Source organism: Nipponia nippon, unplaced genomic scaffold (assembly GCF_047370975.1).
Source record: "Nipponia nippon isolate SJK-2023a ecotype South Korea unplaced genomic scaffold, ASM4737097v1 scaffold_1, whole genome shotgun sequence".
NCBI classification, from domain to species: Eukaryota; Metazoa; Chordata; class Aves; order Pelecaniformes; family Threskiornithidae; genus Nipponia; species Nipponia nippon.
In genome coordinates, this window is record NW_028262290.1 from 95278629 (window position 1) to 95350717 (window position 72089).

Below are 72089 nucleotides of genomic sequence, written 5' to 3' on the forward strand. Positions count from 1 at the left end.
TTTGTGCACTGGAATTAGATTGTATGAATACTTCCCTCTTTCCCCTCTGTGTCCTGGACAAACTTTTAAATTGTGCTTTGCATCTTCTGGTTGTGACAGTGGTGGGCCTGTTGCTGCTGCTGAAATCCAACTAACAGATCTGTCAGGAGAGTGATTTTTTTTTTTTTAGATTCATTTAGCTTAGACTTTGTATATAAAATGCTCTCCTCTTTCTTTTCTTCCATGAACTACTTTAAATGCACTGTTAATGACTTCTCACAGGGTAAGAGATTTGAAAATTTTGAGGCATAAGCTAAAAGCAGTAGCTACACTATGTACATGAGGAAAAAATGGAGTGGATAAACATTTTTTTCAATGCCAGACATAGTTCCATCCTTCAGATTGACTTACGTCTTTCACACATAATGACAGCACACTGAGTAAAAGGAATAACAGACTGGCCAACACTATACTTAATGAAATGAAGCAGATTATTTAACTCTGATTATTTTCCTGCTTTTCCAGCTCTGTGATATCATGTGTAAGGATAGTATACTTACTTGCTATGCAAAGCTAAATCTCTCATTAAAGTAGACAGCTGTAATTTTTTTTTACTGTCTGCTATGAAATTCTGTTGATCTACAATTGAGATACCTATATTTTTAAAAACATGAGCTAAAAGAAGAAGTTGGTTGTTGCTGATTTTGCTCAAGATTTTTTTCTGAACCTGATAGGAGCAATCTCTTCCCTTCCCCTCCGTTTTTTTCTAATGAAGAGAACTGGTTTTAAATGGTATGGGCTAAAGAGTATCTTCATAATGTGTTTGTAATTTTTTTTTTTTTTACTGTTCTAGCTTTAATTCATAATTACAAGCTTATTCCAATCTCTGCATTATGGAACCACATTTTAGACCAACAGCTGTTATCTACTTTCATTTGTAGCCTTGGGGTATGCATATTTTAATATTCATTTACTATGTGCCGATAAACTAAATACTTCCTACTGGAAGTCTATGAAATTAATCACAGTATCTTAGTTGCTGTTCTGTCTTCCATGTAGCTCATATTTTTTAAACTTACCATGTTATATAAATTCCTCTCCTTCTCCTCCCTGAAAAAAGGGGAAGAGGAAAGGTTATTGCGAAATATACAAACAGAACCAGTTGATTAAATCTGTGATAATTAGAAAATAGAGAGGAATACAGTGTAGTCATTCAAATGACACAACCTTCTCTCCCGTTCCTGTATCTTGCATAAAATTAGTATAAACCTTGCAACATTGCCTCCAGCAATATTTTAATAGCTGGCTTTGTATTTGAAGGTTGTGGTTTTAACTGTTATTTAAATAGTATTAGGTCCTCATATGCATATAATATAGCCTAAGGGTAGATATTTTCCAATCTTCCAGGCACAATCACAACTCCAAGCATCTTTGTGTTAAAAGTATAAAACATGTGACAACTTTGGAGATGAAATTCAGTGAATAGGGAGGAAATAAAAGTCATGCAACCCATTAAAGTTTAAGGCTGTTTGTTGTGCATCAATGGATAAAGAATTGGTGAAAAGCTGTAGAAGGGCATGAAAATAGATTACTTCAAGGATGAGTTTGGTGATAGAAAGTAATAACGTCAAGGCTGGAGATGTTTAGACAGATTTCTCATATGTTTATATTTCTGGAGTGATGTCCTCTTCCCACAAATTACAACTCAAGGGCAGCACTTAGAGACAATAATAAACAATAGGTACCTGCTTCTGCTCATGTTAGAAGCAATGGAGAATTTTACTACCGAATTTGGTGGGAGCAGTGTTATCCAAAATCGCTGTTGGACATAACGTCTGTATTGTGAATGACTGAGGTCTGGGATGTGCTATTGCCCATCCTACTACCTGAATATCCCCCCAGAGTGAGTACAAGCACACTTCAGGCTAGATTCAGTAATTAATTTTAGGACCATGAATAAGACACAGCTATCTGAAATCGCAAACTGTTCAGCTGTTGGCTAGGACTGCAGATGTCTAAACTCATAAGGTAGCTCCTCACACTTGTTCTGGTGTCCCAAGTGCATCTTCTGCACTTGCTGAGAACTAGGGCCATTTTGATGAGGTCAGTGCATATACGTTAAATTAAGTCCTCTTGGGATGCAGAAACTGATTTTTCCTTCACGTAGGTCTCTGGAAGAGCAATTCCATTAGGCATATTACAAGCAGGCTGGATGCACTGGCATTTTGCATTAAACAGTGCTTGAGAGAATACCTAGGATTCAGGTCCTCTCACCCTCACTTAGAGGCTCTAGCCAGTTACTGTCTCTGAGCCTATGAATCTGGATTTCTACCAGTCTAGTTTCATAGCCTCAAAAGGAAAGATGGAGAACATTCCTTATTCCAGAACAGGATGTATTTTGGTGCTGAGAGCGTTCTCTGAAGATGTGGGTTTGAACTCCCTCAAGCTGAGGAGAGTGCTTTTGAAAAAGGCTCTTCCATTTCCCAAGGGAGCCTGCAGATCACAAGGTTGCTAATCAAAAGGCAAATGCCAGCACTACTGCGCTCCGCTTGCTTCACCGAGAGAACCGTGGTAGGATCCTGTCTTCTGCAGGGTACCCATGCTGAGAGAGCCAGATGGACTGAGACACCTGTGCTTTGAAAAGTAGTGGAAGAAGAATTCAGATACACCGTCATTCTCAGTATATCTTAAGTACTATCCAGTTCCTTACTGCATGTGCAGGTTCTCTTCAGTTTTATCCTGAAGTACCTTAACATGAATTTATCGTTATTGTTCTGGCCCTTGAAACCTTCTGAGACATAGGGCTGGCTGCATTTAACTTTCTGTGATCAGCCAAATCAAACTGAATGAAAAATAGGCTTTATTATGTTGGTATTAAAATATTTTGAGGAGGAGCACATCATTATATTTGTAATCAAATTAAGATATAAAATTATGTCTAATCTGAAATTTGTATCTCTCTAATCGACCTCATAAAATAAGTAATAGCCTATGGACTGCAGTTCACCTTCACAAGCTCACTGATGTCCTTCATACTTCCTATGACATGCCTAGCACACCTCTGAAGGCTAAAAAACAGTAGAGAAAATTGAATGTCAATTGTGGCTTTTTTTGCTGATGAAAGAAATTTGTCCTGAGCCATAAAAATGTGAAAACCCATAAAATTATGTCCTAAAAATAAAAAGCTTGCAATGAGAAAAATGTAAACTAAGTCCTAACCTGGATCAAACTTAACTGAAGCTTCAGGAAATTGAACAGGTGACAGGCCATTGAAGCTTTGTCTTAGCAGAATCCTGAGGCTTTATAAAGCACAAATGCAATTTGCAAATGGATTGAAAGTTAGGTTTTTTTCCCTTGCACAAACTGATACAAAGCACTCTTTTTTGCTGAAATATAAAACTGTCTTTTTAGCCCTGTATGGATGTAAAAAGTGGAACACCAGTCCCGTAGGACATTAAGTAGAAGTCTGGTTTTGTTTTGAACTGGTACGAAAGTAGCAAAATACTTGGAAGTGGAAAGGTCCACAGGTTTTGCTTCAGTGCTACACTGCATCTGCTCCAAATGCTATACTGCTGCATGAGAGCTGTTGTATGGCTGCCGTGGTTTGCACTCACTTTTGCCCACCAGTGCTGTTAGGTTTCCCATGGTGGCTCAAAGCATAGGCCACTGTGCAATGGCAAATGTAGTCCCTGCTGAAGAGAATGGGGACAGCAGCTTGGATGTTAGGCTGTGGGCTATGGCAGGTGCAGACCGCCACCTAACAAAACCAGAACGAAATGCTGAGGTTCAGTTCAGCAAACAAAAATATTTTAATTCACAGTAATACTAACTTGAAATACAGTGCTTTGTTTTGCTTTTGTGATTGAAAATACCTGTGATAAAATTAAGATGTTCTATAGCAAACTGCAACTTCTTGAGAAAATCCTTATTGCTAAAAAAATGTCTGATATGTGCAAGGAGCTTTGTTTTTTATAATTGCATATGTTGCTTCTTGCTGTAATTCTGTGAAAGTTAGAGACTACTGAAGTGAATATTTGCATGATTGTTACATGATTTAAGCTTAAGACAGAAATCAGGTCAATAATGAAGACTTAATTTGCATCAGGCTCTGATGTCATTGTCAGCTGTGTAAGATTACATATTCCTCAAAGAGGGGATGTTCAAGTGTTTTAAGGAATATTGATATTGTTGCACAGTTGTTTTCAAAGTTCTTTGATTTTCAGATCTCTTAACATTTCCAAGTGAATGTCCAAACCCTTCTGTAATGAATTTATTATCATTGATGCTAAGCTCTTTTCTTGGTCACCTTAGAACTTGCCTGTGGACCATGGGTAAAAACTATTGAATTGAACTGTTCCATGTCCATTAATGGAAAAAAAAAAATCAGTGGACTTTTTAGGAGAAACCGTAGCGGAACATAAGAAACACATTAACTGTTTTGTGTTTTTACATGTGTTCCTATTAAAAAAGTTGTCACATCATAGACTATTTGGCCAAAGAAAGCAAGCATAAAATACAAAGGTTCGGGTAACTATATAAGCTTAGCAAAGAAATATGAAACATGCTATGAACCAAACTAGGTCACTAAAAATACCTATTGTTGCCAGAAAAATTCTCATCAGCTGTATTAAATGTACATAATTGTGAAATTTTGTTAGGTTTCATATTTACTTCCAGACTGTAGGTTCTAGTGTGCTGCAGTAAGTGAACTATTTTAGGACCGGTATGTGTTTTTAAGATAGGAGTGAAAGAAGTGGTACACATTACAGCTGTTGCAAAAATAACTCAATGGAGGACAGGTAAAGCCTTCATGTGTTAATGTGTGGAGAACGGTTTGTTATGATGGCAGAGCAATGTCCTCATGCTCTAAGTACCTTCACTTCTTTTCATTGCAAACTAAATGAAGGTGTTTATATGATAATAATTTTATATTATAAATCATGAATGTGTTTATGTATACTACACTTGATAACATCTCAGATTGATGCCTTGTTGTCCTATTCTTCCACTCAGTGGTTCATGAATGCTGTTTCAACTCTATCAATTTTCCAATGTTTTCTCTTGTTTTTACAGTATATCACCCTTCTCCACTCTACCAAAGCTCTTTTCACCAAGAATATTAACCATCATTTCTAGTTAAGCCAAAAAGGCTTTTTTTTCCTCCCCAGCTGGCATTCCTGCTTCACTGGCTGTCTTTCAGCATCTTACCCTTCGACTCCGTGCCAGAGAGGCTGATTCTGGAAGTCAATGTTAGCTTATTTTAAGATTGATGGTTAAGTGGACTCTTTAATTTATTTAGACAATTGTTTGTGTCATCAAACCTTAACTATATTGATTGCTTGACAAATGGAATTTGTCATTTGGTTTTCGTGATTTGTCTCAGGAGGTGGGTTATCAAAGTTACAGTCTGTTTTTTTTATTTCTTGGGTAGAGGATAGTCAGTTATACAAAAGACGACTTTTTTTATCTTTGCAAACTTTGAGAAATATAGTTGTTCATCTCCTCCAGTGTATGAATAATAATAATAATAATAATAATAATAATAATAATAATAATAATAATAATAATAATAAATCTCTCTTCAGCTGTGAGACCATATCTGGTGGGAATGCCTTCATTAATATTTATTTGGGCAAGCCTTTGCTATTCTTAAGCTTTCTGAAAACATTTGTGTGAATGAAATCTCGGTCAGCTGAATGAGTCTAACTGAGAAAATGACAATAATACAGACAAAAGCAATGAAACAAACCAGAAAGCTTTATTTATGAGATTGTTTGCTATTTTGCGGTTTGTAATAGGATAATTTTAGTCTTCACAATCTCCATCTTTCTAACTATTTTTTCTGACTTTTTTCCCCTCCTTCCCTTGTTTTGTGATGAAAAAGGTAGGTAAAGGAAGAAGGTAAAGAAAACAAAGAAGGAGGAATAATTTCCCTCAATGAAATCTATTACCAATTATATCTTGAGGTCATATTTCAAGATAAAGTGGGAGGACAAGAGGAATGATGTCTTCCAGTTTCACAAAGATGGAGCATCCTTACTATATATGCTACCCATATCCAGTTCTCATTCCTGATGAAGGGCAGAAGAATTAAGGAGCCTGATCTTTTGTATTTCAAGGATCTGCAGGAAAACTAGGGAAATCCACACCTCCATGTTCCTCCTGCAGAGTGATGGCTTCAGGGAGAAAAATGAACAGGAGTCCTTGTCTGGAAGTTCTGAACTCTAGCACTTCTTGGACTTGGCAGGTTCAGATCCTCTTAGCGGTCTTTATTGTCTAGTGCATGTTCTTTATGAGACTTAGCATGCTTCAACTGAAAAGCATCCCTGCAGGAAAACAGTATGAGTAGCATGCTATTGAAACAAATTTTTATCAATTCTTTTGTCTATCTGAAGTGATATGGTTCTAAATTTTCTGTCTAGATTTCATTAGCACTGTAGTGTAAAGATCCAGAACAGTCTGTGCAGAAAAATAATAAATAATTATACTTTTAAGGAATCTCTGCTAGGCAGAAATGGAAGTTCAGAGAGAAGAAATGTATACAGAATAACACAAGTGAAATCGTCGCATCAAGTGAGATTTAAGAGATCACACAGATGATCTTCATGCTAACAGAGAGGATTTAAAAAAAACAGAGTAGATCAATAAGCATTCAAAATTACTTTTGTTTTCATTGTGGGTATGGCCACAACAGATTCCAGCAGCATTCATATAGAGCACATGCAAAAATAGCAGACAGAAAAAGTAAAATACTTAAAAAGTCCTGTTCTACTTCCAGAAGGCCAGAACAGGACTCTAGGTGCTGTGAGAATTGTCTAGAGTCTCTAGAATGAGCCTTCTGAAGGAACCTCCTTTCTTTCAGGTATATAGGAAACATAAGAAGACAAACTTCTAACATGGGTGCTACGACTGTCTGCCTACTCTCATTGTTGGAACTAATATATAGTTCAAATGAACCTGACTGACTCAGGAATATACTAGTTTCTTTTTCTATTTAAATTCTTAATTCTACTCAGTTAGTATAGATCTATTTTTCTCTTCTGACTAAATACAGTAAGAGGTAGTAAGCTTATAACCAGAAAACTTCTGTGCATCTATGTTCTTCATGCACACAAGGACTTTTCAACAGTTTAAAATTGCAGATGTGCTCAAGCCTCTTTCTGATTCCAAGTTCAACATTAGCTAAGTTTCACAGCAAGCTGCTTTATTTTTTGTCAGTTTCCAGTTTTAGATATTTGTACTTTCCTAGGTTAGAATATTGTTTCTTTCCACAAAGGCATAAATTTCTATTTGTGACATAGCAATAATTTCCATGGCAACAAATCATAGCATTATGAAGGTGACAAAAATCCAGCTACAGAAGGCTGCCAGTGGTGGGGATGAAAGCTTAGAAAAAAGCCTTCAATAATAACAAGGCTAATAGAAAATTATAGGCAAAGTAAAAAGCATTTTATTTAAATGTTCTCTATTTTCATGTTTGCTCAAGGATAAAACTATTTTTAAGAGGGGTGTTCCAGAGTTGACTGAATTGACTTTGTAGGGATTTGGACTAGCTCCTGACAGAACTCTGATAAAACTAGCTCCTGCATATCTCTGGGAGGTTCTGAATACCTTATTCAGGCAAAATTTTTACTGAATTCTCTAGGAGTTTTTCATTAACAGAGATTCCTACATTCTAAGTTGGATATAGTTATGTAAGTTTAACCTATAATGTAAGTGTATAACTTGTATAAACATATCAAATGCTTGCTCAAGATTTTGAGGATGTTTCATCAAGCATACCTTATACCCGGGATAGGTGTTTGTGATCTTGCCTGTGATGTTTTAAAAAAGTTTTGCAATAACTGGTTTAAGTATAATAATGAAGTGTTTTATCTGTACAATGGGACCTTATGCACATTAGCTCCAATAGAAACAACTTTTTTATGGTATTTTAAAGATATGTGCATTAAGTACTGCAGCACTGTTTTTTTTCTTCCATATTGATTTTTAATTATGCTAACGCTGTGCATTATTTAAGAGAGGGGACAGGAAGTTAAATCCTAATTTTATTAGCACTGATATAAAATGCATTGCGTTCAACAGCATTTCAGTTTGTCCTGGGTCTGATGTGACAAATGTGGGCCCACTTGGATTAGTTTTTTGTTCTTATGACATAGTCATTTCGTTCTGGATTAGACTTTTCATTCATATGACATGGGTTTTGCACATATTGAATTGATCAAAGAGTAGACAAGGCCAAGCCTATCTGATTAGATAATTGCTTCATCTTTTGTACCATAGTTGCATATGGCCAAAACCTGAGATCTCCCATCATTTTGAGTCAGTCCTTTTTAAAACAGGCCTCAGCTGTCTTGGTTTGTTAATGCAATGGCATTGAAAACAGTGCAAATTTGCCTAATAAATAAGGGTGGTTTAAATAGAGGGGTGTAAATCTGCTAGTTGAATTCAGCTGGTAGATTTGTACCCAGGCAATTAAATCCAGAGGCTGACCATGATGAGAAGAAACAGGTTTCAGCCATTTAGCTTAATGTTAAGTTTTTCCAAGGATTTCTGTGAAACCTCAGTTAAGGTATGTTGTTATTTTGTGCCAATTTTCCATGTAAATCTCTTCTTCAGATTCCAATCTTTGCTGTAATGTTTATTGGGGAAAAAAAAAAAAAAAAACAACCAACCAAACCCCAAACTTTTTATTCCTATTAGGAAGCGCTAGATAGAACAGGAACATAGTCTTAGGGGATACCATGGGATTTGACCTCAGTTCAACTGCAATAGCCTGATAGTAGTGTATGGCAAATCAGCGTTTTCAGTGTATGTATGTGTGTACTGATACGTTAGGGGGAAAAAGTCATACTGTGGCTTCTATACCTCCATTTCACTAATGGAATTGTAAGTACATTGCTTTGGTAGATAAGGTTTATATGACCTTTAGATAGCATAAAACAGTTTATTAAAGTCAAAATAGTCTCCTTGTACTAAAAGCTGAGTGTTTGACTCAGTTGCCAATTTTCTAAGACTTTCTGAAATTGTTCTTGTGGACTAGCTCCTTTCTTGTTGGTGCATAAAATAACTACAGCGTCACCACAGACGCTATTGTGTGTGTTGCTTGAGAAAATGTCTTTCATTCTTCATTTGTTCTGGAAAAAGCAACAGCACTAGAGAGCCCTCATCCCTGTATGTAATAATCACGTTGTTTCACTCATTTGTAGCTGGTGACTTTTCTAAATATTTTTGATCAATAGAAAGAAATGTAAAAAATCAGTAGATTGCAGCTTGTAGCTGGAATTGATAGATAGTTTAGGTGGCAGGCTTTGAACTCCCTTGGCAATCAGTAGTTGAAAGAAATTACCTTACTTCCATAGCTAGGATCTTCTGCCAAATTTACCCTGTTCACGTCTAAATCTCTTACATATTTTAAGGGATTAAAGTTAAAGATGAGATTAAAAACTTTCCTCTTGGCTTCAAAAAGAGAACAGAATTCTCTATACAAGCATAACTGACAACCTCCTATGAGGAAAAAAAAAAAAAAAAAAGAAAAACACTAAAGATGTTTCCCCATCTCCTTAACCATTTATTTTCTTTTTTTTTTTTTTTTCACCTAGATGTCTCACTGAGATGGCTCTTTACAATATGGTGTTGTTAGAGCTTATACAAAGGTTATACTTTATGATTTGACATACAGTATTTTTCTTCCTTTGAACTCTTCTTTGAATCCTTAATTCTTAACAGTGTAGTTAATTCTACATGTTGTGGCAGAATTAATTGTGTTGCCATAACATCACTTTCCCCTAATAAATTTTCCACTGTGGGGATTTCAGCACTTCAAAGACGATACAACATACCTTTTGCTAACCAGATGATAAGGTTTCATCTATGCAATGGAGCCAATGATTATTTTTGAACCAACGTATAATTATGAAGACACAGTGAGAGAACTTTCAACGTGCTCACAAGTGGCAGAACTAAACGCAAGTAGAAATGTCATGTTGGGGTGGAGGTTCAAAGTTAGCATCCAGTCTTCGACTCTGCAGCTGCTATAATTACACAACTCTGTAAACTGGAATCATTTATCCTCTGCCAACTGCAGTAATTAATTTTCTCTTCAGTCAGTGGAGGGGGGATTGATCTTTCCTTTATGAAAGTCTTTCTCACGCAAATACCACTTTGCTCTTCTATGTTTCCAGTTCTGGAAATTTGTCCTTCTATATACAACAGGTATTAAAAGAGTGGAATTGCAGCTTCCTTGCCTGTGTGTTCTTGTCTGTGTGGCAGTGATGAAAATCTGAAGTGTGGGGTTTTGTCATGGTACTTAATTACTACCTGATTGTGGAATTAGGGTGGCTTGTCTAGTAGTAAATGGTAACTGGTGTTGTTTACATGCAGACCTTTGGCTTCTTATATTAGTCACTAGAAGACAGATATTTCTTCTATCTAAAGGCCTCTTGAAAATCTATGAAAATGATTCATATCTCATTCATAGTGTAGGTGGGTCTCTATTCTCATGCTGCCCCTGTTCTCTAAATAAGTGGTGCTTTAGGAAGAAATCTTGGGAAAAAAATCCATACTCTGAAAGTCAGGGACTTTATCCTTAGAGGTCAATTTTCCTTTGGGCTGTAGCTTCTTTATACTCTCTGGTTGCTGCAAAAGAGCTGTTGCCACATAATTTTTGCCTCATGGATGTTGTGTAGGAGAGGAGTCTAGCCTACTACAGACTTTGTGTAGTATTACTATGCTAACTGCTTTGTGGTTAAACATAGAGGCTGTATGTAGTTCTGAATGAAAACATGCTGCAGCTCCGATGGATAGTCAGTGTTCCTGATGGCCTGAGTGAACTTCTAGTCGGTGACAGTGAATGTGCGGTCATTTCTGTTGCTTGTAACTGAACTGATCCCTTGTAGACCATAGAATTAAGTCAGCAAGAATAGAATCACCTTTGCTTTCCAAAGGGCTGCTGGCTCCAAATGTGTGACTGGGCAAGAGTCAGGACCTCCAGCCAGGGAGGACTGGACCTGACTTTTCCAGATACCTTGCTGTTATCCTTCCAGTTGAAGAAGAGGCATTTCAGTGATGTGGTGTGGGAGAAGCTTTTGTTGTCATTACGCATGCTATGCTTGTCCACAGAGAATATGGAAGACTTCTATCTCGTGGCTGTGCACAGAACCCTTCTCCTAAGCAAGAATTTTCTCAAGTTTTGTTTAGTCTTAAATACTGTATTCATTTGACTTGTCCACACAGTACCTCATACTTTCTGAGCCAGATCCTCTTCCATTGCAGTAAAGCTGTTGGTATTTTTCTGATGGCCTGTTGTGTCCTGGTGAATACTGAGGTGTAAGCTACTGTTAACTACTCTGAAGCTACTTCATCATCCCTGGTAATTTATGCTAGCGGACTATATCAGCCTCCAGCTGCCATTGATTGCCCACCTGAGATGAAATGTGAAAATCCAAGGGGAAGATTTTATCCACTCCTGGTATGTGAAGTGAACTTGGGCTAGTGATCCCCAAGTTCTCTAGGACCTGATTTGCTTTTGTTGTTTAGTGTGATTCTCAGTGAAGAGGTAGTGCAGGAAGCATCAGGGATGAGGCATAATTCTTCATTGTGTATGAGGAGGGGTCATTTAAAAGACTTGTCTTTCTCCCTTTGCCAGTGCCTGGTTGAACCTTTTCTATAATCTTCTGCAAATGATCCAGTGCTTCTGAAAGACTGTTTCCTGGCAAGTAAGAGTAAATAAAACTATAGGAATTAGAACACTCGTAAGAAGTAAAAGAAACATTCCTTTTGCTTTCTCTCTTTCAGCCTATATATATATATGAGATATATGTTAGTAGAACTACTGTATATACAGTAAAAATGATGGCCATTTGAGTAGAAATACAATTTTGTTTACCTTTTGATCATAAAGGAGAAGTGGGGGATTTCTCTCCAAAAAGAAACTCACTATATTCCAGTTTGAGATATTTGATAATCCTTTGTATCAGAGTTTAACACAGTTAAAACACATCAAACATGATCAAGCTACATTTATCAGCAGAAAACAGCTCAAGTAAAATTATTAAAAATCCTTTGAATTTCAAAGGCAGGAATACAGCATGCTCCTTTGGTGTTTAACTTCATATGGTGATTCAGAATGATCTGCTTCCAGGCCTTGATCCTTGCATATTTATACTTGCTTTATTGGTGTTGGAGGTTTTGTTTGCATTTAATAATTATGCAGCTCGGACTGGTTGTTGAATGCATTTCTGGAAGTTTTGTAAAAATCGCTATTGGTTTGGACAGGCAAAGCCCACATATTGACAGTAGACATGCATTTGAAATCAATACATTACTTGTATTTGGGAAGCCTGAGGCAAAATCCTCAGGTGGGGTAAATCACCATAACTCCTTTGACTTCCATGAGATAAAGTTGATTTTCACCAGCTGGGAATCTAGACTTTGTTTTGGTTTCCCGTTTGACTAAAGTGAGCCAAAAGCAAAGGAAATGTTTTATAGATATATATTTTTCCTCAAAAAGAAATTAAAAGTGGAAAAAAAAAATCTGAGTGGGGATCATAGTAAATGAGCATCTCTGAGTGGAACAAAAGAATAGAAGAGAGGGGCTAATTGTTTAATTAGTAAATGTCTGCTTGGTTAATGACATATTAATGAGTTTTTAAGACAGTCATATCATTTACCATAAAAGACCCATGTGCGTATCCCTGGATGTACTGTATAATTAAGTAATGTGACCCATAGGAGTTCATCATTTAAAAACCTGTCAGCTGTCTCATGTTTGGTAGCAGATGAGTAAGCTCAGGAGGGGCTTACCAGGAGGACTCAGTTAGGTGTTTAGGTCCAAAATATCTCCCTGTATAAAATCTGTTAATCTGTCAGCAGTGTAGTATCTGTGCATAAAGGCAGCATGGATTAGGATTTGTCCAGCAGTCCATCGAGTTCTTTGTTAACAGAAAAGTTGTTTCTGTGAGGTGGTGGATCCCACAGGCTTCTCCCACTCAGCTCAATTCCATCATCTATTGGAACTGAGCAAGTGAGGTGCTTATTCAAGGTGCTGGCCCTGGGCTGAGACATGAGATTTACCCAACACTTATGGATTTCATGCTATTCTTTAGATACTTTATCTCTGCCACTTAGAACTTACCCCTGGTTGCAGATGTACTAATGAAGTGTACTGTCCTCCCTCCAAAGAATTCTTTTGGCTATGCCAATAATGTATATCTGTTTAAAAATTTTCCTCCCTCCTTCTCCCCCACCCCACTTTAGGGCAGCAGTAGGCCCAGGGGTTTTTTTATCACAAAATGTATTCTTCACCCTTTTCATATTTGAATAATGCTTTGTGGAGCGTTGCAGCAAGCTCCTTACTGCTTATATTCCTTTAGTTTTTAAAAAGAATGTGTGTATTAGGAAAGGTGTGGGTATTGGAAACTGCTTGCTTTCACCTTCAAAGAGGGGTGCAAATGTCAGGATCGTTCATCCTTTCTGTCTCAATGTGTGTGTGTATATATATACATATATATAATCTCATACATAAATATATTTCATAGCTGGGATCCAGATTTGAAGGCTGTCAAAGTTTGGGGTGAGCTTCAGGTGCAGGGTGTGTGGGTCTAAAGCTTATGCTCTCTCCCAGAGCTGTCTCAAGCCATTGAAAGACCGTGGGCAAAGTACCTGCACGATATGCAGAGAACTCTAATTGCACACCTAGTTGATCCAAATGGACAGATCCAGTGGGAATCAATTATGCAGCATGTGCAGTAAACGTGATACATCTGATATTAGACTTCTAGGCACAGGTTATGAAGACCCTCTTAAATCTTGGATTTCAGGGCTTTGCCTTTGTGGGTGCATGATATTGTTACAGAGTGCTTCCACTATTTCTGCTTCCTTTCCTCAGCAGTTTTTGGAGGGATTACAGGAGCACTGTCTCTAGACTTCCAGACTTTTAATGCAGAGAATCCAAATATGGCATGCAGAGAGCTGGACAGGTCTAACTCTGTTGTGCTGTTGTATTAGTCATTTGGAGTTTGGCCCTAAAGAGAGCATGGGCATGCTGAGAAAGGTCTTTGGGTACCAAAATACATGCTTAGTAATTAACAAAAATATCTGTGTGGGGAAAAACATCAAGGAAGATTGAGACCATTTTTCATTTTCTTGTGTTAAATTTCCATGATTTTTTTCCAGTTCATTTTTTCCAACTCTTTTTAGTTCACAGGACACCTGTGGCAAAATACTGTAGGTATAGTCTAAGAAAATATTCTAGTTCTAGAAGCAGATTGTGCTCAAAATTGCTAAAAGCTTTTTTCTAGTTTCCATAACAATAAATACACTTACGTGGCAGAAAAGTAATTCCAGGAGTTGTAAAATAAGAACTGTGGCTTGTCGTAAGTCTCCAGGTAATTGGGAACTGGATGTGTTTTGAGGTTCCCCTTTCTAGGGGACCCCTTCTAGTCTCTTCAGGTTTGGCAATGAAATAGATAAAAGAGCTAAGCTATGTGGATCAGATGTAAGCAGGCTAACTAAGGGATTATGCCTTCTTCATAATACAAATCAACAAAAGCAGTGCTACCTTAGCAGTAGGGATAACTGACATTGTTAAAGAGAGCAGAAGAAGCTAAATGGATCATTTATCTGAGTCACTACTGACTCAGAGTCATTCTTATATTCTAGTATTGCCTTCTGGATTGTACTTTTAGAAAGGCATTGCTTTGTCTTAATTTTTTTTTAAATCTTTTGCAAGCAGATAGCAGGCTGTTTGAGAGAGAGTAGTATTCAAAGAATGGGCCCTTCCCCAAAGCTGGACACTGAGCACCATGTATAACTCTTGGGTTAAATCTATGCATAAGCAGAAATAGGATACCACTCAGTATAATACTTGTCCCACGTACATGGTATAGAGGCCACAGAAAGAAATCATATAGACCATATTAATTTTTAATTTTTTTTCCAATTTGTTTTTTGGCAATGGTAAGTGAAGTACCATTGCTCCTGACAGATGAAGTTTGAGAGCAAATATTACACACGGACTAAGGGCTTAATTCTGATCTCCCCTCTGCGGGTGTGTGTCATTAATGATTCATTGCATATTTTGAATAATAAGCTGTCTGCATAGTGGAGGGCAGAACATAGTCCTAGGAGAATATTGCATGTGTGATGCATTAAGAATTATATTGAGAATGTGTAACTTATTAAAGTAGCTGTCTTGGGCTAAGTCACTGTTGGGGTGTATGTGTGTATATTTGAAAATTAGGAGAAATTAAGAAGTGATCGTAGAGAAGGGAAAGAGACTGTAGAAATGTAAATTTAAGGGAAAGGTTTTTGGTTTTTTTTTTTTAAAGGACATGAAGCATGACCTTCAACTCCTGAGTTAATAACATTCGAGCAAAACTGACAAAATGTATTTGTTTGCTTATTCTGGTTAGTTTAGATTCTATCTGCTTAAAGTGTAATCTCCACCTTGTAAAATGAATGTGAAAATTAAGTGACTGTGGCAACAATCTGCTTTCCTGAAATGATAATTATAGTGAAAAATGAATAATATTTTATTTGCCCATAAAATATACTTTATAAGAGAGCAAGCAGAACTTCGGAAAGTTGCTACGTGTATGATCTGTACACGAACATGTACACACTCAGTATCTCATATATATGTGTGTGTGCAAATTAGACATACATATCAGATTGTCAAAATGTGTTTGTCCTCTTATTCTCGAATAGGTATGGTTATAGTAAAGTAAAACTAAAACAAAATCCCACAAACTGTCTCTCCTTCCACCTCCCCGCCCCCCCCCCGCCCCAACATATGTATATATAGCTGGCTTCTTAGCTTTGGGTTAAAAGTTACAACAGTCTGTCCCAGCTGAGGATCTGCCTCATTGCATTAGCATGCTCTTTTAATAGGCTACACAGTACATGCAATACACATTCTATTTTACTTTTAATGTATTTCATCATACTGTGATTATGCATGTTATGATATTGTGATTATGATATCTATTATGATTATGCAATAGAAAGTTTCAGAATGAAATCCTAGCATGACTGAGGCCAATTCACACTCTGAAGTCAGGGAATTAAAAAATTACAGCTCTAACAACAGTATTAATTTCCTATATTCTACGCATACAGAAAAATCTATGCCTACAAGAAAACGCTATTTCTAAGAAATATCTTCCATTTTTCAACTCTTTTCATAAGACAACCTTGTCAGCCTGCTTTAGGAATGTAGCAGGATTGCTGTGTCCAGATTGGAAGGTGAAGGTTTTTCTGCTTTCTCCATGCTGATGGCTGACACGGAGAATGAAGGAAAACAGAAGGGAGAATGAGATAGAAGTGCAAAATGCAATGATTGTTGGCCTTGTACCCCAAAATCCATGCCTTCCATTCTCTTACCTCTTTTCAAGCACTGGCAGGAATGTTATTTATAAACAAAACTTAGGCATATGGGAAATTGGGTTTGGTCCAACAATGCATATGTACCTTGAAGACTGTGGCTAGCTGGGGTAGTGGTATTGTAGTTACATTGTACAATTCTAGTAATTGCTTGAAGAATACACATGAGGAAGTGCTTTGCTTGAAGAAAGACATGGAGCCAGGCTTTGGCATTCTTACTGACAGGATGAAACCGTGAAAGAACTACTTTGTCTGTAGTAGAGCAGGGATATTTTGTTGCTGTATTGATGTTCTCCTTTTCTCGTTCGGTTTCTGTATTGGGAATACTGGGGGTAAATAGTAGCTACGCACTGGTATGTGTGGATGTATTATATTTACCTCTAGTGTATCTTATTGTCTGTTATGTGTACAATATACATGGATAATAATAGAAGAGTAAAAAGAAACACAATTGTGTATATACTGTAGTAGATACAGTGTTGACTGCGCTGGGAGGAAGGAAGGAGGGTTATTTGATCTGTGTTTTAAGAGAAAGTGATACTGTGAAGTTGTCTAACTTTGTAAGCTTTTCCTTTGAGGGAGATATGTGTGCAATCTGCATGACTGGCTAGCTCTTTGATGATAAATTTGGACTCATATTTTAGTCAACTACAAGAAGGTGCCAAAAGCATTGGCATCTGTTTTAGAAAATTGGCAGAGTTTCCTTGGCTGCAAATTTCTTTATCCTGTCTCATTAATTTACTCCTATCAGCTTTTACCTGCATGAAGAAAGACCAAAAGAAAAAGGCAAGAAAACCTTTTAAAACTTAAGTAGCTATTACAACAACAGAGCCTAAACCACTCAGGGTGAAGATTCTATAATTTCCACTCTTTACACATACTAGGTGCAATCAAACAACTTGAAGCAATAACACAGGGGGAAATATGTTTTACATAACTTGACTTCCAAATAGCGGTTATCCCTTCAAGGCTATTTGTTTTCCCAAGAATCCTGCTGATTATAGGCTCTATGTTAAACCTGTTTCAGATGATAACCTAGCTAAACCCTGGCTTCTGTTACATTAACCAAATTATGGATGCTATGAATGAGCAGGAATTATGAGTTTCTTCTGCATGCAGAAATGTTGTCTTAAACAAACCAGTGCTGTGATACCAGGCACTAGTTCCACGAGATCACAAAAGATGAGGTGAAACCCCAGTAGTTCAAGATCAGTAGCAGAAATCTTGCTGACTACAGTGCAGCCAAGCTGCCACCTCTGGTATTTGCAAGCGATTCTGCTAGTTGGCTGTATGTGACCTAAGATCCTAAGAACTACACTGGTTTTGGTTTATGGTGAACAGGTTCATGGTTGTGGTTTTGTTTTTTTAGTTTTTTTTCACGAATATTTCATTTGATTGTTTTGAAAATATGAGGTAGAGTCATGTTCTATTCTGAATTAGGTGACAAAATAAATGGGAGATACTGTTCTTAATCTTAGACAATAATTCATTGTCTAAGGAGATCTGAAACCATCTAAGCAGATCTGAAGTCGTGAGATCCTAGAAAGCTGTCAAGAATCTAGCCTCTGTCTTTTGTAATAACGTGTAGTCCCAAGGGAAATCACATTCACATTTCATGCTCATTGCTGCTGTCTTTGGGCTGGCAGAAACTAGGTGTTTCTAGGAGAAGAAATATTTCAGTTTTACTTGTAAGCTCTTCATTTTGCTTGTAGGGCTGTCACTGCAAAGCAGCTTGGGTTCTTAATGCAAGTATCAACAACCTTTACTGAGCCTAAATGAAGGATGCTCCTTGACTGGCTCTCTTTTTGTTGAGAGGCCAAATCCCTCTTTAACTGGGTTTCCTAAGCCTGTTGTGCATCGCATTTGTGGTGTTTGAAGGAAATTGTTTTTGGAAGGGAGCAGTGCTTGCTAGTTCCTGGAAGCTGCAGATCTCTCCATCAGCTCTATCTTAGGTACGAGTTTTATTTCCTAGTCACTCTTCCCTCTGCCCACTCCCTCTTGCTGTTCCTACAATGGAAACTGATTCCACCCTATCTCCAGCTCACAATGCCTCTGTAAAACAGATGAATCCACAGATGGATAACATTAAATTTGCAGTAGGGATAGACCACGCTTGGTTTACCAGATTGCCATATACAGAAAACTTTTTTGCTGTATATGGTTTTGATATTATTTTAATATGAAGAAATAGCCATGCTTTTTACACTTACACTCTCACTATGCATCTGTTATAAGTCTTGCTTCTGTGAGGCATCTAGTTATGATGATTTTTTTTTTTTTCTTATCCCTGGTGTGATAATATTTTATCAAGTGGCCATTCTCTTGTGTGACAAGTTATAGAAACAACATGGAGAGAGGAACCAAAGAATTACTGCTCTGTTACTATTTGAGACAGCGGAACAGTAAAGAAATGGTTTACAAATGTTGTCAGGAAAAAAGGTCCAAATGAGAATCTGTTAGTTGCTAGATTTCGATATTTAGGCATTGTGTGAGGATCTAAAAAATGCATGAATTATGTTACAAATATTGTGGGGTTTTATATGTTTATGTGATCAGAGAAGATAAATGACATGTGAATCAACACAACACAAATAACAAATACTACAACCTTTTACTGTAGATGTTTCAAGGAATATGTTGTTTGAAAATTGTTTGTATAAATTATTTGAATATTTACAATGGTGACAAGTATATATAAAGAAAATCATGAATGTTTCATAAGTATATTGTTAATATAAACAAGGCCTTCATTTATATTAGCATGCTGTGTCAGTACTAAGATGCCTCTGTAGTTTTCACTTCCGATATTGACAATTCATGCCCTTTTATTAAAATAATTTTGTGTTTCATAATACAAAATGCTGGAAAAATAAAAAGTTTCTAGAGAGACATGTTATGTCTCATGTTTCTTCCTCATGTTTTGTGTTTTCTTCCTCACACTTCAAAACCGTTTCTTGCAGTCGTTTAAGAACCACTACTAGATTCACTTCCCACTACAAATGCTGTAGAACATCCATCTTGTGGTAGTGTCCTAGATATAACGCATTAGTGCAGTTCTGTAATAAGGAAGAAACCTTAAGGAGTCAAAGAATCATAATTCACACCTTCTGTAGTACAAATGGCCTGCCAGGTGATTTAAGGACTTGGAACTGTATAGTTCAATTTTGTCAGGGTAGTAAGGTAAAACCCATGCTTCTGCACATTTGCTGTCACTGACTTCCTAAGTGGTATTGGATATGCTTAAGATTTTGTGACAAGTTGTGTGTACACCTTTATTGCATCAAAATATCATTGGCTTCCTTAACAGTTTGGCTTGATAAAGGATTGAATAAATTGTTCTCCTATGCCACTTTGCCTGTTAGTAAAACTGATAACAGTATTTGTGTCCTTCATGGGTGAATTTATGAATTCGTAAGTTAAGCACTTAAACATTTTGAAATATACCTGTGGGAGATACTAATGTCTAACTGTAATTCCTAGTCACTTTAGTGACTTCACCTCTTATCCAGCTTCTATGAGAGGTAGAGGCAAGGGACTAGAATAACAAGGAAAACTGTTTGTGGGCAGATATATGTATAGTGGTTAAAAGGTTCATTCTACTTATTGAATTTTATTTCTTGGTTGAAATTTGTTTATGCTTGGATTGTATAATAACTACCTAGTATCCAGATATTACTAATTATTGACACTGTACTCATGAAAGGGATAAAATCAATAAGAGGCTGTTTCCTGTTGGGCATACAGACACCCACTTGTGAGTGGAGCATTAAGATGGCCCTCTTAGATGGGCATAAGAATCCTTGACGTGGAACAGTGGGGAGGAAAATTTTCTGATGCCCCAGTTTGTGGGGCATTGCCAGTATGTCAGTCTATTAGTTTTATTAGGTTTTTTTTGTTTGTTACTCTGTTTTCTGCAAATATAATATGTATTTCCGTATCCCTTTTAAGTATTACTGGAAGTTTCTCAATGGGTTGAATGATCTGCAGAGGTGTTCAGCGAGATTTTATATCATCTTTATAAAGCCACAAATACATGCACAGGTCTGGATTGTAGAATGAAGTCATAATACTTTTTTTTTTTTTAAGGGAAGTACACATAAGTAGATTGAGTACTGCCTTTCCAGACAGTATTGGCACTAAACACCTGAGTGCCTAAGAAAGTGGTGGGTCTTCAATTTTGTTCATTCCAGCTACAATGCAGACTTGAGGAAAGAGGTGGAAACTTTACACCCTTTCCCCAGATTCTATAAAGTGACATTTGATGCTTAGTGCACAATTCCCTCCCCCCTGTTTTGTTTTGTGGTTTGTTTTTTTTTTTCTTTTTTTCCCCTCTGGTCTCTTTCATCTGTCTGTTTCTTAAGACAGAATTACTAAGAAGAGAGTTTTGTGTCAGGAAGGTCAAGGTATTGAACTTTAAGGGGTATCAATTGCAATTGGATGGCAGCCCGGTAGGAGGATCTCTTAATGGGGTGGAATAAGAAACTTACTTTTTAGTCTGCTTAAAGGTAATACTTTAAAAAGTGTGCTCCAAGGAGTCAGTCTTTGATTTAGAATATTTTGTCTCCTTGCTTTTCTGAACATGCAGGCCTTAGATCTTTCTATGATTAAGCTATTTTTAGCAGATGAGAATCCCTCTGAATTTGATTACAGTTTCTTTTGTATTTAACCCTACCTCAGCTGAAGAGGGTGCAACTGGGGATTTTTCTTCTGTTAGCTTTTTGGTGTGTTTGCTGGATCTGTGTCACTTTCTCCTTTGTTCATCTTTATTTCATACTTACCGATAGCTAGAAATCATCTCTGAAAGTCGGAAACATGGAAATGGTCCTCATTCACTTGATTAGCCAGGCTGGGTAGCTGTTGAAGCAGGAGCTCTTCAGTCACAGCAGAACTGACTGAGAACAAAAAGTGGAACAGTTGGTCTCTTGAAAGGCAAAAAGCAAGTTTTCTTAAGAAAACTTTATCCGTTGTTTTCTTCTCTCATAGATGTTCATGGTCCATATTTTAGTTGCATTTTTCTGCGATCGTATGGACACTCACCGAAAGGGATTGAATTTGTAGAAGATTCAGGTATAGATAAAAAATACTATTCAGAAAGAACTAAAAATTATAAAAAAATTATCTGAAGGCTAATATTCTCTTATAGAAGTTCATCTGTTGTTGCCCCTAAAAAACCCCAAAGCTCCCAAATAAAAAGAAGCTTAGATGAAGTGAAGCTAGTAAAATTTAAGGGAATGTAGTCAATATAAAATGTAACATCTTCAGACAAGGGCTGATTTGTATTTTGTATATAACAAAGTTGGTTAATTGAAGCTGGCATCCCACCATTCCAAGGAAAGATGGACATCTTGATAGTAGACATGTCTTCTGCTGCTCAACTCTAGACTTTACTGCACAATCACCCTTTTATGCCTAAAGCTCTTGGGGGAGATATCATTGCTGTCTTTCTATGTCAGGAAATAAAAACCAGGAAGAAAAAAAGGGCAACATTGGCATAAGAATAAATGGGTATAACCCAGCCATAAATTCATTAAGATGGAAATTAGAAGGAAGGTTCTGTTCTGTTTGAGAAATGAGGTTTTGGAACATCTCTGATGGGAAGAGTGGGAGTAGAAAAAAAACAACCAACAACAACAACAACAAAAAACCAACAACCAAAAACCACAACCCAAACCCTTTAACTTTAATGATTGAAAAATTATGATAGCATTAATGTGATGCCCAGGCGTGGACATCAGTTGTCTGGCTGAACAGCTGGGGTTGGCCTTGGTGGCCTGGAAGATGATATGCAGTCCAGTGCTCCTACAACTCATTCCAGTGAAACCACTGAAAATATTGGCATTCACTGGATCTCCATGTTGTCAGTGAGAGATGAGTAATGTACAGCATCTAGAAGCTGCTCTATTGAAAATAGTTATGTAGATTGAATGATAAAAATAAATGAAAGAAATTTTCCAATTTCAAGCCTTACAAATCGCAGGGTGTTTTTTTTTCACTTTTCTTTCCAGACTTCAGAATATTACAGGGGGGAGGGAGGGGGGGGAATCCAAACCCTGAAGCTGTGACCTGCATGTGTGTGTGAGTGTTAATACAATACTAAGATATCAGACATGAAATGGTGATTATCTTCTTAACATCTATTCATTTAAAGGAATACAAAATACTGCAATTTGAGTGGCAGCTCTTATCCATGAAGCATTATTCTCTCTCTTAAGCTTTGATTAGATACATCATGTGCCATTAGATTCCACTACATTACATTTAATTTCTCTTCCACAAAGTAATAATGCCATACATTAAAGTTAAACCTTAAAAACATTAAAGAGAAGATACTTTAACCTGCATTAAGAGTGTATTTAGCTAGCCATAAAGCTTTTCTCTCCCCTTAAGATAAACACTCAAACAGGCACAATAGTTGTGCTAAAACAAATAGATTCCTATAATGAACTACATCTTCCTCTTTTTTGATTGAATGCCAGGCTTGATACAATTATACTGTAAAGAAAGTCTCTTTCTATAGGAAAACAGAGAAATTTTAAGCACACCCCTGTCATCTGACAATCCTCAGGAACCCCTCTGCTGCTCTTAAATCTTTTTCTCTTTGGCCAACTGCCAAAATCCACTTTAATCCAAAATAGTTTAAAGACTTAAGGTTTGATCCAAAGTCCATTGAAGTCAGTGGAGATTTTCAGTGCCTTCAAAGGGTTGAACAGGCTGTTGAAATGAGCTGAAGGCTGACATCTCATTTACTTTGGGGATACTGTTATCTTATTTATGTAGGTTAAAAGTAATTAGAGGTAACGTAGTGGGACAAACCCTGCAATCCTTGGATAATTCCTATTTAGGCTGAACTCCCATTCAAGTCGTGGATAAAGATGGAAATATTCTACTTCATGCTTTAATTAGCAACAATAACCAAAGGCAGAGATCTTTAATTTCTCATTAGCTATTGGTATGTTAGGCCAGGTAAAAAGCAGATATGGGGGATATGTGTTTTGGTTTTAAGTGTTTTTCCCCAAAAAGTGGCATTCAGAGGATTATGGCATTCATTTCCTTGCCTAATAAGGTTTTATGCCACACCCTTAAGCACATTTCTGAAGTATCCTTAGGAACAGTTCATAACAGCAACAACAGCCTAATTTTTCTTTCTTTCCCCCTTGAGACAGTTGGTACTCTTTGTGTGAGGTTTTGTTTGTTTTAATAATATTTATTTTCTTGCTTACCCGGTTTTCTCTTCTGCCAGTGGGTTGGCACACCACACTGAAACGGGTGTCAAGCCTATTGTTGCCCTCGCTGCACTGTTGACAGCAGGGAAGATAAGAAGAGGATGCCTGATGGTCCTGGGCCAGGATGGACAGAAAGGGCTGTCTTTTATTTCCACTCCTGAAGTAATACCCTTTTCCCAAGTTCCCAAGTCACTCCAGTGCTCCACCCCTTTCAGACCCTCACTGTGAATGGAAAATTCACAGAACACTCTATTTAAAAATTAAAAAAAAAAAAAAGAAAAGAAAAAAAAAAGTCTGTAAAGGAAATATCCTGAAAACCTTCCCCTCCCTTCAAACAAACTTGTGTTTTGGCAATTTGCCATTTTGCAAAGAAGTTAAAAAAAAGAAAAAAAAGTTTGTACTGGAAAACATCTGATCAGATTCTGGTTGAAATTCTAGTCTCTCCTAAATCATTCTTTCACCTACTCTACTCATGACAGTGTCCACCTTAACAGCTTTGGATTGATAGTCTGACTAAACTATGCTGTCTATCTGCTGTAGCTTGTCAGTAAGTGAAATCAGGTTTATGCGATTTTGTTATATTTTTAAAAACTACATATTTGAACCTGTCCTACCAGCAGCTCAGTACCTTTCCAAAACTCCTCAGAGACCTGTCTATCGTCAACTGATTCTATTCTTCCATTTAGAAACATCATCCTTTAATTGCACGGAAGTGTCTGAAATGAGAAGAGTTGTTCAATTTGATTCTGACTTTCTGACTATGGCACACAAGAGTCTTCAACAGTTTCTCATAATTTAAAATACAGGCTTTTAGTCTTTCATGATTATTCATTCTCTGCTGTAGATGGTAACATCAATACCACTGTTCTTGTCACTAAAATCTATATCAAACATATAAATTGTGAGGATACAACTAAAGGCAGCTTTCCAGAGGCATTCCTAATTGTATTTGCTTCTGAAACTGAGATGTAACAATGTTAATACATGTATAAGTCCAATAGGAAAAAAAAAAATCTTCATATTCAATGGCCATGGTTAAAATTACATTTTCTGATACTTATCAGCCAATGTTATTTACAGTATAGCCAGGCTAAAAAGGGCGAAGAAAAGGACAATCATTACTGTCATGACCATCAAGTATTTTTCAAATAAGGCCCTTGGCAAAAGGGTAAAAATTCTTGATGGGTAAAAGTATTTAATGTTTTGTGAATTGCTTTTGCATTGTGTCTACTGGTGACTTTGTGGCATTTCTAGGCAAGTGTTAACTCTTTTGTGATTGCCACTCCTGCAGTAATGTCCATAGGAGAGAATGACTTTAATAAAGCCGGTGTCAGTAGCAGCTGGAAAAAATATTGCTTAGATAGATAATGCATTATGTCACCTCTGCCACATCATGACTGCTCACAATATTGTGCAATGTAATGCTAGGGATGATTTGCAATTTGATGACTTCAGCATGGATGACTGCCATCAGTATAACTGTGGAAAGATACTCTGACCAAAAAATGGTATCTATCCTCCTCAACAGGAGATTATCCTCAAGAATTAGCCACTCTTAATACTGGTGTTGTGGACATTCCAGATCAAATATGGAGTCTTGATCCTAACTTCTGAGGGCTACCATGTTCCCTGAGAAAAAGCCTCCATTTAGTGTGGCTTTATGTAGTCCCACTGGTGGCTGTACTCTGAAGAGAATTATTGGCTAAAAGTTAGAGTTTACCAAGATGTTTTAGAATTTACTTTTGAAGTTCGTATGGATTAACCAAACACTTAACACTGATGTGGTGAAGGAACTCAACACGTGTATTATTTGTTAGTTTACTGTAAGATTGAACAGCATTAAGCATGTGTTCAGCAATAAGTGTTGTTGATGGTTATATAGAAGTATTTTACCAGTTGTAGAAGTGCTGGTGTCTGAATGTACTCAATGCCTTGCATGTGTAATATTCTAGTGAAAAAAGATGTAGGTGATAGGATTTTGGCCAAGCTTAGACCTCTTCCTGAGCAAAATAAACCCAACCATAAAAGCTGATATTTATTGTGCTCAGAGTAAATGCGTTAGACCAATACGGTGTAAGACCAATATATTACTTTGTTTTAAATTCATGCTTTGGCTTTTTTTACATAGAGGAGCTATCAGGAGCAAGTACAGCCAAAATTTACTAGAGTAGACTGGTCAATATCAGCCAGTTGATATGGCACTGAATTGGAGTGGAGAATGGAGGAATCATGTTTTCCTTGTCTCCTGGCATACTAAAGGAATCCTGTTTGGTGATGTTTGTTCAGTATATGTTCCTCGAGGATATATGCCTCCAGAGAGCTCATTAAGGTACCTTATTACAGGACATGTAACAAAAATAAAAACTTATAAAAAATAATAATAATAATAAAAAAGCTAGTTTATTTCTACAGTGTCCATCAATGTGTTGCTGCTACAGTTTTAGGAAATTTTCCATTGTTGAACAGTTACCAGGATGACTCCTCTTATTTTTGGGAGTGGAAGTATAGAGAGGAAACTGCCATTTCTATGGCACTGGGGTAAAACCTGAGACTACATGCTGCTGAGAGAACTGTGCTGATGGATACCAGAACAAGGAGCATCGAAAACAGCCAACTCTGTGGAAGGCTTTTTAGAGTAGGAACACTTGATTCTGGTGGAGACAAAAATGGAAAAAACAAAACAAACAAAAACCCCAAAACCAAACACCCTACTCTAATATAAACTCCTTCCTCTGGCTATTACCATTTTATCTTGAAGAATGACAAAGAGAATTGTAAACCCAACCACGAAGTATACAGAGAGATTACTTCACACATCATTGAAGTATATCCTGTCTCTGGGGCAAAAACTAGCAGTGGTTTAAGAGCACAAAGTGATGCTGTACAGGAATTTCTTTTTGATACAATTCGAGCTTCTAGATGTAATTTCCCACTATCAAGTTCAGTGATGGTGATGAAGCTAATGTTGCTGTTCTTATTTTAAATGTGCCAGAAGGCTCTTTGATAACCCAGAATATTCTGGGGATCTTGACTGTATCTTGAAATTGTAGAAATCTCTCTTCAGTGAGCATAATTTCTGTAGAGTTCAATGGGGCTAGGTGGATATAGATAAACTATATTGGCCTATGACATCTCTGCCAATACTGTAGGAGATTACTTTGCCTCTCTGTAGCTGTCCAGGCAATTCAAATCAGCAAGTGCTTAATTGGTGATGTTTTCTTTGCAGCAAGAGGGTGTTCCTAAGATGCCTAAGTAGTGATTCACTTCAGTTATGAGAGAAAGAAATCAGCACAAAGTAATATAGCTGTGGTTTTGGTGGGTTTATAGATGTTGAACTGGGGAAGGTTGTGGTGTTTGATGGGTTATGGGTTAGAATGAGGGGTTAGAGTTCTCCAGGACCCAGCCTGCGCTTGGTGTAGTGATAGGGGTAGTAAAAGACAAAAAGCTGTAAGAGAGAAAATATAAAAACCTGTCCTGACCTATAGTAAAAAATGAATCCCACAAGAATTTTGGAGTATTCACTTAATACCTTCCATGTGTTGTAACTATGGCAAAACTTTTTGAGCCATGAGCTAGCATTCCTAAGTAATTCCCCAAATTGGACTAACTGGCAGGGATAATTTTTTTAAGTCAATATAACCGTATTTATAATGTTTGACAAACTAACTGTAGTTTACTTCAGGCTGTTGTATCTGGTTTCTTATGGTATGTTTCACCAGTTCACTTGATAGCTCTGTTGTACAGAACTAGCCAAATCTAATTTACATACTGGAGGCTCTGTGGTCAACTGGAATTATGTCTTTGCCTTGTAATTCTGTGAACCTGGATTCACATGTGACGGGAGTTCAACAGAATAATGTGTTTGGTGGTCTCAATTACCAGCATGTCACCAGAAGAAATTTGTCTGTATTAGACAAACTACCCAGATTTGATGGAGTCCAGGCCAATTCGCATCCTCTGATCCAGAGAAGTCAAGTAGTGGAAGAAAATGGCATGAGTTCAAACTAGAATTAGCTCTGCTCTGGGTATCTAATGTTCACAACTGGTACGTGTATAGTAGATACTGCAAGCTTCGTTGACCTTGACAATACTGTGAGGGTAATATTTTCAGAAGGATGGATAGTTATTGAAATGGTTTTATATATATATATATATCACATAGATTCTTTTTCCGTCTTCTAGATTTACTGCATGTCCACCTCTGTAGCTGCTTTGATTGTGTTTTCTGAGGTATTTACAGAGCAATATCCTGTCCGAGGCCAATGTAGATTTTTCTTAGTTCTGCATCAAGACATAATTGCTGTACACCAGACAGTAGAAATAATTTACTTTCTTGGAAGTCTGTCAGTTTGCCTTTTTGGCTGATTTTCTTCAATTGTCTCAGTGACAGTAGAGCTTGTACCCTGTACCAGTGACAGTACCCAGTGACACTTGTACCAGTGACTGTAGACCCTGTAACCATGTATGTCTACTATCACCCTTCCTGTGAGAGTGTGTAGACATGGAATAGAAGAATCATGGAAACATTTAAATTGGAAGGAATCTCTGGAGATCTTGCTTCCTGCTCAAGGTTGCTCAGCTTGCCCTGTTTGAAGTTGGATAAGGATGTTCAGGCACTTACACAAGGATCTGGAAATCCTCAAAGGCAGGAAGTTTTCTGCCTCTCTGGGCAACTGTTTCAGTGCTTAGCCATGCTTATTGTAAGGAAATTTTTTCTTATGCCCAATTGGAATTTCCCTTGTTGCTATTTGTAACTATTGCTTTTTGTCCTTTCATTGTGCTTTCATTGAAAGAGTTTGCTTCTGTCCATCAGCACACTTCTGGAAAGTCACAGCCAATCAGTCTCTGCTCCTTTTCTTTATCTCCTTGCTCCTCCCATTCTTTTGTACACCAGTGCTACAGGGATGCTTAGCAAGTCTCTTAGGTTTGGCCTGAGACTTTTCTACTGTCAGATTCTCTTCTGGAAGGGAAAAAAATAGCATACTCAAAATTGTCTTCTTTATTTGCACTCTTTTCAGGGGATTCTTTAGATAAAGGATGCAAAATTCCCTTTGTTGTGCCTGTCCCTCATAAAAATTATTCAAGAGATGGAGTATTGCACTAGATAAGTGCTTTTAGGAAATCTTCAAAGGCAAATGAAACTGTGAGCCAAATCCCGTCTGCTGGACAGCTCAAGGTAAAGGAGGCAGCTGCGCTTTGTTGGGGTGAGAGGGAATGTGGAGCCAATCTCTCTGGTACCAGTGCACATCTTGCACTAAAGTTTGTGAAAGTCTTCCACTTAAGAAAAATTTTCAAAGTAACACAGAGACTGACTGAATGTTCTTTTATATATTCAGGGTAAATCTTGATTTGTAATGCAAATAAAATGTTTTTGTATGTTAAGTGTAATCATAAAAAAACTGTAGAAAGTTGAGATATGTTTTTGAATACTCCTCTGTAAGCTGAGAGTCTTTTCATCTATGTGATTTTTAATATACTCAGACACAGAATCATATTATGAGATCCGCAGCAGATTATCAGGTGCAGAGATTCCATTAAATGCCCTGGAAGGAGTTCTCTCTTCTGCTGAAGTGTCATGGTTTAAGACTAAATGACAGTGTAGAGGCTAAGTAGATTTGGATACCAAGACACTTTGATCACAGATGCATGCAATTTTACAATTTACAGAACTTCCCTGGGTTTTTGGGGGAGAGATGCTGTAGTACAGGACAGAAGCTGGGTGTGTCAGCGTAGGGGCTCTTTACAGGACCTCCTTGTCCTGAGGGAGAGAGGCTGTGGCCTGGGGGTGAGGTTGGGCAGTTGAGTGTAGTGGTTCCAGCTGTCTTATGTGTAGTCCTCCTGCAGGGCTATGCGGACTCCTGAGTTCTCCTCCCTTCCCAGAGGCTGGGTGGATGGTCCTCGTGCAAGGCTGTAGGGTTGCCTCCCCAGAGGCATTCTGGGGAGTACCGGGGAACTCTGAGTTACAGTGGTACTCTTGGGTGTCCTTAGAGGACTGGGTAGACAATACCGCTGCTGAGTGGTCTGCATAAACTGTGCTCTCATTTTCTGAGTTACTGTTGCCATTGGTGGCACTCACAGTCTGCTTGTTCCAGACACTTCTGGACACTTTTGCAATTCTTGATGATCAACAGGCTGTTTGCGTAGTTTGGCCATCTATTTCCTTGAGCACACCAAAACTGTTTGGTTGCCTGGGACAGGTGGGTGGTTGTATTTCATCTACTACTTTTACAGCAAAAGTAGGTTAAAATTCACAGACTTGTGCTAAGAGCCATGCTAGCTGCGCCTAACTCATGCTAGCTGCTACATAAAGTCGCCACATTCATTAGCTGACACAGTCCGTGTGTGATCTTAGAACTGTGACATGGCTGTCCTTTTCTGCAGAATGCTGAAGATGCTTGTCCTAGTAATATTTCTTATATTAGTATTTCTACATGCAATAGAGTTGGAAAATGTTTCTGACTCGTTTTGGGTAAAACCAATTCCTGTTTTTGATGAAAATGAGTAGACATCACCTGTTCACAAAATGCTTGTTATCTGGACCAGCTCTCATCTTAAAAATATAACAAGAGGGCAAAGAATGCAAATAATAATTGAAGTTACATGAAAAAAATTAATGTAATTAAAAGGCAGCAGAGCAAAAAAACCACAGAAAACACAAAAAACAAAACCAAAAAAACTACAACCAGCAAACACCCCAAAAAACAAACCCACTCCCATGCCAAACTAGGAATGTTGAAAATTACAGAAGAGTCCCCAAACGGAGATTGGAGCCCTGCAGTAGTGGCCTCGCTATGGTAAACTAAATCATCTGTACAAGCTGGTTCCAATAAACCATTCAACATGATAAAGGGGTGCTATTATATTACAAAGCCCAGAAGGCTCTGGTACTTCCACCATCATGAACTGAATAGGTTAAAAGTATTTTAATGCAACTGGCATAGCTTTCTACAGTGAAAACAGAGCTACAGGCAAAAAAAATATCCCTTTATTAACGTATACAGTAGGTCACCAGGACAAATTAGAAGGAAGTAATCTGGTTTGTTCCGATCATTCAATACTGTGAAAACAGTTTAAGAAACTATGTAAAAGCAGCTGGGAAGCAAATAAGTTTTATAAGAAGTCTTGTAATAAAAAGTTGCTCTTGAAAAATGAATTGCATGTTGTAGTTGAAGGGGGCCTCTCAAGATGCAGTCATGTTTTCTACTGGAGGGAAAGTTAGTCCAGAATCAGCCTCTGAAGGGAAGACTCCTTGCCACCTTGCAGTTATTGTTTTATTCTTTCCTTCCTGGCTTCGGTACTAGTGGTGTGACAGAAGAGAGAGACAGTTGCCTGTGAACAATAAATCCCATTTTGAAACATCCGCTGTTCTTGGATTTCTGTATTGCCTCTGTGGTCATCTGACATTCAGTAAACTAGGATAAAGACAAAACAAAGTCTGTGAGCCAAATGCCAGAATCCTTACTCAGGCTCCATTCCCTGCTTGTTGATGAAAAATGTGCAAGAATGGGCTGCAAGGGAGAGGAAATCACTGTGAATTTCAGTTCCTCGCAGTTTCCTCTTGAATTCTCTGGTCAGAATGTTTTTTAAATCCCAGGAAGCTCAGGCCTTAAAATTTGAAATGCATAATTTAGGGGATCTGAAGGCATCAAACAATCAAATATGCATGATGTAGCATTTGATGATAGCTCTGCGGCAGCACAGATGTACTGAATTTGCCTGATAGTGTTTGAGTATGGTGTATGCACAGGGGGACTGCTGGGCTGGGCAAGTTTCTTGGGAGTGTGGCTCCAGTGGATGGGGTGACATAGGTTCTTTGAATAAGGATCAGCAGGGCATGATTTGTCCCCCAGTCTACATGGGCAAAATTCCCAGTGAGCCAAAAAACTTGAACCCTTCATTGTTTTCTGTTGACAGTAATTTGTGCACACCAGATGGACTGAGAGAAGGAAGGAGTTGCATAGACAGGGTGTCTTAGCCATACCAGGTGATCTGGGAGGACAAGCTCCCCTTACCAGTAAAGCCTTCTGAATTTTTGGTGTGTCAGTTGTTGAAGTCACAAGATGCTTGGAAGGAAAGACTGTGAAGACAAGTGTCTCGCTCTGCTGAGTCAATACTTTTACATGGAAAGGAGAGCCTTGAGTTTCTGCAGTTCTGCTGTCAGTGCAGCCTTCTTTGTATGGTGGTCTAGGTTCTCAGCAGGTGTAAATAGGCACGACTCCTCCAAAAGCCCACTCAGCCTTGCCTGGCTACCTTGGTTGAGCATCTAACCTTAAACACCAGGAAGCTTCATGGAGTACCTGTGGTTTGGGTTGGGTCTTCAGGAGGTTAAAATCGGTACAGCTCAACACATCTCTAGGGAGTTGCTCCAGTGGACATAGGCTGCACATTTAGCTCTCAGATTTTACTCTGATTCACAGTATCAGAGCCACAAATAGAGCCCTAAGTGCATCATTGTGTCAGTTATATATGCCCACATTCAGACATCACCAGCCTCCACCACAAATCTCCCAACACAATCATGGCAATTAGTTATTTCATGATTAACACGAGAAAATATGATGTACTGAGAGCTATCTCCCCCACCCCTCCTTCCTGTAAACCCTTGATCCTGCAGTATTTGAGAAAGAAAAACGAATTCAAATATTAAGTAAAACTTCTTGTCACAACAAATATGGAATAAAAAAATGATTTGAAATACTCAGTATCATTTATGATGTAATCTCCTGGCAATAGAAAGCTGGCAATGTGCTACAGTCATGCTTTCAATTACATTACTAAGTAATCACACATTAAAGTCTAATGGCAAATGATTCTTTATTCCCAGGGTGCCCTGTCCAATTGTTTTCTAAATTGGTTTCAGGAATAAGGATGCAAGCATGACTGCAAAAAATATTATTTATGGTTTGGAAGTCATCTTTTGTATCCTTTTTTTTCCCTGTATGCTTTCTGGCAGATATTTCAGATTGTAGTTTTTTATTTCTAGGTTCATGTTTTAGTTTGACAGTTAAGAAATGCTTAAACCTCATGATAAACTTGGTTGGATTGATAGATAGAGTTGTCAGATTTCCACTGCCACCAAATATTTTGCTTGTCCCATGGGAAATTAATATTCTCTGAGGAAAGACCTGTGCCAGAATTCAGTATTTTTGCCTTTCTCATGCACTTGCATCTCCCCTTCTCAGTGCCTGCAGCAACTGGTATACAGTAAAAAGAATGTACAGGCTTTGTGTCTTGACAATACTGGAGTCTTCAAATATGACAAAATGTAGGACTTACGGTCCTTCTCTTTATAAAATAAAAAAGAATATAAAGAAATTAAATGAACTCCCTGAAGAATGGAGAACCTCAAAGTGCAAGATAATTCTTGAAGCTTTAGGAAGGTAAGAATTCAAATTGTGGGGGAAATTCATGCTAAACGTTTGAAGTTTGCCTTTATATTGCACTTTGCATGTTGGAAAAGTATATTTATACAGCTGATGCTTTCCTTTTTTTTCAACATTGCTGTGTTTAAACATCTTGAATGTCTTTAATCTCATGTTAGTGCTTAATGAACAGGGTTTATACATTCAACTGCATTTTCACATAGTGCAGAAAAAAATAAAACACTTCATAAAGTCTAATTAATCAAGCCATCACGCATTAAATTCATCAAAAGGATCCTGTGCCTCTGGTGGTTACTTGGGTACTACTTGGGTGCCACTCGGGTACAAAGAAGGAAGAAATGCAAAGCAGGATTGTGTGAAAAGTATATGCTATGAAAAGATCATGAAAGAAAATGAGGGTATAGGTCTGCCCCAGGCCCAGCTGAAGCAGCCAACACCATGAGCAGCAGCTGTCTGTCCATCAGAGCATTCTATGCTCTGTTCCTGAGCATAGAACTTGGGTCCTGAAAAATCTAGATACGTTGGATGGGCCAAGTCTAAGTCTCTCTGGTTTCCTATTGACACCACTCCTAATTATGGGAAACTTTTTTCCATGGTCTGTGGTACCTTCAGAGAAACAAAGATTTATGCTGCTATTAATATTATTAATATTAATGTGTATATATATAGAGAGAGAAAGAAATATACATTCGGAACTGACTTGTGTTACACAGAAAGGTATTTAACAAAGACCCAACTATTGTTGGGTTAGAATTTATGGAGCAAACTTACAAGGGCAATGTACATTTTTGTTGGCTCCTGCTACTCTCAGGATTTCTGCCTCCTGTCCTCCTTGTACTCCCTGTGCTGTGTGGTTTGTTGCGTGATGTGGAGATATTGTGAAACTGATTTTAGTTTCATTCTTCCTTTGCTTTCACAGCAAGTGTGTCATCTGGTGGAATAACACTGTTACCGGATACATAGACCCAGCAGGAGCCCAATGTGAGCACCGCCAAGCTGCCCCAGAGCCCAGTATGAGCCCTGCAAGGTTTGATGAATTCTAAATGTTAATTAAGTCAGATGGCTAGTTTTAGTTAAGACCATAAGTGGGTCTGATCCCTGTGAGATTTTGCTATAGTGAAAATGCGAGTACTAGAAATTACATTACCGTAATGACTTTTACAGGGTCTATATGCTGAGGTTGGTAACTGAGCTAGTGAAAGAGGTTGCTTGCTCTGTGGGAGGTGTATTATGAAGACAGCATTAGACTATAGTAAAGATAATGTTTAACATAGAAGTCAAATTCAAATTAGTGGTGTGGTAGATGGATCTGGTTGTTTGATTTGGCAACCTCAGTCTCTGCTTTGTACTGCAGGACTCGATATTGTTGTGGATATCAGTGCAGACCACCTCTGAGTTTTATGAAGGAAGCCACCACAACCAGTTCTGGGAGAAGAGTTTGTCATGTTGCTGTTTTTCTTATTGATATTGCCTGAAGATTAGATGAGGTCATTTTTCAGAAGGGGCCTGGCACTGCCCCTTAGCTCTCAAATCTGCAAATAGTATGCTTCATTTGAGAAAACTGTCATGTTTGGGACCCACACCAGGACACCACTGGCCTTACTCCCTGCAGTGCTGTGCAAGGAGATGTCTTGCCTCCATGTTGTGAGCTGTACAATGTGGGCCTGAATGAGACTCTTACCCAGACCTTTGTCCTAAGTCCTGAATTAAACTTGACAGACCTGAGTACTATTGTGACTCAGTGTGAGTAGATATTCTGAAATAGTCCTGCATTATTGTGCTGGTTTGGGCTGGGATAGAGTTCATTTTCTTCGCAGTAACTAGTATGGGGCTATGTTTTGGATTTGTGCTGAAAACAGTGTTGATAATACAGGGGTGTTTTAGTTATTGCTGAGCAGTGCTTACACAGAGTCAAGGCCTTCTCTGCTTCTCACCCCACCCCACCAGTGAGCAGGCTGGGGGTGCACGAGAAGCTGGGAGGGGATGAAGCTGGGACAGCTGACCACAGCTGACCAAAGGGATATTCCATGCTATATAACATCATGCTCAGCATATAAAGCCAGGGGAAGAAGAAGGAAGGGGGGGGACATTCGGAGTGATGGCGTTTGTCTTCACAAGTAACCGTTGCACATGATGGAGCCCTGCTTTCCTGGAGACGGCTGAGCACCTGCCTGCCGATGGGAAGTAGTGAATGAATTCCCTGTTTTGCTTTGCTTGTGTGCACAGCTTTTGCTTTACCTATTAAACTGTCTCTATCTCAGCCCATGAGACTGGGGGTGAATGAGTGAGCGGCTGGATGGTGCTTAGTTGCTGGCTGGGGTTAAACCGTGACAATTATTTATTTGCTTGATTTGCTTTCAATGTAAAATTTTATATGTACCATGGATTTTTTTTTTTATGTGGTGAAGTGCTCATTTTAAGGGTAATGCTGTAAATACTGAAGTAAACAAGTATATCAATAATTTCTTTAAGTGTTTCTTTCTCCCTGTCTCATAAGTGCTCTTGAGAGACTAGCATTAAAGTGCCTTGTATTCAACTATACTTAGGAAGCAAGTCTAGAGTATCTGCTTCTTGCATTTATCGGGTCACTTCTTGACCTGAAACAAGATCAGCTGAGGACAACCCTAAGCATGAAAGAATAAGGTTTATAGAAAAGGCAATTGCTGCAAGTGTTCTTTAAAGAAATATTTTTGTTGTGATATTTTAACCGTATCTGCCTCTTCTAGTAAAAGAAGAGGGAGAGGATAAGAAAATGAGGTTGGAAGCGTTCCAAATACTCTAAGCATAATTTGCTGATGTTTGGTTTGCGCTACAAATATTCAGAAAATTAATTAGAAAACTGTCCAAATTCCTTGAGAGTACACTGACATTGTCTTTTACAAAAAGTTATTGCTAACAGTAAGAAATGGTTCTGGTACAGAGTGTATGCAGTGTGTGCTAAGTACTTACTGGTGTATCACTTTCTTTAAAGGTCTCCAGGCCTTATAATAATCTAGCCGTTTTCTGCTAGATGATGTACAAAGGAAGCAGAGGACAAGGGAATAAGGAAGAGCCCTTGCTCTGGAATGTGGGCAATCCAAAGAGAAAAAGGTGCATACAGGATGCCTTTATTCCCATTTTATGCTGTAGGATTGGGGACAGAATAAGGTTTGCCCTGACTGAGCAAGGTGCTTTAAACACCTGTCCAACAAAAGCATCTAATTAATCTCCTGTGAATATGTATGTTAGTATGTAACTGAATTAAGATTTGGGTGTCTCATCTAAAATCACATTTCATGTCTATGACACAGGCAGCAGTGTGTCAAAATTTGTCAAACCAAATCTCCTGAATCCCAGTCCTGTGGTTTAGCAGCAGTGTCAGCCTAACTTTAAATATGAATCCACTACCATTTATTGAAGATTATAAAGCGTCTGTATCTTCCTCTCTGCCCCCCTTCCCCCTTCTCATTCAACAAGTTTTAACTTTCTTATAGTTAACATCAAAGTTTTTTTTAAACCTTTTTGTTTTTTATGTTATCGTCTGTGGTGGAGTGAGCAGGTATGATCTAGTTCTGGTACAAAACCAGTATGATTAGGGTCAATCTGCACAGGTGGCTGTGTTTTGCAACACAGTTCAGGTTAATAATTTAACCCTATTGCTGCAAAAATGTTTTGAGTCACAGAACTTTGAGTCAGTTTGGACTACAGGGATGTTTTCATAGGTGTTTGGGAGGTATGAGTTTACAAGTTACGCATAAAGTACCTATCAACATTTTAGTCAACACTTGTTCTTCCAGCCTAAGCAGGTCCCAATTCCTCCTTTTGGTATTTATTTGAAGCATCAAGATTTCATTTTGAATAGCATTCAGATATGTTAAAAGACTTTGATTTGCCTTCATTATATATAGTTTTCCTTTATGGATTTTTCGTTATTTTGACTTCTAAAATCATTTAAAGAAATATCAATACAACACATTAAGATGGAATATGTTTGAGATTTAAAATTATTTTTGCTGTTATTATGGAACAGATTTTTTTTCTTTTCAAGAAGGAATTTTGAGAGGAAAGTCATAGCAAATGAATGAATTCATGGTCTTGGAATAATATAGCTTTATGATGGGCCTTGACCTCGGTAGGCTGTGGATTTGTCTCTATGTGCATCTTGTATTTTGGATTATAGGATTCTTCTTGTGATTATTGTGTACTGTGCTTGAAGTAAGTGAGATACTCTATGTTCAGTAATTCTGGATTTTAGCTCCATAAAGATTAACATCTATGACATTGAGAAATGCTAAAAGCCTCCAGGGATATTTCAGATATAAGAAAGTGCAGTGAGCCTGTCTATATAACTGATCACACCTTGACTTAGAAGTTTATTCTGAAATCAATGCCACACAACTACACATACAACATCAGGGGAAGTCTTCAGATGAGAGTATAGAGTATAAGCATTGTTCAGAATCATAAATGCATGATTCTTTCTTCAACTGAAAACCCAGTTATGAAATAATAAAATTGTTTGCTTCTTTTAATTTAAGGAACATGACCAAAGATAACTAGAAATTGATTCAGTTTAATTGTTTCCAAGGAATCAAATCACTTATTTCCATGGACTTGCCATTTAAGCCTATGGATAGGGGAGCTAGCTGGTGAACACACACTTTCACATGAAGCATAAGCTGTTATCAAACTTGGGGGGGTTGTGGACTCAAAATTCTCATGAATAACTTCCGCTCCTTTCTAAATTCAGTTCAATATATCTTCTTTTGTATTTCTATTCTCCAGATTGTAAGTTGAAGCATTTAAAAAAAAAAAAAACCAAAACCAAACCCTATTTAGTCCTGGTTTAGATAGAGGAAATTCTGAAGCCTTGAAAGGAGACTGATGTTTATAGATGTTTGTTCCAGTTTTGGAGCTCAGACACTGAGGATATGCATTCAGACTTCTGAGCTGAACTGAATTTTCTTAAAGTTTACCTTTTACAGCTGCAGACAACAATAAATTTATTCATATAATATGCATATGTATATGTACAAACATTCTGATGAAGCCATAACCAAGAATTGTGTACTGGAAATGCAAAGGATGGCAAGGAATAGCAACACATGAAATGGTTCATCAGAGGGTCTGAAAGTGCTTTCCTAGTAGTAGTAAAGTTAATTATTCCTGAAAATGCCCTTTATGATAAAGCTTTTCATTAAGAAAGTATTAAAAGCTAAAAAGTGTTTGTGACCATTTTAACTTATTCTAAATTCAGCAGAATTTGTTTCTTATTTCCCAAATGCATTCAAGCTAATGGTTAGTTGTAAACATGTGCTAAAGTTATATGGGCATGAATACATAATTAATTTTTAAGGGCCCTTGCTGAATAGGTTTGCTTTTCTGATTCAGGCTCTGACTGTGGAAACCTATGATGCATTTTTATTCCACAATGAATATCAAAGTCTCTCACCAGAAACCATTGCCTTTTTTTCATTAATGTGGACTAGCTCTTTCATTTAGGTTCTGATTCTACTTTCTGCTTATGTATTGCTGTAAATCTGGAGCAACTTGAGTGAGTTATAACATTAGATCATTCATAAAACTATAAAAAACAATTATGCTGACTTCACCATATATACTGTATCTTTTCCTTGATGTATGTGAGCTACATTAATTGATTAATTACTCTATGTTTATACCTAGCGATTGAAGTAGTTATCATGCTTTTTGTAGTAACCAGTTCATCTTCTCGCTGATTCTTTTACTCTACAAAATAAAATAAATTCAAAGTAAAAGCCAATGACTGTATATCCTGTGCATTAAGGTTGCCATTTGGTGCTCTAATGAAAAAATTCTGCCAATTAGTAACATAATTTCAACCAAAGTTTGTATGGAGACCACTAAAAAGGCATTGTCCTAAAGCCTCAAGGCAGAGATCGTGTTCAGAAACAATCCCTTTTGTCTGTGAATGAGTATATTGTTCATTCTTTGGAAAGCTGACAAAGATACTTGTTGCTGACGTTTACGTTTCTGTCGAGCTGTATGAAAATATTCAGCATAACTGCATCCCACACAGGCAACCTCTCAGCATCCTGGAGTCCCAATGTGTGCAACGGCCTGTCTTGGATCACAGGAAGGGAGGAAAGGGGTGCAGGCATCTAATCACACAGTGAGCAGAGACATGCGTGATGGTGCGCCAAGAGGGAGACCCTGCCCTTGGATGTACCCAGGTGATATGACAGAGGAGGAGCTGTGCTGGTTAGGAATCTTGGGATGCAGGAGTGTTCTTGAGGGCAAGTCTCTGCTATAAGCATGGGCGACCTAGCTGCTGTGTGGCACCTCTGTCTCTCTTGCACACAGGACTCTGGGCAGCCAGTGAAGATGACTGGCAGATGTCCGATCATCAATGTCTGGTGCATGGTATCTGGGGATAGCTGGAGATGCTGTTCTCCCAACATGTGAAATACTGTCATCATGGTGAGGCCAAATGAATAAGAAGAGTACTTGAGATGTGGTGTTCTGCGTGCATGTTTTTTCAGCCTGGGAGCACCTTTCATTCACTTAAGTGTTTCTTCAAAAGCATGACATTCTGTCCTTTCGCAAAAAAAAAAAAAAAAATAGCCTAGGACACATTTGTACTGTGTCAAGGCCCTTAGTACACTAGTAAGTCTAACAGCCCTGACCAGCCTCATCTGGGGTTTCAAGCCATACCCTGTACCCATGGGCTCTGGAGGGCTATTTAAACTCAGCCCTGGATCTGCAGTTTCTGCCTGAGCTATGTTGTAGGTGTGCCTGTCCCCAGCTTAGCTACACCTATGCCTGTGCCTGGCCAAGGGCCCCACTGATCCAGACCATGACCCATGAACTGATTTCTTGCCTTGACCTGGGGCTTGCCTTGTCACCATGGACCTTCCCAGTGATGACTGGGCTGTGTCTAGCCCTGGCTACTGCCACTGGACCTGATCCTGACCTGTGGGTTGGACTCAGACCTGACTCATCACCACAAACTCGCCTGGTGATCTCTTTGTTGAACCTGGCCACCAACCCTGGGCCTTCCCTGCTTGCCTTGCTTGAGGACAATGGGACATGTCACCTGCCTGGTGAAGCCCTGCCCTGCTAGCTATGTTATTACCCTCAGCTCCTGGCCCTTTGTGCCTCAGGGCCAGGAGCTTGCAGCTTCTTGACATACTGTTTGCTTCTGCTCTTCATCAAGTCTCTCTTGTGTGGATAAAATGATCTGGAAATGTGCTATATAACACCAAGCTGAATTTTACTTGCCTTCTTGCAATGTTTTTGTCAGGTTGTAGGATTTGAACCAAGGGAAGTAGGAAAAGACATGCTAACGGGGTGGAGAAGAAACAGGCAAATCCCAACTGTGTGTTCATATCTTTTCTTGAAGTACAATTTTATCTTTTATTGGATACAACATATGCAGCGATTACTCATTTCTATCACAGCAAGAGCTTCTGCCATTTTATTTTTATACGTAGTCTCTAAATTGGCATGTGGAGGTGCATGAGTCCTTTCAGTGACCTTTGAGAAAGTGGAGGTGGTTCAGCTAAGTGCCCCGAGTTGGACACAATGAGTCTGGGTTTGAGTACTTTGTGTCATCACCCATTGCACGTTTGAAACGTCACATGAAATGGATAGGCAGATTTTAAAAATCCATTTTTTAATCATTTCGGTTCTGTCCATATATTTTTGTGCGCAAAATCCCCCAGCTGTATTTAAGAGTTGGCTGAAAACCTGGCGTAAATGGGTTGGCTTACAGTGACTGCTGCTCCCATTTTGTATTTTGAGATGTTTGCAGCAGAGGAAAATCAAGCTACAGATGTCTGAGGTCCTGTGAGTGCTCATGACAGAGGAAACTAGATATTTCAAGTGTTTCCAGTGGAATAAAAAGTCACTGCAAGATGTAGACACAACAGAGTTAAAAAGTTAAAAGCCTTGCCTAGAGTTGTCCATAGTTGTGAAATAGTGACAAATAGCTATTAATGGCTTTTCATCCTGTGCATCCTTTAAAGTACTGTAATGACACTTTACATCATTGAACTGGAAGGTTATCTAAAATTCACCTTCACACAGGTCTTACTAAACAATATAGATATAAATTTTATATCCTCACAGTATTCAGATTGCAGAGGGCATGTTTGGAATTTCTCTCCTAAATCATGTGGTTTTTTTTCTGTTTGTATTGTAACTTATCTGCAAATTTCTTTCAAAATAAAGTCTTCCCAAACAGCCTATCAAAATCATACCTTTAGGTATTCAGTCCATAGTGAAACTCTGTGTTAGATCCTAAAAGCACTGTATAAGAAGTAACCATACTCATGATAGTAGCTTTTTCATTAGAAGTCTACAGAAGTAGAACAATGTATTGGACATTGCATTTAACAGAGTTAATTACTGTACAATGGTTATTTAATATGTTAATCAAGTTTTAATCACGATAAAATAGACTAATCTTGCCATTATTCTGCCATTATAAAAGTGTAATTGAAATAGATTGGAAAAAAAAATACAGTACATTCTTGCCAGTGTGTTAAACTCTGCACTCGGAAACACTGCAGTGCTCAGACGCGCATTTCAAAATAAGTTGTATTTTATCAAAGTAGATTTAATTCAGTTGGTGTTTTATGTTAAAACCAAGAGCCACCTGCTTGACAGAAACAAGTTCAGGACATACTTCTGCAAACATGTTATGTCTTTTAGCTTGATTTCCTAGTGAAGAGGCTAATGCAGTCATGGTGTCTCTGACCATGTTTATCCATCTTTCTGGACATCCTCATGAAGTCCAAACTCTTGGAAAACTGGCCACATTTGTTAGAGGAGTAGCAGTTCTGAAGGAATGAAGTCTCCACAAGCTTCAGAAAAGTATGGAAGAGGAGAAAGTTGTTATAATAGCTATGCTGACACAGTGGCTGCAAGCTGAGCGTGTGCATTAGACTTTTGGGAATCTGCGCAAGAGAGAGGCATCATGAATGCCCTATGGAGTTCTTTTGGGTTTCATTAGATGTTAAAGAATCCAACCACAAGTACAAGTTCACAGGAATCCAGGCCCCATTAGTTTTACTCACTTACAGAAAAAGTTGTCTAAACTTTACAGCAGAGACGGTGGTGCAGCTTTAATCTTGGTATCTTGATTATGCAGACCAGCAGATTTACCGCAGCTTGCAATGGTCTGTCTTCAGCTACCACTTGGGTTATCTTCTAAAAGGAAATCCATGCAAGGTTGTCTCACACTTGAGGTCCAGTTAGAGTACACCAAGGATGCATACCTGGGAACCAGGCCCTGGGGAACAAAGGGAGAGGATCTCCAGTTTGGGCACAGCCGCAGGGCATCATATTTCATTAGGGAGGGAGGGGATGCCTTCTCACTTAGGTGTGTGGTAGCCCAATTGTACCAGCAGCCACAGTCTATAAGTAACAGTAACAATTATGAATTTGTGATTAAAATCAATTATTTTCATTTCCCTCTAGCTTTTGGGGCAGTCTTCAGAGTTCATGGTTTTGCTCTATCCTCTGCAACCAAGGGGTTATCAATATTTTAGCTATCTTTTAAAATAATTAAGTCTGATGCATTGATGACTTCAGGGTTGAATTACTAAGAAATCTGTAAAAAAAAGTACCTGGTCTTGTGATGCTCCAGATAACATTGTAAGATTTGGAAGCAGAGATAACTGTATTGATTTCAGATCTTTCACTAGTGTGAATAAGTAAATTGGATTGGTTACAACTATTTAGAGGCCTGACTTTGTATTTTGTGTGTAAGCCAAAATCTTGTTGATTTCCAAGGGGTGCCACACTTTCACATACCTGTGAACGTTGTTAGTGTCTGCGTACTGTGAATTTGGTGTCTAATTACATCTGCAGAAATACTGTTCTCCTGAGATCGTGAAACTCACTCTTCTTTTTTTCTAATAACTGTATTTATACAAGCTATGGTCTTGATTTTTTATCCACTACTGAAACCAATAGTGTGGATAAAATCATACCCCTTGAAATTTTAGTACTGGAGAATAATTTCATGCAGACCTTTCTGTTAGCAGGCTCTCAGGAGTACATTGTAGGGAAGTTTACAACAGTTAAATGTTGGCAAAATAGTACTCACGTTTTCTGATATATTATTTTTCCTCTACTGAAGCTGTCAGAAGGAAAAAAAAGAACTGGTAAATTTAGTTGATAAACTCATTGTTCCCTTTTTTTGATAAAGTTATTTTGGTCCTCCAGGTTTCAAAAATGACCCATATTCTTTTTTCATTAAAATGTTCACTGATCATTTTCACTTAACATTTAATTAAGAATGGATGTAGATCAGTTGCTAAATAGTCCATTTTCCAAAACATTACAGTCTTGGAAGGGCAGCATAGATCTATTAAAATAGTAAATTTAAAACGTTGCTAACCTTTTCTTCCCCTAAAACATGTAGCATGGAAGTGAAACTTTTGGTTTGAAATACTCTAGACAGTTTTGTAGAAAAGAAAAAAAATTGCAATGCTAAAAACAGCTTGTGAAAATCTCATATGGAAAGAAAAATTCCATGTAGTTTTATTGTTGTTGTTAAGCCAGGCAAGAAAAGAATAGTTTGTAATATTGTGTAACCAAAATTGATTCGACGTTCAGAGCATGCACATGACTGAGAGCAAGGTATTTGCCTACCATTTATTAGGGACTTTCTTATATAGTGCTCTTCAAAAGGCCTCTGTATTTATAGCGTTCTGTTTGCACGCCCACTCACTTTCAAGAGGGCGAAACTCTCAGAACATTGCTATTATAAATATAAGAAATTACTTATCTTCTCTACCCTAGTTATTTCTTTTCCTATCTGTAGTTCAAAATCACAGGCCGTAGTCCCTGAAATTGAAGAGTAGCATGTTAAAAGCTAATAAGAAATATTGATTACCCCCTAGGGTTTTAACCAGTGGAACTCATGGTGGTAATTTTTGAAGTGAGAATTTAGGTTTGGACATTTATGGTGGTGGTGATAACTTTGAGTGGCATTTTAGTATTTTTTTTTTTTTTTAGTGACTTTGAAGGGACATAAGTTCATGTGATCACAGTAAGGAGATACTTCATCTGGTCTGCTGGCTTGGCACTAGAGGATGTGCAATGGCTGTGAGGGCAGTAAATGCTACCTTAATAGCTATATTCCCTCTAGTCTGCATGTGAGCAGTCATAGGAGCTGCTGTGGCCCAGGCTGCTACTTTGATGTGACCGTACAGGAGCTCCAAAACTTGCGAGGATGCAGAGAGGACCACCCTGGATAAATACATTACCACTCAGCAAGCAGGACAAGTAAGAAATTACTCATATTTTTTCATATCTTATTGAGCTGCTAGGCTGACCTCACTCAGAAACAGGTTAAGACCAGGCTAGGTTGACCACTGTAGTGAGTCTAATAGAATAACATAGGGATTTCCAGACAGGGTTGAAGCTGAAATTCCTTTAGCTTAATATTCTCGGATTGCAGTTCTGGAGGTGCTGAGTTCAGGGGACAGTGTAAAGAAACCTGGAGTTGATAACGACAGGGCAATCTGTCTTTGTGCATGGGTAGTTCTGGCGTCCCTGTGACTAGGATGATAGACCGATGTCAGTGAGTGTTTTACTGATGGAAGTGTTAATAGAAAGGAACTTAAGGTGGAACTTAATACAGATTAGTTGAAGAACCACTAGCATTACTTTCTGTCATATGAACAGCCACAAAGATCATAGCCAAGAAGAATGTTTACCTTGAAATTTTGGTTTTTTTTTTGGTGCTACTTAAAGTCTAAATAGGACAAGTTTTAGCCTGTGAATCGTCCAATTCTTCCCTGTTGTCATTCTATTAAATGCGAAGATACCTAGGCTGCATGATTGGTCACCTAAATTACGTGCTATTGGTGCTATTTTTTTATCTGTCAGCTGAAATTTAATGAGTTATATATTCCGTGAGCCTTGATGTTCTACTGGACCTGTCAGAATAATGTGATGTGTGTGTTTTTTGGGGGGTTTTGGTTTGTTATGTTTTGGTTTGTTGGTGGTTTTTTTTTGTTTGTTTGTTTGTTTTTGACCAGAAACATAGTAATGTTCAATGGTATTCAACCCAAAAGGAAGGTAGAATGTTAAAGCTTCCTTTTCCCTACAAAGAGAATTAAATTGACTGTGGAATACATTTCTGGTTTGTGATCAGCCAAATAGAGTAGTGGGCCCCAAATTTGTTTTCTGTAAACACTTGCACGAAGGAAACTTTCCTCACAGAAATGCTCACAAAAAGCATGGTCTGTTAACATGTTTAAAACCAAATTCTATTCAGAAGTCATGGCTATTTCTTCAGTGCTAATTCAAATCCTCTGTTTAAATTACAGTTCTTCAACTCTGCGCAGAAGTCTTGAATATGACCGTGGCAATGACGCAGTGAAAGATAGTCTGACTTTTTTGTTATGCCTCATGGCTTCATTCATGTATTATTGTTCAGAGATCAGGAGCTAAGGTACGTTTGCCTCTCCGCTTCTGGTGCCTGAGAACCCACCGCTGACGTTGGAAGAGTGCTAGGATCAAGCAGGTTTTGCGGGAGTATCAGTAAGTCATGGCGAGGGAAGGGCAACATGGCGGCAGACGAGTTAAAGTAACTCACGTGGAACTGGCTATTGCCCAAATGATCCACTTCCATTAAACTGGGAACTTGTGACACTGTTCTTAGGGGCATAGGGGATAAATGAAATGGATGGCTGCTGTGCAACAGCAGATCAATAATTGTCTTTAAAAAGTAAATACGGTCTCCAACCATGTTTGACAATAACTGGAAATGATCCTTTGGCAACCGTCTGTTTACTAAACCCAATGCGAACTGTCAGAGCTTATTAGGGCTAGATGTAAGGCAGGGTGCTAGGCTATCTCAATCAGATACAGTCAGCAAGTTTTTGCTATAGTTTCTGTGACTAACACCATCCAGCAGAATCTCCTGGCCAGCTGTGCAGAGATAGCTGTCTCTTTTCTGGATGCTATCACGAGACTTTCCTCCTTTCAAAACAGCAACGGTAACTTTGTTTTCCTTTTTTTTTTTTTTTTTTTTTTTTTTTTTCGCGTGAGGTCAAACAACACGGTTTAGCTCTTTATGAATTGCACAGGAGGTCGCAAAGAAAGCGTATTCAGCCTGGCTTTGATCAGCCATCAGCCCTTATTCACAGGAGAGGAGCCGGGAGCCATTCCTTTGCCCGAAACCGGTCGCCCCGCCGCTGCCCGTCGGTCGCCCCGCCGCGGCCGGGGAGCCGGCAGGTGGCGGTGTCGGCGTGCGGATGGAGCCCTCGGCCCCGCCGGGCCGGCAGGGAGCCGGCTGAAAATGGCTTCGTGACTTAGGGAACGCTTCCTGCGTGAGGCCTTCGCCGTGGGACCGTCAGGCCGCCAGGTCTCTCGAAAGATCCGGCAAACCACAGGTGCTGCTCTGCAAGTGCGTGCTCCGACACAAAACCTCTCGGAGGAGGCTTAAAAAAGGAAAAGGAAAAAGAACAGATGTGTGCTATTCATTTATTCGGAGCCACGCAATCTGCCAATCATCCTTTACATCACTCGGTGCCTCGGGAAAAGCTGCTCAGAAACAATCTTTGTTACTCAAGAGAACCAGGCTCGTGCTTTTGTGCCACTTGGAGAAAGCATGAAACATTTTTTTCCCTTATGAAACTCGGCATGCATAAATCGGTTAGGAGAAGATCCGAAACCTCTGACCCTTGCCGATTCAGACCAATCCAAGCTAAACCCTCCCCTTACTTCCTCGCTCTTCCACTCATAAATAAATTAAAATAAAATAAAATCAAGAGGAGGGAAAGGAAAGAAGTCTGAAATGACAGCCCAGGCACAGTTGTTTGTCTCAACTGTATGGTTATGCTGTCTGGCTGTAGAGGTGCTGCATGTGTAATATGCCTTAAACAAAATCAGAACGGGAGAACCAATTTTTTTTTTTTTTTTTAACTAACAAAAGCTTGGCTTTAACATAAATTACATTGTCAGCAGTAACAACAGACAGGGATGCAAGGTCTTCCTTCGCACCCTCCCACAAGAGTCTAAGAGCCCTGTGTCATGGGACTTGGAGCCCTGTGCCAGTGGGCACTTGGATTTGCGGCAAGATCCACACCTCGGGACAACAGGACAGTACTGAATGCCACTTTGGCATAGTGAATCATGAACACCAGTCAATTTGGATTTCTTTTTAGTAGGGGGGCTGGGTGAAGGTTGTTAAAGGATGATATAGAGACCCATACGAAGGAAGCAATTTACAACACCACTAGAAGAAGAAGCTATATTGATCCTACAAAATCCAAGAGCTATGCTACAGATTTTTGATTGTCATATATTGACATCTTATATGTTAGTTTACTTAAAAAATGCCATTGCTTATAACTTGGGTGGGGTATATTTTCATCCAATTACTCAAGTAATTAGATTCATAGCTACTCTTACGCTATGCCTTTCATGCTTCAGTGATCTTTATTCTCCAGTTCAATACATATTGAGCTGGGACAGCTGCCTTTCAACTTGGTTTGCCTAAAAGCCACACTAGCCCTTATCTCCATATTATCTAATCTTGGGTTAAAGCTTAGGTCTTATTTAATTAGTTGTGATACAAGATTTTCTCCTTGCATATTTCTGAGAGGCCAAACTTTTTACCTTTGCTAACAGGCATCCATAAGACACTTTGCTCTCCCTCCAGCTCCAATTGATTCCTGTCTTTGTGGAGGTATAAAAACATGAATGGACCTTCAGAGATCACCTAGACCTTTCCTCTGGCCCAGACCAGGATCGTATACCAAAACTGCTCACAGCCCAAAACTGTGTTTGTTGGCCCTCTTGATGCTTTCATCAGCCCCTACCCAGAAGGAAAGAATTTGCTTCTTGAGGGAGAATTCTCTCTGCCGCGTCCGTGTTGTGGATTTGTTTTTTGTGAAGCCTGTCAGTGAGCTCGTGATGAGGGTAGGGTGGCTCAGGATTTATCCTGTGGTGCTTTGCATACAGGTCCATAATAAACTCTTTCTCGCTCTCTTTTTTTTCCTTTTCTTTTTTTTTAATTGAATCTTTTATAGGTCTCCCTAGCTTATAGTTTTTGAAATGTCAGGTTTCCATTGAGCAGCTATTGCAGGAATCAGAATTAAAAAATATTCTTGGCTAGATTCAGAGTCACATGTATGATCTGGGAGTCATTGAGAGTAGCCCAGAAAGTCTAGTGGATTGTGGAAAAATAATCCTGAGCTTGAATCTTATCAGTATTCTCCATTTAAAATGAAAAAGGCTATTGGGGATGGAGAGGGCTGCTAGAGGAAAAACAATTACTTTTAAATGCTGGATATCCTTAAAATCAATAGCCTTCACTGTCCACATATACTTACAGAATAAGAGTCAGTTAATAAGTTTTGCATGTATGCTTCTGAAACTCACTTTTTTTTTTTGTCTGGAGTATTGTACTTCTGCCTTTGACAGGAATAGACTGCACAGGAGGTTCTTAACCAGCAGCCAAAATATGGACTCACATGTTTTTGTAAGGTTAGTTATACATCTGTTTTGGGTAAAATTGTTGCAGGAATGGAATTTGACCTATGGTGTTAGGCTCTTTGTGTGATTTGTTTGGGCTGAGCTTATAAATTGTTTGGTTTTGTTTATGTTCGTCTGTGTAAATTCTAAAAGGAAAAGTCACCTGAATCAAACAGCGTACTTGTCTGCTTTTCTGTCTGCTGGATGAAATCTGAAAATAAGAGAGGAAAAAAAAAAAGCTATTTGATCATGGCCGTGAAGGAGACAAAAGCGATTCCGGGTATGGAAAGTTTTTCTTATTCCTTTAAGTGATGGGCTAGTCTCCAAAAACCTGTGAAGTGTTCAGTTTGAATAAACAATCAAAGATCTGGATGTTTATCTGAGGCTTTTCTATATAGCCCTTTGGGGTGGAAATGGGTTCGGGAGGCTTGAGAGAATGAGCTCTTTGTACTCTTTGCATTTGGTGTGGTCAGGAGTACCACAAGCATAGCCTTTCTTCCAGTCATTTGGCATTTCAGCTTCCTGTGCTGGTCCCACATCAAGGTGTAGGACTCTGAAACAAAAGAAAGGGTCTTAAAGGGACGCTGTGTAGAAAGAAACCTTAAATATATATTAGATTTCTGCTTCTACTTTCCTTAAATCAAAAGGTCCATCTTCAAAATCATGTCTATGAAGGGACTCTTTATGCAGAAGTAGATTTTCGCTGTCTTGGAATAAGTTGGCAGTCACTCTGGCACAGGCGACAAGCTAGCGAGGTCAGGACTTCAGTGGTAGATGTGTCCATGTATTTAATATCTGTTGGTTTTTGGTGGTTTGTTTGGTTTTTTTTCCTGTTAGTGCAATGTGGCTACATTCCAACTTTTACTCAGTTCCATCTTTACTGATATCTTTAAAGATGGGGGGGGGGGGGGGTTGAGTCTTTCAAAAAAACATTGGGATGTCCATTTCAAGCTGGATGGGATATTTGGGAAGATTCTTGTTTTACCTCAGATGGGTTGCTGACTCCTGCTTCTGTTTGCTCGTTTTAAACTAAAATAAAAACTCTGTCAAAAAATCCCTTATAAATCCCCCTGCTTCCTCATGGGTTGGATCGCCTAAGCTGCAGAACAGCATAGGGGGATCTTTACGCCACCTGACTTTTGGTTTGACTACTCAAAAGTTGTGCTGCTGCTCTGAATCTCTGAGCTCCAGCTCTGAGCCAAGAGGCGCTTGATTCAGGGAGCTTGTCTGGCTGGCTGTGAAAAGCTGGGTGATGTAAGTCATCTTTCACTCACAGGTGGAGAGCACCTTCCAGGTGTGCAGGAAGGACTGTTGGCTAAGGCACTACTGAAGGCTTGTGCAGCTTGCTTAAGCAGGATGAGCACCGCACAGGGCAGGTCAGAAGTCCCTAGCTGCAGAAAGCTTTGAAGGAGTTGTATAAACCACTCCTGTGCATACAAGCCACTCTGAATTGCTTCTCATTAAAGCAGTCCATGCTGGCATAGGTATTTTTCCCATGAAGGGCAGCTTCTAGGTGTTAGGAGATGGTCCATAATTTAAATTTACAGCAGTGAACACCAGTCTACCACTACAGGCCAGAGTACAGCCAGCCTGTTTCAAATCAGTTTGCAATATCAGTGAAAATCTATTTGGCACTTGTTCATTACCCTTTTTAAGCCAAAGCAGATTATTCATTGTTTTCTTTAATGTTGTCTGTTTGGTTTAGGAGAAATGACTCAAGGAAGTTTTTGTCTAATTCAAAACAAACAGTCTGCTTACACACTGATTGTCTGAGCTTCAGCTGTCCTGGGGGGTCTGCACATATGTCAGGTGTTACAAGAGTGGAAATGATTTTCAGGGTCAAGCAGAAGAAGAGAGAGAAACGTCTTCTAGGAATCCATAGCTGTTGATAGCTTTTCATCTCTAACCTGTTGTAAAGATCTGACTGAAAATTAGACCCGTTGTGCGGTATACTGAGGTAGTACACTATTAGTTACTTACCCCTGGGTTTCTCTATAATTGGTAGAAAAAGATACATTACCCTGGAGGACAGTTCAGAGCACCTTGGGCAGGATCCTGCTTCATGGTCCTATGAAGGGAATGATTTCTCTCTGCTGACAACTGGCCTAGCTGACTGACTGTGCTGGCTAAAGTCAGACTGTGCGTACTCCCCTCGTGTCTCCCTGTTGTATGCAGTAAACAACAGTCCGAGCTTGTTTGTACTAAATTGACTCTTCATCACAAATTTCAGTTGTGGGTAGACCATACTTATAAAATACAACATATGAGTTTTCCAACACTTACTGTCATGTAAAAATTACAAATAAATGCATAATTGGTAAGAAAATGTATAGCTTAGGGATGAGGAGGATAGGATCAGCCATTACAATAATGCCAACCAGTTCAAATTCAGTCTGGCTCGGTCATACCTGTAAGGTGCTGTCCTTCCAGGGGGTGTGTGTTGGTCCACATGAAGCGAGTTGAATATAACTGGTAAAGATTGTTTGTTAAGTGTTGTTATTATAGTTGATGCTCCATCAGATACAAAATATACCTAATCCCTATAAAATTTACAAAAGCAGACACCATGCTCCAGGAAACCCAGAAAAAAAATCAGAATAGGTTACAGAATATTATAAATAGTTATTGACAAACCTCAGGCATTTTCAGAAGCACAGACAACCTAACTGCACTGTAATAAACTCCTGTGGGGTGTAGGTAAACCTTTATCAGGGTGCTTGTTAAAATAAGAGGTCTTTGCAACCTGGGAATAATAAGGACACATCTAGTTTGAAATTAACACCTGTACGTCATATTCTTAAGGACGTTACCTGACATGGATCAATATTTAAAACATATTTTAAAAATAAAATAGTAGACAAATGAATAACAAAGTGCATACCTACATGCTGAACGCAGCGTGGTAGATTGGAAGAATCAAGAAAATCAGCATCATATCTGAGGCAAGCTTTTATATGGACTGGACGGGTCAGGGAGAGGACAGGGTTCCTGCTATTAGGAGTGTTGTAAGTGGGGAGAGGGGGGTGGATAAGAGTTTCTACAGCATTGTTACAGTGTGCTTTCTGCACGTGTGTATAATGTAGAGAGATATATCTATGTGCACGCTGTATAGCCCTCATGCACTTCTAAAATCTTGTATCTGTGACAAGATCAACTCCCAAAAAACTCAAGCTGTTACAATTTGGAGGCTGGTTGACGGGCTTAAAAAACGTAGAAACATTTTTTAGTGTGTGTGTCAATGTATGCTTCTGTCCATGCCCAGCAAGAGGTCTGTGACACCGCTGGCACTGAAGGAGTGGTTTGTTGCTCTGTGTGATGTTCTCTTGTCCATCTCCATTCAGCTTTTGAGAATCTTCTTTTCCATGTACCTTTTCTCTGTTTCTCTGTTGTGTCATTCCCCCACGCTTTCTGAAAGGAAAATGTTACCATTTAGTTGTGATCTTTGTGCTAACCAATACTCCAACTAAAACTAGTGGATTAGATTCCCTTCTGCTGTGGTGTTTTAACTCCTATCAGTGGAGTTATTCTGGATTTTGGCAGTTGTAACTACTCAGATCACTAAAAGTTACATATAGTCAAATTTATCAATGGTTCTGGAGTGATGTATGTGCGATAGACATATCTGAAGGCACCATAAAAGGTATTTCCTGAGAAGCAGTCACTGTCTCACCCTTTTAATATTAAAAATATTGGGTCTTTGTATCGGCCCTGTGGTGTTAGGATACCAGAAGTTACCTGTTCTACAACTCACAGATTAAAGTCTTCTGCACATGAGGGTTGTGTAGTATAATCAATAAGATGACCACTTCTAGACTTCTGAATTGCCTGGTTTTAGAGGCAGTTAAAAATGTATAAAAGGAAATTAGTGAAATCCAAATTGTTTTTATTCTGTAGCATTAAAATTTCCATATGTTATTTTTAAATGTAAAATACAATTTTAATGATGATTTTAAGAAGCAGTTAATGGGTGTTTCATAGAATAATGGAAAATAAGGCTGAGAAGAAGTATCAAGAAGTAGAAGCAACTTTATCTGTATTGTTCTTGACAGATACTTGTCTAATATCCCAATGAAAACCTCCAGCTGGAGATTCCACAATCTCTCTAGGCAATCTATTTTAAGGCTTAACTGTTCCTACTATTAGAAAGTTTTCACTGTTGTCTAAATCTCACTTGCTGAAATGTAAGTATCTTACTACTTACCCTGCCAAAGTGCATGAGTAGAATAGATTATTTCCCTCCTCTTTGCAAAAGTCTTTTTCTTTCTTTCTCCCTTAAGAGTGTAAAATACTTTTTTAAAATAAATTTAGGCACTTGATGTGCATGTGCCTCTTGAATATGTTTGCTACAAAAACTGCAGTGCATTTGGTTCAGTTATGTTATCCCAAATGCTTAGTTATGTCCCCTTTATGTTTTTTGTGTTGTCACTTTTTTCACTCTCTGTGCCCACTGATCCACAGTCAGTTTCTGCAGTGATTTTGCTCACGGTTCCATTCTAAACTGCCATAATACCATATTCCCAGGATATCAATAAATCTGATGTATTTTGACTATTTATCTTGCAGGCAATAAATATCTGTTTACAAAGTGCGTTTCGCGTATTCACTCAAATTACATTTGGGCTGCTGCAATCCTGGAAAAAAGAGGTGCTAAAGGTTTGATGTGGGAGAACATTGCATTTAACTTCAGGGGAGAACTAAACTTGTGATTCTGTCATCAAAGGTGAAACAGCAAAGCCCTATTTCTTGCTAACGTTAAACCATTTATTCTTATTTAGCTGTCATTTTTATTACAGGCATTCAGTCTGATGCTCATGACAAAAAAGTTCAGACATGCTTCAAAATGAATTCGTTGCATACCTAGTGTAGAAAACCATACTTTATGGATGGTAGCTGGAGGTGGGTTGTGGTTTACCACTGATTATAAATAATTTAAAAATATATATATAAAATTGATATTCAGAGCTGATAGTGTCAATTTTTATTGGAACGTACCCTCGTCTGTTTTATTTGCGGTTATAGGCAAGTAGACGAACCCAGGTATATGGCACTTAGTATCTCGGTGGGCCCAACAGCTCTTCACATACACTTGATCTGTCAAACTGCTATTTATTCAAGTATTTTTAGAAAAAATACTAAGTTATTACTGGGAGTATACTTTTGTGAAGATGGCATAATGGAGAACAAGTTCTTACTGTCTGATAATGTGGTATTTTCTATAAGGAAAAAGGTAGTTCCTTAAACAATTCATGTAAATAGGACTTACTCAAGTAAATGACCTACGTATACAAGAAGCCAAATTTCTGAACCTGTCTGAAGTCTCAGCGTAAATTCCACCCTCTCTTGCATTCATCTACAGTAGCGAAGATCATTGCTATTCACAGGTATTCCTAAACCTAACCTGCTTTGATCCTTTTGGATCTAATCCTTTAGATTTGTCTGGCAGATACCACACTTAGATTTTTTTTTTTTTTTTTTTTTAATAGTCTGCCAACCGCAGTCCTTCCATTTCCTCAGCTAAGCAAGTCCAGCAACTTGCAGTTGTGTACCTTGCCATAGCTGTGAAAAGAAAAGACAGTATTTGCAATGTGGACTTGAGCTGTGGCCCTCGTTCAGACTCTGGGAGGCCACTGCAGAAGGTCCCATCTTCCCGTTTTCCCCTGGTTTCTGTGGAAATGAAGAGAGACTTGTTTTGGTTTGTTGGGTTTTTTTGCACTGTACAAGGTACACTAATGATAAATGTTAGGTGTCTAACTTCCCTTAGAATTCATGGCAATAAGCGAATGAAATAAAAGCAAGTAATTTTACTGCATAGCAACAAAACGAATGTCCAGTAGGCTTTTGAACACTGTACTCCTATGCAGCTCTGCCAACCATCAGGCCTGTGATGTTCAGCTACTAAGCTCAGATAATTTTGAAACCATAAACTTACTCTTTGAACACCCAGTGATACTTTATTATTTCAAACTTTGAATTTATATGCAAAATACATTGGGATCAAAGTGGGAAGATGTGCTTTAGCTACATTTCAAAATGCCTCTGTTAGCTCAGAAATAATAGAAGAGTTGACATTTCCAACCTGCAAAGTTTCTATATTTAAAAAGCTAAAGTGAATGGTGTGTGATCAAAGACTGCGTAGTGTTGAGGTTATAGAAATGTGTGTTTAATATATAAATCAACATTCCTTCTGTTTAAAAGTGAAATCTGAACTTCAAGCAGAAACTAAAGCAAAACTCTGAGAAGGTGTTGAATCATTCATGCAGTGTGGTGCACGGCCCAGCTCGTGAACTTCTCTTCTGACAATACGAGGAATGGCTATTTAGGCAGCACATGATATTTGAATAGGCAAATTCTTCCTTCTCTGCTTGGTGTTTAAGGTCCGTGCCACTGCCTATATGTCTGCAAAATAAGACAAAGTGGGTCTGGAGGGTTTGGTCTGGTACATTTAGGGTTGCCCAGGCTGGATTTGGAAAAGAAGAGAGGATTTTGCTCTGATTAAGACTTGTGTGTCTGTCATAGAATAAACATATTTGGTATTTTTTTTCTGTACCTTGCACATTATCCTTCTTTTAAATTATATATTTCCTGAAAATAATGGCTGAAAAGATGGACTACAGAGTTTATAGTGGAAGATGGATGCTCAAATGCAGAGGAGGAGAATTGTGTGGGGAGGGACCTTTCCCTTCTGTTTTCGGCTCACATACTGGTTTTCTCTCTGAGCAGATTTCCTGTCAGATTCTCAAGAAGAGCAGCTGATCATGGACTTCATCCAAAACCCTCTGGAGCAAGTGAGGTTTACCAGTGATTTCAGTGGAAGATCAATTGTGCTTTACAGTTTATTACCCATTTGCAATGCCAGAGTGGTGGGCGTCAACTGAGCATGTGGCTTCTCTCTGGATACACATAGAAAGTGACGAATCCTGCCCAACCAGCTTGTTACCTGAGTAGGTGAGGCTGACACAGATCAAACAATGAAGCCAGGAGGTGAATGACACACCTCAGGTTACAAAGCAGAATGGTAGGGCTGAGAAAAGTAGGATGCCCAACACATACTCAAGATACTGCTTAACAGATAATATCCTTGTGACTCATCACTGTTCCCCTGTTTCTGCCAGAAAACATGCATGACACTTTATCTGGCAACACGGTTGATTTATATATCTAGCTAACATACTAACAAAACAAGTGAAACATTCAGTGTAGTGGTCCTCTTGCTTACAGTGCTGATTTTAAGTGCTTTAGGTTTTGGCGCTGCAGTGTGACACACTTATAAATCACCTGGCTTTTATAACCTGATTATCAGGGTCACTGAAAGTGATTTTAACGAGCCACTGATTGTCACTAGTCACTATGGAAAGTTTTGTGAATATATGTACAAAACAGGGATCTGGAGAAATAATTTTGGATCAAATTACTTCTAACCTTTAAATCCACTTAAGTTTTCAATCTGAATAAGCAACTGCTAGGTTTGTTGCTGCAGTTCTGGCACTGACTTTGGGAAGTTTAGCGTGCAACTACATCTAAACTATGTAGGATATAAATTAGTCTGCTCTGTGTTTTCCAAGTTCCAGAACAATAATAGGATCCCATTACTTCAGAAGTTCTAATGTAATAGCAATAAAAAGTAATCAAGGATATCTGCTAAATAAATAAATAAAATATAGAACATCTGTGAATATCCAGATAACTTTTTGGCCACATATGTTCTCAAAACTGAGAAAATATCTGCTAAGAAAAAAGGAAAAAAAAAAAAAAAAAGAGGGGAGTAGTTTACAGAAAATAGACATATGCTGAGAGCTGTTCTGAGTCCTGTAATGAGTTCGGTTCAAAACATGGCTGGTGAGCCATGGTATTTCCCAGTCAGTTACTCTGCAGTCACAGGCTACACAACGTCTTCTTGGGCATATTTTTAGAAAAGTAAATGGACCCTTTTTAACAATTACTTCAAGTATTCATAAATTGGATTTTCGCAGTTTTTCCCCAATATCAGACCTTCCTACTTTGTAAGGCTAGGTGCCTTCCCATGAGATGCAGATGTAACCAGGTAGAGATTCTTACTCATATCATAGTGGATTATACCTTACCCAGATTGACTGATATGTCACTGTCACCGAGAATGCTGTGATATATCATGCCCAGATGTGCATGTGCTAATAGCAGTAGTAAGAGTGGGTAACAGGGTCACTTGCCACATATCATGATATATATAAAAACCTAGCAATCAGTCAATATAGTGTCAATATTGCTGTGCCTCATAGTATGCTTTTATTTTATTTTTTGGAGCAAGAGGAAGAAGAGTGAAAGTAATACAAAATTTGAACAGTCTCATGTTATTTGGGTGAAGGAGAAATAAGACAGTGTCTGAGGGTCTCTGTGAGCTGGCTCTGTTTGGGGGCCTTTCACTGAGGGCATATTCAGGAAAAACTGCCTCATAAAACTCTTAGGCAAATCATAGCTATAAATCATAGGCAGCAAAACAATTTCCCCCAAGCCAATGGCAAATCGTTGCTATATCTTGAGTGTAAATTACTAACAATCAGCAACACACCTAGGAAATGGAGCAAGTCTACAGTATATTTACGATTTATCAGAGGTGAATATACTTTTGACAGGATTTAAGATCTCCAGAAAAACATAAAGAAATAGGTTTGTTCCTCAGGTTGTACTTACCTCCCTTTCCGGGGGACCTTACAGCTGGTGCAGAAGCTGCACAGTGCTACCTTTTTTATTGTCCATTCCCAGGTCTGAGATGGTTTGGGGGTTGGGTTTTTTTTGTTGTTCATCAAGGGACATAATCTTTTAAAGATAATTAAATGTTTATGGGCTAGATTCTGATCTTATTTACAGAGTCTGCAGTAAATCTGAACTCACTCCAGTGACTGCAAGGAAGTTATTCTAGATTTATGTTATTATAAATGGGATCAGAATTTGACTTGTATAAATGAATACTAAAAAGGGAAAAGAACTGTTCATGTTCACACTCCTAGCCCCTGGCAAAGCCTAACTTAACTTCCTTAGTCGTCTTTATTGAGCATGGAGAGGTTCAGTCACCATTGACCTTTAGGAAGGATTGAGTCTGGTTTTAGAGCTTTCAGAGAACCAATCATAATTATTAATTAATAGTAGTATTAATTAAAAATGCTGGATGTGTTATTGCCCAAGGAAGTTGAAAGTCACTCTGATTATATATCTGTTTATGTGTTCACATTTGGTAAAACTATGGATCACTTCTGTGCTTCAAACACCTTTTCTCCTTCTTAAATTATACTTTCTTTTTCTGTCAATATTCTTGTGATAGGCACACTACCAACCAGGTGACACAGGTACATCTTATTATGCAAGAAGTCTGTATTTTTTGACAGTAGTGCTGAGCCAAGTATGTTGCTCAAGTTTTCATACTGCTGTGTTGCCTTGGTGTCTCCAAAAAAGTCCTGACTTGACTCTTAAACGTGAAGCTTCCACTGGGATTGGCCAATGGCTGGATATACAACATAGAAGAGTACTGAATTGCTTCATACTTAAGGTTACATCTTCCCCATAGAGAGATATATTTCTGTTTTCTTTAGTATGGTGGAGAGCCAGAAGAATGAGTTTAACATGCATTTTTGGTAAACATTTTTCTGAAAAGTAATTTTCTTTTATACTGTGGTAAGTCAGTCTCCGCAACCACTCAAGTATGACCAGCGAATGATTCATTATGAAGACTGGGGATTGTGGTTGAAGACTTTTTTTTTTCCCCATCCTGTGATTGCAGGAACATAAATCAAAAACATTAAAACATTCTTTTTTTTTTTTTTTTCCTCCTGCCAGTAAACAAAGCCTAGCTGTTAGAAAGCAGGGAAGCTAGATTTATCTTAGCTAACACTGAGTTTTGGAGAAAGATGAGTGTCTTTATAGAACTCGGATCTAAGTGGCTTCATTATTTTTGAAGACAATTCCTTTTCTCCCTTGACAAAGAAGGGATCCTGCAGTAGATACAGTCGGTGCCTTATTTAAGTGTCAGTTGTTATGTGCAGTGACTCCAAAGTCAAATACTTCACCCCTTTCCAATTTGTATATATATAAAATAACAGAACAAGTATGTAATTATGGATCTTTTTTTTTTTTTTACTGCTTCCCATTTTTTTTCTCAGAATACTGCAGTATGTCTCTTTTGTGATAGTATGTGAAGATATAAATTAGGTGCCTGCCAAGTAACATCGTATTCTAAACAGTGAATTGCTAGCTGGTTTGTTCAGAGGTGCTGCACCAGCATAGTGGATGTTCAGGCGTCCGATTCTGGTATTGTCTCAGGTAGGGAAGGGTGAGGCCTTACCTTTGTAAGTGGTACTTCCTCCCTTGGGTTTTTATCCTGTGATTTCCCCATTGTGTGCTTACCGTAACCATGATCCTCTTCTAGCACCTGCCCACCTGCGGATTTTCTTCTTTAGCTATAGACTTTTACCATTTTACTGTAGCCGTAGACTTGTACCGTTTAGCTGTGAGCAGCCTAAAAATGAAATGTTTTGTCTGAACTTCCACAAACTCCATTTGATCTTGAATAAAATAGACTTGTGTCAGTAGAAAGTCTCGTTAGCTTTTTTTTGAAAAACAACCAACATGCATGATTTACCTCTTCATTTTTATCTCTTGAAATAGTTTGATTAGTGCATTTATAACATGGAAGTTGCTAAGCATGGCACAAGCCAAACCATGAATAAAAACTGTACATTGACAGAATAACTTCTTTTTGTAGAAAACAAATTCTAGCTAATTGCAAGTGGTCGCTAAATTTTCCCCCTTCCTTCCTGATATGGTCTCCTCAGTCCATTCCCTTGCCAGAAGCGCAGTTACCTCGTATATATCTCCAAGATTGTTTAAAAGGCTCCTCTTCATCTGCCTCTAGGACTTTCATCTAGGATTCCAAAACAATCTGAGACATGATGAACTGTTAAAGCAAATTGCAAAATTGAAAGTATTAAAGTGTGGGGAAAAATGTCCCTACCGTGTTGAAGGTGTCTTTACTTACAGTCAAACAGGTACTCTTTCATATTCTTGCAATAAGAGTAGGAAAGAAATCAATTTTAAAATTAAACCAGTATCAGGAAGACTGGCACTTTGCTGAAAGCTGTTAAGTGATTTAGAAAACAAATTCACCAGTCCAAAAAACCTTCTTAGAGTTCAAATTCCAATGTTTATTCTACTTGTCACTACCCCTTAATGTGTTTCCTTACAGAGGCAGGACAGTCAGCCTCTGATGTCATGTAAGGCAGTAATACGGCCAGTATCTGTTCTGTAGCTTTAACGTACTATGTGAACATTGGAGGAATTTTCATGTATTTCTTATTTAAATCACTTAATCATTTTCTAGGCAAGTAATAAATATGGTATATTTTATGTGAGCAAATAAATTGAGTAATTGGCAGGGGAATAAAATCAGCTGTCAGGTCCAGTGTACTTCTAAAATGTAACTTTTAGTTTAATTCTTATCTTTACTGGGTTCTTCAGACTCTTTTTGGTATCAATGTGATTTTTGGGTAACTGACACTGAAGGGTCATTTTCAGTATATCAGTGCACACAAAAAGATTATATTAGATATATAACTTTAGTTCTGAACTTGGTGGCTTGAGTCAATCTGGTGCTATACTCAGGTACCTCTAGGTTGGTTTGTTCTTTATTGGTCTTGCTTTCAGATTGATACACAGCTTTTCGGTGTTTCCATGCATTCTCAAGGTAGCTGGTATTTCTTTTAAAGCTCCTTTTACATAAAGGACAACTAATGCTAGTTTTCTTCAGAGAAAAACTTCACGGAGTCCTGTAAGTGTGATTCTCTGTCATCTCAGAGACCATCAAATCAGTGCATCTTTTTGTGTCAGTGATTTTAAGTCTTCAATATTTCTCATACTTGATGTTTATTCACATAAATGTGGAACACCAGCAAATCTAAGTAGAGATGTACTAAACATTTATATGACAGCTTATATTTGGAGATGCCAGAAGATTTTTCAAAAAATAAATACTAAAATCATGTAGCACTCCTCAGAAGTCCAGTTAGTTGCAAAACCCATTACACATCTGGCTCAGTGATACTATACTTGTTAAGAAAAATATATATTGTTGTTTCTTGGACTTTGCTCATAGCTGTCTTTGGTGTGTTAGCATGTAATTTCTTCCCTTTCCCGTCCTGCTCTCAGGTAGTAAAGCTGCCGTCCTTGAAGATGGCAGATCTTAGTAGAGAGACAAGAGTTGCCTTTTGTGACTGCAGTTCAAGAGGCACTCCGAACAAAATAGTATCTTTGGAAGTTGCTTTCACCATACAAACTGTTCATTTGTGAAAAGTCAGACACAGGTTACAAAAATCAAACTGCTACACAGTCTCCCAGAAATTCCTCAGTATCTAAATCCTGAATATCTGTTGCTGAGATGAGAGGTTGGACAACTTCCTTCAGGTGGAAGAGCAGGGGCAACAAGTGTTGCTCTCAAAGGCAAGGTTATTTGGGGAAGTTGTTGGGAAGAATGCACACTGATCTCTAACAAAGATTTTGCTATCAGAAGTTCTTATGATCAGAGGCAGAAAGAAGGAAAATTATGCTGAACTGAACAATTCACATTATCCATCAACTTTAATATATTTACTTCAAGGCTATGTAGTTAGCAGGGCCATTATATGGACCTTACAAGCATTTTTCTACCTTTTTTATCAGGTACTGGTAATCAAGGATGAAAGGTGATGATTCGAAATGACAATGTGAATGACCAACTTTTGGAAAAAAATCAAATGCAAGACAACCTGCCCCAATTGCCCCTGCCCACCCCCTAGCCCCCGCACCCCCATTTTAATTAGCTTAGTTGTTTTTCCTTGGCTTTTTTTGGTTGGGTTTTTTTTTTTTTGGTGAGTGTTATTTGGAGTTGCCAGTGGGGTTAATTCCTTGGCTGTTCTGTCAAATGCTAGGTTCTAGTACAGATATTTGTGTATATATGAACAACTGTTTTTTAATAACCTGCCAAGAAGCTATAATCTTCCATTGCAATCCCCCGGGATTTAATTAGAATGGTTTTCCACAGCCTGACATGTTTATGGGGCATAGGTAAAGAGACAGTTCATAAAGCTGTCAATTTTCTGAGAAATTAAAGAAAAATTGGGCTGCTTAGTGCCTTGGCAATTCCATGCTGCTGATAGTAGCATTGCAAACAATGAAATCAAAGGCAATGTAACAAGATACTGATGCATTAGAAATGGGGAGGGTTTAAAATTATATACAAAGGCATTTGTCAATTTGAATTTGAATGCATAAGAGGAGAAATATGGAAAACAAAATATGAACTCCAGTAGCTGCACATTAAACTGCTCAGGTTTAAACAGCACAAAGCTGAACAATAGTCTCTTCATTGCTTTAACAGTAGCTGTGACTTTCTCTTCTAGGGCAAGTGGGAAGGGATGAAAACTGTGAAAGGAAATAAGGCTGGACTATGAAAACACTTGCTACTGATTTCTGTCTTTCTTGCTGATGGGAGTCTCAGGATGCTTGGTCATATAATGAAAGGGTACATGTAATTCTTAGAGGAACACGTCACAGTATATCTTCATAGTTAATACAGTCCAGGTCTCTGAGACTCTGTTACACACTGGCAGGTGAAAACAATCCAACTGCCAAATTCAGTCCATTTTCTTTTTAGTAACTTTTCAGTCAAGCTATTTGGGTGTATCTGAATTCAGCTACCTTCTTCAATGTAAAATAGCAGGTATTTCTCCTTCTTTATGGCTCTCACGTTTGATTGTTTTTAAAAGAGAAATTAGAGTTGTCATCTCTGCCCCTCATGTAAATCATCTGTAACTTCACAGTAGAGTTAAATGGGTATTAAGAACAGTGAGCAATGAGAGTCTGGGACATGGTTTCAATAGCAGGCGAACTGTTGTTGAGGAAACTCTGTAGTAGGTTTGGCATTTAAACAGAATTTAATAGGGATCATTCATGCCTGTGTTCAGTATCAAGTGTACACTTCTATAACATATTTTACATTAATATTACTGAATATAAAATCAGAGACCCGTGTCATCTTTGTCATTCAGTTTGAGTGGCTTTTGTCCAATTCTGGGAATTACATTTTAGGAATAAATATGGACAGGCTGGGGGAGCATTCAAGAGAAGGTTAACAGATAACACAAATAGAAAAGGTTCGTGATGCACAGCTTACCAAGGAAAACCTGAAAAAAAATTGCTTTTCTCTTGTCTTCCTGAAGAAAGAAGTTTGCAAAGGCACAAAGCAGTTTTCTGATGTATAAAGGGCTCATCTGCAGATCCAGTAAAGTCACGCCAGGAAGCAGTTTGCTTAATTATCAACAAAAGCGACTGACATTAGGAGGAACTTTCTAGCTGTAACTAAGTTAATCCCTGGAAAAGCAGATTATGGAGTCTTTGCCAGTGGAGACTTTTAAGAAGGTTAGACAAATTCTTGCTTGTATTTTCTACCTGCTGTAGTACAAAATAGAGGAGCGTTCTAGTTCTGATGTTCTGCATTGTACTATTCTGAGAATTGGAGAAATAAGAGGACACATCCCAAACCAATAAATTGTCATAGCTCCAGTTAATCAAGGGAAAATCATATCAGGGTGTATACCATATAGCAGTGACTGTGCTCTGCTACCACAGGTGAGGCCATTGAAAACACAGGTGTTACAGAACTGTGTTGAAGAATCGATAAGGGAAATACATTTGCTTTATCCAGATACCAGGCTGCATGTTAAGCTGCTCAGGTGTAAAGACTGCAAAGCTGAATAGTAGTCTGTTCAGGGCGTATGGACTAGACTCCATATTTCTCCTCAAAGTAAACAGAAGAGTGTGACATTTCAGGCTGATGGTGTCATGGCCTACGGACAAGTCTGTCTTCCCTATTACCTTGTGTTCTCTCTGTCTCTGCTTGTCCACATATTCACCTATTACACACTGTCAAGAGAGTTGAAAGTCTTCTGTCTGGTGTTTGTTCATACAATGCCATGCAGTGCATAATGCAATGAGACTCTGCACTAGAGTCCCTAGGCACTATTCCAGTAGCAATCACAATTAATACTGTCAGCATTTACTGTGGACTCATTTGTTTATTTTCCCAATGCCTTTTCTATATCCCTGCCATTTCCTTTTCCTTTTGTCTTACTCTGTGGCTGTATTGTTTCCTCTTTCACTCTCATTTATTTATGTTCATTAATATTTCATTAATACATCAAAATATCATTTATCAGCAGTCCTGGCTAACGGGGGAGGTCCCAGTCGACTGGAGGGTAGTAAATGTGACTCCCGTCTACAAGAAGGGCCGGAAGGAGGATCCAGGGAATTACAGGCCTGTCAGTCGGACCATGGTGCTGGGGGAGGTTATGGGGCGCCATCACACAGCATGTACAGGACAACCAGGTGATCAGGCCCAGTCAGCATGGGTTTATGAAAGGCAGGTCCTGCTTGACTGACCTGATCTCCTTCTGTGACAAGGTGACCCGCTTAGTGGGTGAGGGGAAGGCTATGGATGTCTACCTGGACTTCAGTAAGGCCTTTGACACAATTTCCCACAGCATTCTCCTGCAGAAACTGGCTGCTCATGGCTTGGACAGGCATGCTCTTCACAGGGTAAAAGACTGGCTGGATGGCTGGGCCCAAGGAGTGGTGGTGAATGGAGTTAAATCCAGTTGGTGGCCAGTCACAAGTGGTGTTCCCCAGGCCTCAGCACTGGGCCCAGTTCTGCTTAATATCTTTGTTAATGATCTGGACGAGGGAATTGAGTGCACCCTCACTTAAGTTTGCAGATGACACCAAGTTGGGTGGGAGTGTTGGTCTGCTGGAGGGTAGGAAGGCTCTACAGAGGCATCTGGACAGGCTGGACTGATGGGCTGAGGCCAACTGTATGAGGTTCAACAAGGCTCAGTGCTGCATCCTGTGCTTGGGTCACAACAACCCCATGCAATGCCATGGGCTTGGGGAAGAGTGGCTGGAAAGCTGCTTGTCGGATAAGGACCTGGGGGTGTTGTTTGACAGCTGGCTGAATGTGAGCCAGCAGTGTGCCCAGGTGGCCAAGGCAGCCAACAGCATCCTGGCTTGTATCAGGAATAGCGTGGCCAGCAGGACTAGGGAAGTGATTGTCCCCTTGTACTCGGCACTGGTGAGGCCGCACGTCAAATATTGTGTTCAGTTTTGGGCCCCTCACTACAAGAAGAACATTGAGGTGCTGGAGGGTGTCCAGAGAAGACCAATGAAGCTGGTGAAGGGTCTAGAGCACAAGTCTTATGAGGAGTGGCTGAGGGAGCTGGGGTGGTTTAGTCTGGAGAAAAGGAGGCTCAGGAGAGACCTTATTGCTCTCTGCAGAAAGGAGGTTGCAGTGAGGTGGGGGTCAGTCTCTTCTCCCAAGTAACAAGCGATAGAACAAGAGGCAATGGCCTCAAGTTGCGCCAGAAGGAGGTATAGATTAGATATTAGGAAAAACAACTTCACTGAAAGGGCTGTCAAGCACTGGAACAGGCTGCCCAGGGAAGTGGTTGGGTCCCCATCCCTGGAGGTATTTAAAAGATGGGTAGATGTAGTGCTTAGGGACATGGTTTAGTGGTGGACTTGGCAGTGCTAGGTTAACCGCTGAAGTCAATGATCTTAAAGGTCTTTTCCAACCTAAATGATTCTATATTTCTGTGATTTCTATTCCTTTTTTTTCTTTTGCTGCTTGAGTCTTCTCTCTGACCAGCTTTTTAAGTTATAGTCATTACTCCTATAAAAGATATTGTAGGAGCCATCAGATATAGAGTTTGTGTGATGTGTCTCTTATAACCATAAAACACCTTAGGGAGAATATTTTCTCAGCCCAAAACATCATATTCTCACTTCTTGCAAGATTATTTAACTTCCTGTCTTTTTCTCATTTCTTTTTAGGTTCCTACCACACTTATTAGGTTGGTGGTTTGGTTTTGGTTTTTTTTTTTTTTAAGCAACTATAAAATAAAAGTCACCAAGCCATTGGATCTCGGGGTTTTTTTATATTCCTACACGTACATGATAAAAAAGGAAAGTAAAAGTTTATGAGCAGAGAGGCTGAAAAAGAAAGGAGTGGAAGTCAAGGAGAGTCTGTACTATAGGTCAGCAAAGAACACAGAGATTGAGTGCAGATCAAAGAAAGTTGAAAATTATTTGACAGCATTTGATTTAGAACAGCCATGCTGAGAAGTCTCCTGTAATAATTTATCCTACCTTTCACTCGTAGATTGCTGAGGTGTCTTGAAAGAATTCAGAGACTGTGGAATGCAGCCACTCTTTTCAATTATGATTTGAGATGATGGGATGCAATGTAATGTGTCAATGTGTGATCAAGATGTCACCCTCTATCAGGACGGCTCTAGATGATTTTCTACAAAAGGCTGTGAACTGAATATTCATGGAAAAGAGGAAGTTTCTCCTATGCTTTATGAGGCTGATGGAAGAAAGCTTAGAGCAGAACACCACCATATAGAATTGTACTTCCTCCTGAGATTGTTTTGTAGACACTCTCTTCCATTATGAGTGCTTCTGCTGTGGTGGGGAGGTGTAATGAAAATGGAATGCAATAGGCTGTGCTTAAGGTTAGTGTGAATCAGTATCTGGTATATCCTGTGTCTTAGAGATCTGCTTCTCATCTCATAGGTGTGTTAGAACAGTGATATTCCATTGAATGCAATCATGTTCTTCCTGAATTGGACCCCATAATTCACTGCAGAAGCAAAGAATAGAAATCCTTAATTAATACACAGAAGAAGACAATCTGAAATGGCACTCATAAAGATTGAACTGTACTATCTCAACTACAAAAATGTTTTAGGAGAATTTTCTTAGGGTCCTAAAAACTTCTTACATGGACTTTTCCCACTATTAATTATTGAGGGCTGCCTTGACATACGTAGTGTCTACTGCAGTGCAACATCCCTGCCAGTGCTACGCATTCTGAATTCACATGTCAGCCCATATCCTCCAAAACCATGAGATTGGCTTAAAAATGAGAAAAGTTCATACAGGGCTCCAAGATTTGGGGCTTTTAGAATTATACCAAATGGTACATGACTATGTGGCAAAGCAATGTAGACGTGTGTCATCAAAAAGAATAGTACAGAATGCCCAAACATGCCTGAACTGTTCATGCTCTCACTATCCTTGGTAGTGGCCATCTACCAAATGACAATAAATATATATAGAATGAACTGGGGAGTGTATTTTGGTTGCAGTAAATACCTTATAATAATAAATGCTCTGAAGTGTTCTATGACAGCTCCATTTTGATTTAGACAACAGTAGAACTAGTGCTGCTGTTTTCACAGATGAATGTGGTCTGATTGGTGATGAAACACAATTCAAATATAGAAGGCTTCTGCCGCTTATCACAAGAAATCATATCAAAGAAGCCACGGCAGATCTTTAACATTTTTCATCAAACAGTATAGGAAACATCTCATTTCTATAATGTTCCTTTATAAGGAAAATGGTCTGTAGGAATTAAATTCACGAGCACAAATTAGACGCCAACAGTATGGTTAAGGGATGCAATTTAGTTTTTAGCCAGAACTCACTGAACCTTCATCTAGAAAAAAGAATATGTTTAAAAACAAACAAACAAACAAACAAAATGATCATGAGGACTTATGTCTGACCAACAGATTTCATATGGGAGAAAGAAGTCTGAGTAAGAAATTTTCAGAAAAGCGTGACTGACATCAACTTCTAGTCTTACATTTTATTCCATGTAGATGGTGTTTAGCATGTCTTGAAGAGGATAAGTAAAGGTATGAAAGCCACCGTTGAACACAGTTTTTTTGTCACAACTGTGTGCTGGGCACTTCTTTTCTACTATCTTGTGTAAGGAGCAGAAATTACAGTAAGAACCATGACAAGATGTGTTTTTCTGGAAATGTGCTGCTCCTTCATGGCTAGATGCCCACGGCCTGTAAGAGGATCCTTGGATGATGGTCTTGAACGTACAGGTCTACATCAGCCGTATCTACTTTTATTCAGATGTATCTGATCCTTAATCTCTGATTTGCCTTTAAGTTTTCATTTGACTTCGTTAGCAAGTCTCTTACACTCTTATTCCATTCCACTTAGAGACCATACATAATTTATTAATGCCACACATTGCTGCTAAATCTGTCTTGCTTTTTATTAGAGTGTTTTGTCTATTTGCCTCCCCTCCACATCCTGTGTCTTACTTTTGGGGCTTCCTCTGTTGCAAGCATCTGTGTATAGTGGTTTCAATGACCTTCCACTTTAAAGCTTTACTACATTTTGTGAAGTTTAAGTGATAAATATGTCTGAGCTGCTCACTGCTTTACTATATATATGGTCCAATCCCACTTAACTCTACTTAAGTGTCTACTTCACAGGTGGGATTGAACTCTTACTTTAACAAGAAATCTGAAATTATTGGCTAGCTGAACCAGTCATGGTGGTTCTCACTAACTCCAGTTGATAAAGAACTGTCGGGGTAACCAATAATAACTGTCTAAAATACGTAGGTTTAGTCATTCTTTGGAGGGAGTAGCAACCTTTAATGACGACAGGCCATGAAAACTGAGATTCATGTCAGAAAAATGTAGAATCTAAAACTTAGTTTTTTAATCTAAGCGCTCCAGATTTCAATGGGACTTGTCAAAGTATGTTAGTTTAAGCAGAGATGTGAGCTTTTCTGTACACTTGTGTAAGCCTGTCTGACCAATCCTCACTTTTGATGCTTTGAATTAAGACTGCTTTGATTAAAAACTTCATATTAAATTCAGCACCCCACTGAATTTTTCCTAGCTTTGTGGAAAAGTCTTTTGTGGTTTTTAATATCAGATGCTCCTAGTATTTCTAAATGAAATCAGAGTATGTGCAAAGCATGTATTTCCAAGATTATTAGAGTAAATGCTGTAACACTACAGCACTAGATCAAAGGAATCACTAGTTAGTTACAATGCAGATTTTACCATCCTTACTTTAAATTTGACTTCAAATGCAATATCCATTGGTAATATTTTTGGTTTTTTGGTTGCGAAATTGCAATCTTGAAAGATCTACTTAACATCCTCCTTACTCATTATTTGCATAAAGGTTTGTAACACAGAAACGAGGCCTTGCTTTAGCCTGTTAATGCAGAGTTCATTTCAGTTCATTGACTTCTGTATACCTGGCGTTAGATGGTGTTCCTTTGACCACCTTTTGTTGTACAGAGAAGAATGTGGATGCATTTTTCCATTCTTCAGAGCAACATTTGAGCAGCACTTCAGGGAATTTTTTCAAGTTGCTTATTGACATACGTGAGTCAGGCTTGTGATTAGGTGTTTTGGTGTAGGTTTAGGCCATGCACTAAGGACAGAGTCCCATGGTTCCCTGTATTTAGTGCAGTTTTCCAAACACTACATTTTGACATGTGACTTATGATCCCTGGTTTATGTATTTTTTTTAACATAGATTCATTGTCTATTTCACAGGCAGTTAGTGAAGTGGGAATTCCAGTTTTGCAGATAACCAGAAATCTTATTAGGATATGTCTGTATTTGTCTTTATACCTGTATTTAGACGCCTGTGTCTAAAGACAGAATAAAGTTATCCTCTTGAATGATGTATACAATGGACCCCACTCCTTATAATCTATATTCCTCAGCCTTCTGGAGCTGCTGCAACTACAAGTGGATCTCCGTGTATTAGTCATCTGGATTATCAGAGCTGAGATTTGCTGTGCTTCTTAGAGAGTGTTTTCCTAACTGAAGGATTTTTATTTAGTGGTGGTGTTATTTATTATTGTTGGTTTTACTTTTCCAAACCGCGGTTACCTTGACTTTCCTAGGCAGTGTTCTTCCCCAAAAGTCTGGTGGTGATCTAACTAAAGTGATCTGCAAGTGTGTTTTCTTGTTTCAGACACTACATGCGAAATCCAGTAGACACGAAATTCAGAAGTCTGGTACAGTCTTGGGCACTGTGATGTACTGCCTTGCACAGAATGTTTGCTTATTGACCTGTTCCCATAAATCCCAGTAAGAAGGAGAAGCTGACGGAGAAGTCACCATCACAGCCGCAGTTACCTGTGTACTATGAGTGAGGTAGGAAGCCAGCCCTGGCAGTCACCTTTCTCTTCCTTTGCCATCTTTTTCAACTGGAGCCTTATACTATGACTTCCCACAGCACAGGTGCTCACCTTTGCTATGCACCCTCTAATTCCACCATTGTATGTTTGAATCATTTTAGTCATAAACTCTTTCTAATAATGTAATTGCTTCAAGCAAACTACAAATCACCTTGAGATTGTAGGTAATGTTTTGCAATGCATTGTCACTGTGGAGCCTCTGGAGTCTCAGGTTCTGACCCCGTGTGTACTAAAGTTGTCTTTTTGGTAGCTTTAGATCAATACATCTGGCAGTCTTGAATGCACAAATACAGACAGCTTCCATATCATTGTTTCCCCATGGTCCCCTGCACAACACCTTGCTTACACATTCAGCACTTGAGGAAAAGCTGGTGGCTAAGCAAACCCAGAAATGAGAGAGTTGCTGTTTTCCTAAAAATTGGATCATATTCCCTGTCTTCTGTGCAGCAGGATGTGCAGGCAGTGTTCAGTGTAAGCAGTCACCCTGTCTTTGATTAAGGCTTAGGCATTGAGATAATTGTGTGATTTTTGAATGTACTCTTCTGGTAAACGCAGCAGGGAAGTGTGTTTTTTCATCTGCTGTACGTAAATGTAGCTATCACTGGCTCAAATGAATGAGATCAATTTTATGCTTGACACTTGACTGTGGCTGGAATGGTGGTGGCATGTCAACAGCTACAACAGGTCACGTGACTCTCAGATCAGGAAAGGAGTTTAAGACCTGAAGCTGAAGATTAGGTGTATTTGTGAAGGGGAATACAATAAAAGAATACATTCTTTCAGTGCATCAGAGGAAGGGGCTCTAAACACCCTCTCCTGAGGAATTCAGCTGCATATCAGTGAAGGTAAAGTGGATATAAGAAAAATGCCGTGTGTATGGAGAGCATTAGGAGAGGTCCTATATTTCAAGAAAGAATATTGTTTACAAGTAGTGTTAATAGGTTTCAAGGGAAATGTTAATTTTTTTTTCCTGGCTGAAATAGCTACTGTAAGTTTTTAATGGTTAATCATTCATTCTTGAATTTTTATATTAAGCATTTCATATTACTTTATTGACTTAACTTTTATGCTCTTCTTCATTTTGACAGTAAAGAATGACCAGGCAATACTCTTTGAAAATTGGAGACCATTTGCAGCTGCTCTCTGCTGAGGAAAGTGAATAATAGGGTGCCCTCAAGGAATTTCAAAGGTATCACTCAACAGAAACTTTTGTGTCTGAAGAAAACTAGATCATTTTATCATGGCAGGCATACTGATATGTTTGCTTTAATAAAATGCCATATTTCTGCCTTTAATCTCTTGTCAACCAGCTATTAAAACCCCAAAGTGTATGCGTGCAGCACATGTAAACACTTGTGGTTTCAAGTTTGCCACACAACATACAAAGCATGTAATTTTTGTTTTGTGAACAGTCTGTAATAAACTTACTGAGTAATGGCAATAAGGTTCTTTTTCTCACCCCCCCTCAAGCCAACAAATCAATTTGATTTAATTCAATAATCCATGCAAATTTTTAAAAGCATTATCTAAATCCTATAGAGTTCTCTGAAGTGGCAAGATGAGGAAATAATGACAACTGTTTTCCATGTAAATAGTGATGAGCACCTGAAATAATAGCAGTGTTAGAAGATGATTACTTATGAGAATTGACTTTATGTGCCTCAAGCCCCCAGAATTTTGCACCTGCGCTGAACAGTTCCCCTTGTCTTTCAGCATGGCAATTCTGTGCTGTTAACTCAGTCATCATTTCTTGCCTGTTAAGGCAAGGCTTGAATCGGTGCCTACAGTAATAGCAGCTTGCTTTGAAAATAAAAGACATTTCTTGTGACCCAGCTCTTGTGGTCCTTGCATCATATTCATTCAGAAATTCCTGAAGCTTTGGGTGGATAAGGATACCTTAAGGACTTTGGGAATTGCTTCAAATAATAATAGAAGGCTAAAAGATAATATATTCTGAACAACAGTCAATAAATATGTTCTGAACAACAGTTATACTGCCTATGAAATAGATAATAAAATAATGACATTAACAGATAATATCTGGATTCTTTCTGTCAATCCCTATGTGCTCAGGTATTTTACAAGATGGTAAAAATGAAAGATGACTGTCTGTTCATAAACCACTGCCCCAAAACTGCAATGATAAAGAGGCAGCACTATACATTTAAGATTGTCAGCAGTCATACAGCACATCAGCGAACCACAAATATTTGGAAGCATGGGTGGCTAAGAGGGAAGAACAGAGCTTCACACACTAGCTGCAGGATAGACACAACCACTTGTTGTATGTAAACGAGTTGGGAGTGAAGATTGCATTTCTTCAGAGTCCATTAAAAAGGGAGCCATAGCTACGCTAAGCCAATAGTCACACTGTCAAGTGCCTGTCTGTACCCATTATTTTCCTATTATATTAACCCTTTTCAGTGTTTCTCTCAATGGAATAGTGTTAAACTTTCTCATTTCTACTTCTGGGGAAGTTTTTCAGTACCACTACTAATTTCTGTGCTCTTTCTCTATCTGCTACGTTTTCTTTGAGATAGACTTTATCATAATGAAGCTAATGTTAGAAGT

The 72089-nt window shown here is 38.6% G+C and overlaps 1 long non-coding RNA gene across 1 annotated transcript; it reads left to right on the plus strand.

The window, feature by feature from the left end:
- The first annotated feature begins 8451 nt into the window (after positions 1–8451).
- LOC148057486 (uncharacterized) lies at positions 8452–45476 on the plus strand. The gene is made up of 3 exons (XR_015699902.1): positions 8452–8551; positions 33888–33995; positions 45274–45476. It is a non-coding gene; the product is annotated as an uncharacterized LOC148057486 (long non-coding RNA).
- Positions 45477–72089: the final 26613 nt, after the last annotated feature.